This window comes from Telopea speciosissima, chromosome 4, assembly GCF_018873765.1.
Source record: "Telopea speciosissima isolate NSW1024214 ecotype Mountain lineage chromosome 4, Tspe_v1, whole genome shotgun sequence".
In the NCBI taxonomy this organism is placed as follows: domain Eukaryota; kingdom Viridiplantae; phylum Streptophyta; class Magnoliopsida; order Proteales; family Proteaceae; genus Telopea; species Telopea speciosissima.
Window position 1 is genome coordinate 53,712,482 of NC_057919.1, and position 72,089 is coordinate 53,784,570.

General features: G+C 41.9%; 1 protein-coding gene across 2 annotated transcripts; it reads left to right on the forward strand.

Annotated features, from left to right (window-relative positions):
• Positions 1–14,341: 14,341 nt before the first annotated feature.
• Positions 14,342–54,986, forward strand: LOC122657820 (probable homogentisate phytyltransferase 1, chloroplastic). 2 transcript variants are annotated; one of them, XM_043852613.1, is made up of 12 exons: positions 14,342–14,689; positions 18,601–18,767; positions 18,868–18,951; positions 19,102–19,176; positions 19,333–19,416; positions 26,818–26,907; positions 43,575–43,676; positions 43,779–43,874; positions 52,455–52,526; positions 53,973–54,075; positions 54,396–54,496; positions 54,897–54,986. In XM_043852613.1, exons 1-12 carry the CDS (start codon positions 14,434–14,436, stop codon positions 54,936–54,938), a joined length of 1,272 nt encoding a protein of 423 aa, XP_043708548.1. In that variant the 5' UTR covers positions 14,342–14,433; the 3' UTR covers positions 54,939–54,986. The 2 variants fall into 2 exon arrangements, with proteins under 2 accessions (XP_043708548.1, XP_043708547.1); XM_043852612.1 differs by having other exon boundaries at positions 14,343–14,689; positions 53,973–54,071; positions 54,392–54,496.
• The last annotated feature ends 17,103 nt before the right edge of the window (positions 54,987–72,089 follow it).

Consider the following 72,089-nt stretch of genomic DNA (forward strand, 5'->3'; position numbering starts at 1 on the left):
ATTATTATTATTATTATGGGTTTTTTACGATTACCATCCCAAAATCTTTACTATCTACTATTATCCCCTCCAAAAACTTTCAAACAACTGTTACCCCCCTCTTATACATACTAATTACTAACTGACCCCCACCGTTACATTTTTGTAACGGTGGGGGTTAGTCGTGACAGTATGCCATTGTCACGAATTTTTAGGACCAAAATGCCCTTTTAAGGTGGTAATTGTAAAAAAAAAAAAAAAACTCATCACCGTCCTCCTTCTTCTCCTTCGTCTCCTTCTTCTTCTTCCTCCTCTGCAACCCCAAAATGTGGCTGCCATCAAACCAAAATCAAAAACCTTGAATGGAATGAAACCACGCCACGAAATCTCTCCACCTTGCATCCACGTTTGCTTCTCTCTCTCTCTCTCTATCCATGTAACTTGCTCCTCACTCGGTCTCTACTTCAAAAATCTCATCACAACCCCTCCATCTCTGCAACTCAAATCCAAACCCCAAAAAATTTTAGTCTCCATTACCCTCTCTTCATCCTCTTTGCAACCAAAAATGCCTTCAATCCCTGAAGAACCCCTTCTGGCCCCAAACCCAGATCGATTCTGTATGTTCCCAATCCATTACCCTCAAATCTGGGAAATGTACAAGAAAGCTGAAGCCTCCTTTTAGACCGCAAAAATAGATTATTATACTAAAAATTAACATTCTTTCTTTATTTTTTTGGGGCCATTATTGGTGGTATTGTAATTGAAACCATATTTAGAACTCACCTCTTGTTCAGTGCTACAGAGTGAACAAATGACCTGGATAAATTTAAAATGCCAAATTCAGTAATGGAACTAAATACACATGGAGAATCAAGAAAACTACCAGAGAGGTTGATCTGTCCCAAGATCTCCGTCACTGGAATGAAACCCTAACCCTCGACGAGAAACATTTCATCACTCACGTTCTCGCCTTCTTTGCTGCCTCAGATGAAATCGTCCTCGAAAACCTTGCTGGTCGGTTCATGAAGGAAGTTCAAGTAGCTGAAGCTCGTGCTTTCTATGGTTTTCAGATCGCAATCGAGAACTTCCACTCTGAAATGTACAGTCTTTTACTTGAAACCTACATCAAGGATTCTTCAGAGAAAGATCGTTTGTTTCGTGCAATCGAGACAGTTCCTTGCGTGAAGAAGAAAGCCGAATGGGCTCTTCGGTGGATTGGCGGTTCAGAATCGTTTGCAGAACGTATAATAGCCTTTGCTTGTGTTGAAGGGATCTTCTTCTCGGGGACTTTCTGTCTGATCTTTTGGCTCAAGAAGCGAGGGTTGATGCCTGGTTTGACCTTCTCGAACGAGTTGATCTCGAGAGATGAAAGGTTACATTGTGATTTTGCTTGTTTGCTCTATGGGTTATTGCAGATGAGACCGAGTGAGGAGCGAGTTACAGGGATAGGGAGAGAGAGAAGCAAATGTGGATGCAAGGTGGAGAGACTTCGCGGCGTGGTTTCATTCCATCCAAGGTTTTGGATTTTGGTTTGATGGCAGCCACATTTTGGGGTTGCAGAGGAGGAAGAAGAAGGAGGAGCAGGACGGTGATGGGTTGTTTTTTTTTTTTTTTTACAATTACCACCTTAAAAGGGCATTTTAATCCTAGAAAATTCATGACAATGGCATACTGTCACGACTAACCCCCACCGTTACGAAAATGTAACGGTGGGGGTCAGTTAGTAATTAGTATGTATAAGAAGGGGGTAACAGTTGTTTAAAAGTTTTTGGGGGGGTAATAGTAGATAGTAAAGATTTTGGGATGGTAATCGTAAAAAACCCAATAATTAGGCTGAGAATGGGGATATCTTTGATTGTGTTATCATAGATAAACAACTTTCTTCTGAACATCCAGCTCTTAAGAACCATACAATTCAGGTAAGATGTTAGCATTTCTATTTCAGATTCTAGCATTACGATTTATTTTAAATTATTTTTTTAAAGGATTGAAATCCATGTCCGGCTGCGTAACATATATTAACGCCTCCCTATCTCTATCTGTCTCGTATTGTGGGAGGAGAGAGATAGATATAGGAGGCTCTAGCGCTAACGTATGCTACATAGGAAACATTATCATTATTTTTATATGTTTTGTCATAAAGCCTACTTTGTTTTGAACTCTTCCCATTGTATTAATTTTCAAATACGTGTATCATGGAAATGTTTCACTGTTTTGGCAAATAACAAAAATTTGCCACTGTACTTGAAAAGTAGAGCTTTGTTTTCTTGTAGAGCTAGAAAGGAATTGTTCCTATATTGCTGTAATATCAGGCTCTTTTCAACCTTTTTTTCTATAGCAAAACAGATATTTTTAATCAAAATAACTGAATCGTTTGAAACTAATTAAGATCTATATTTTAATAGAATATTTGTAAAATTTTTTGACTCATGATTCTCTGAATCAATAGACCCCTGTTTTCGACCTAATCCATAAAAGACCTTGAATTTCATTTAGACCGATATTTATGTACGAAGAATCATTTTATGTGATTCAAAATAGATCTGTAACTGTAGGACCAATCAAAATCTATTTATAATTCTATTTTATTTAGAGTAAAATAGGTTAGAAAATCGAATAAAAAATAGAAAATTTCTTTAGAATTGAGAGAATTTAGAATAAAAATAGAATAGAAAACTAATTTCTTATTTATATTTATTTTATATTTATTAATATATATAAATAAGAAATAAAAATAGACAATTTTAAAGGTATGTAGTTCTATGCCTAAATTTAGGACAGAACTAAATAGTTCCAACTCTTCCATTTCGGGGTAACTTAAACTGTTAATAGATCAGGAAGGGTATAAATTTTGTAGAAAAGTAGGTTCAGGGTCTGCTACTTACATTGTAAGCTATAGACCTAAGGCAGTTGATCACATGGTGAAATAAAGTGTTGAGAATGCAGTAAAAAATTTAACAGGAAAAGGAGTGTGGCACCTGTGCCCAGACATAGGATGGGGAGAAATGACCACCCCACCCCGCATGAAAGCTGAAAATTTCAACCCTGTTGATGTTTCCGCACCCACTCCTACCATACTAGGACTCCTCCAACCGCCTCATCTCCCTCTATAAATACTCAGGTATGGAGCTCTGTTGCTCAGCTCATTTTTTACTAGCTGTTACACTGTTGCACTGGAGACCTGACTTGTGCGTCGGAGAGTCCTAGGCCAGAGCCACACCGGCTCTCTTGCGCTCACTCGATTTTTTGCATGCTCATCCGTGGGCGAACCAGGCGACGGAGGTTTTCACACCCAACAGATTTGGCGCTGTCTGCGGGAACGACGTCAACTAGTCATCGTCGTTTATGCCAATCCAAGGAGCGAAGACAATGGTGGTGAAAACAAGATCAGGACAGCACAGCTCCGCCTCCCACGGGGATGAGCTGCAACCTAATAGGCAGTCGAGACGCTCGCCACCCCCTGAAACATCACAGCAAGGCGCGATCGAAAGAACCCCAAGAGGGGAAGGAGCGCGGGCCAGCACGGGCGCCGCGGCCAACCCTATTCCCCTGGTGGATGGTGGAAATGGCGGAAGTATGTTGGACACGAGGGTAGAAGGAGGGCCGAGGGCCGATCCAAACCATCCAGGACTGAATTTTCCGTTGCCACCACCCGTGCCGGGAAGTTTGGATCTGGAAGCCCGGCAAACAACTGACAAGTCATGGACGTTCAGCTTCAACTGCTCCATACCAACAAGATGCTGCGAACTCTCATGGGACAGATGGCCCAGGGCGGGTTGCTAGGCCAGCCACTAGTCGCACCCCCCTTGGCACCAGTGCTCATCGAGGGAAGCTTGCAGCAGAATGGTGGTCGGCGTCGAGCCAAGCCGAGCCGAGTAGCGTCGTCTCATCCACCCCGTCAGAAAACTCCTCCTCCAGGTCCCAACAGGAGTGCTAGACGGGATGAGTAGGAGCAACGTCGAAGCTCGAGGACCGGGCAAGAGATTGAACCAACGGCATCGATAGCGATAAGATCGGTATTTTTACACCATCTTGGAGAGGACGGACAGCCGAGGGCACACCGAGAACAACAAGAGGTAGCCCCCCGGCATCGAAGCCCGACTCTCCGAGAAGAGCAGCCAAGAAGCCCCCGTGGGTCCAATTTCTAGATGGAAAGAAGAATAAGGAGGGGGTGATGCTGACTGAGCCGACCTCAAAGGGACGACCAAGCGAACCGATCCCGAGCTGAAGGACAAAATGGCTGACCTCGGTCGAATGAATGGGACAATTTGCACCAGGTGGATGAGCCGAATGGCCAAGCACTTGAAATTGAGCTGGAAAAGCGGCTACGAGACTTGGCTGAGCAGGTGGAGGGATTGAAGAAAAAGGTAACCCCGGATACCTATTCACTGGTCGGATGACACCCTTATCCTCCTGAGATCATGACCGCACCGCTATCAGCCGGGTTCAAGCCTCCTCCCTTCGACCGGTATGACGGGACGACCGACCCGACAGATCATATCAACTACTTCAATGCGATGATGACCATGTACGGGGGAACCGAGATTGTTTCTTGTCGGGCTATCCCCGCTTCTCTCAAGGGCACAACTACCTCATGGTTCTCCTGGTTGCCACCGAACTCCATAACAATCTTTGCTCAGCTCTGTCGAGCCTTCGTCACGCGCTTCTAGAGTAGCATGAAACACAAGAAGACAACGGTCAACCTCCTCAGTGTGAAGCAACGGTCTGATGAGTCAATCCGAGCGTTGGTTTCACGTTTCAACAAAGAATCCTTAGACATCAAGGATTTGGATGAGGCCACGGCCCATACTGCGATGAGCAACGGGCTCGCTGATATGGACCTCATCAAGGACTTGGCCTGGAAGCCGACCAAAAACCTGGTTGAGCTCTTGGAGAGGTGCAATGAGTTTGCAAATATGGCAGAGGTGCTCTAAGCCCGGAAGGGGAATGAAGGCCGAACCGAGAAGAAAAGGCTGACGATCGATGACCGCAAGGAGGAAAAGTGGCCCAGGATCGATCGTCGAGCTGAGAGATCAGACCGAGCTCAGAGCCCCGATTACACCCCACTAAATACCTCGCACAAGGAGATTTTGATGCAAATACAGGATGGCGAGTACATCCGCCAACCCCGACCGATGCAAGCCGGGTCATCTCAGAATCCCAACAAGTATTGTCAATTCCATAAGGACACTGATCACGACACCGAGGATTGTTATCAGCTGAAAAGAGAAATTGAAGAGCTGATAAAAGAGGGGCACCTGAAGCGATATGTCAAAGGAGGCCGAGAAGAACGTGGGGGTCGATGACCCGAGGATCGCGACAGGAGAAAAGGTCGAGCAGAGGATAGATGGCCGAAAAGCCTAGCACGACGAGGCCAAAGATAGGACCAAAAAGAAAGATGACAGATCTGGGCCGAGCAGTGACAAGGGAGCTCCCATATACACTATCCTTAGAGGGCCCGGACAAGAGTCCACTCGGAAGGCCAAAGCAAATCTACGGTTTATCGGGGTCACCGAGATGCCAGGCAAAAGGCTGAAATCTGAGGCGACGATCTCCTTCACTGAGGCTGACCTAGAAGGTATAAGTTTACCTCACGATGATGCTTTGGAAGTGCAGGTGGAAATTGCAAAGAGACCCGTTCATCGCGTATTAGTCGACACGGGTGCATCCATGGACCTTATGTCGCTAGACGCGTACCGATAATTTGGCTTCGGCGATGAAGTGCTCAAGCCAGAGGGCACCTCACTTCACGGGTTCTCGGGAGCCGCCGCCACCATCAAGGGCTCAATTGACCTACTGGTCACGTTCGAACAAGCTCCATTTCAAGCGACGATCCAACTCAAATTCATGGTAGTGCGGTCAGTGGTGGCCTTCAACGCCATACTCGGCCGCCCATCATTGACCGCTCTCCAAGCCATCATCTCGCTGGCACACTTGAAGATGAAGTTCCCTACAGAGAACGGCATTGGAGAAATCCGAGGTGATCAAAATAAAGCTCGAGAGTGTTACGCCAAGGAAAATAAAGGCAACGTCCGAGGAATGACGATGTGCGTCGAACACCTCCCTGAAGACCAGCAGGATGAGCTCACAGAAAGGCGCAGAAGACCTGTAGAAGACCTCATCCCGTTCTCCCTCAGCGATGAAGATTTGACGAAGACAGTACAACTCGGGTCATTGTTGAGCGAAGAACAAAGGAGTCAGCTCAGAAAATTCTTAAGGGCGAATGCCGATGTCTTCGCCTGATCAGCAGTCAACATGCCGGGCATACCGAGGCACATAGCCGAGCACCGACTCCATATCGATCCAAGCCGAAAGCCAACCCAGCAGAAGAGAAGGAACTACGCCCTTGATCGGTAAGCCACGATCAAAGCGGAGGTGGAGAAGCTCCGCCAATCAAGGTTCATTCAAGACCCGACTTGGTCAGTAAACGTCGTTATGGTTCCCAACCCGAACGAGAAATGGACGATGTGTGTAGACTACACCAACCTTAACAAGGTTTGCCCAAAGGACGAGTACCCACTACCTTGGATTGATCTCTTGATTGATGCCACGACGGGACATGAGATGTTGAGCTTCATGGACGCGTACTTTGGCTACAACCAAATCATGATGCATGAGGAGGATGAGTCGTACACGGCATTCCAAACTGACCAAGAAAATTTTTGTTACAAGGTCATACCGTTCGAGTTGAAGAACATCGGAGCAACATATCAACGGCTGGTGAACTATATATTTCGCAGGCAGATCGGAAGAAACATGGAAGTCTACGTGGACGACATGTCAGTGAAGAGCTTGAAGGCTGAGCACCACTTGGCCGACCTAGAAGAAGCCTTCGGCATGCTAAGGAAGAACCAAATGAAACTGATCCCCGCCAAGTATGCATTCGGCGTGACCTCGGGAAAGTTCCTCGCCTTCATGGTCTCCGTCAGAGGCATCGAGGCCAATCCAACGAAAATCAAGGCCATCCAAGAAATGAGCTCTCCAAGGACGATCCGAGAAGAACAAAGGCTAAACGGATGAGTGGTAGAGTTGGCAGTTCGGGCGACAAGTGCCTGCAGTTCTTCAAGGCCCTCAAGAACATCCAAAACCCGAAGCACTTCATTTGGTCGGACGAATGTCAACAAGCTTTTGAAGAGCTGAAAAAATACTTGGAGAACCCGCCTCTTCTCAGCCGACCCGAGCCAAAAGAAGAGCTGCAAGTTTACTTAGTCGCTACCCTGGTGGCGGTCAGTGCGGTGTTGGTTAGGGAAGAAGGCCGAGCTCAGTAGCCCATATACTACATCAACCATGTTCTTGTCGACATCGAGACGAGATACTCCAAGTTTGAGAAGGTAGCATTCGCTCTTGTCACGGCCATGAGAAAGCTAAGGCCATACTTTTAAGCTCATTCGATCGTGGTGCTAACCGGCCAGCCTCTCAAGAAGATATTGCATAAGCCCGACGTGTCAGGTCGGCTGATCACTTGGGCTATCGAGCTGAGTGAGTACGATATAAGCTATCGGCTAAGGACCGCGATAAAAGGGTAAGCACTTGCCGACTTCATCGCCAAGTGCACAATGCTCGACCTCGAGGTCGAGGAAGAGAAGACAGCGGAAGAAGCCAATGCGGAAGCTAAGGCCGACCCGACCTGGACCATGAATGTTGACGGCTTGAGCAACCCCAGAGGAAGCGGGGTTGGGCTGATCTTGGTGAGCCCCGAGGGGTTTCGCATCCAATATGCCCTAAGGTTCAAGTTCCCAGCCTCGAACAATGAGGCTTAATATGAGGCCCTCCTGGCCGGACTCCGAGTCAGCAAAGCCATAGGGGTCAAGCAATTGAGGGTACGAGGAGACTTGTAACTTGTGGTCAACCAGGTCAACGGAGACTATGAGGCGAAAGATGAAAGAATAATACCCTACTTGAGCTGAGCACAGGAGTTGATTTCTGAGCTGGAGCACTTTGAGATGACCTAAGTACCGAGGAAAGAGAACGTCGTGACCGATACCCTGTCTAGGTTAGCCAAGGCCGACCTCCCAAATCTGAGCCGATCAGTGTACATTGAGATTCTGTAGAAGCCTTCCTTGCAAGAAGAAAGCGTCAAACACATCGAGGAGAACGGCCCGACCTGGATGGACCCCATTGTAAACTACTTGGAGAATGACCAGCTCCCGGAGAATAGGGAAGAAGTAAGAAAAGTCAAAATCTGAGCTCCCAAATACACCATGATCAACGAAGTGCTCTATAAGAAAGCCATCTCAGCGCCCCTTCTCCGATGCCTCGGACCGAAGGAAGCCAAGTACGCCTTGGCCGATGTGCACGAAGGAATATGCGGGAGCCATATGGGCGGCCGAGCTCTAGCATATAAGATGCTTCGACAAGGGTTCTACTGGCCGAGAATCCAAGAAGAGGCCATGAAGTATGTGAAGACGTGCGAGAAGTGTCAGCTCTTCGCACCAGTGTCAAGCCGACCCACAATAAAGCTGACCCCAATGCTGAGCCCGATTCCTTTTGCTATGTGGGGGATGGATATTCTCAGAGAATTCACCCCGACATCGGGGAATCGAAAGTATGTGGTCGTGGCAATCGACTACTTCACCAAGTGGGTCGAGGTCGAGCCCCTGGCCACCATCACCGAGAAGAGCACGGAGAAATTCTTCCGAGACAAGGTGATCTATCGGTTCGGACCACCCAAAGTGCTAATCACTAACAACAGTGCGCAGTTCAACAATTTGAGCTTTCGAGAGTTCTACAAGCACTTCTACATCAATTTTTGTCTGGTCTTGGTAGTTCATCCACAAGCTAATGGGCAAGTGGAGGTGTCGAACTGAACACTACTCGTGGGGATCAGAAGAAGATTGGATGAAGCCAAAGGAAGATGGGTGGAAGACCTGCCAAACGTCTTATGGGCATATCGAACAACCATAAGAACACCGATCGGGGAGAGTCCTTTTCGGCTAGCATATGGAATCGAAGTCCTCACTTCCGTTGAGGTCAAAGCGTCATCATACCGAATGCTCAACTTTGATGAGAAGACCTACGAGGATGGGTTTAGAGCTAACCTCGACTTTCTCGACGAAGTTCGAGAGAACGCCTTGCTTCGGAACACAGCTTACAAACAGAAGACGGTAAAATACCACGACTCGAGGGTGAAGGAGAGACATTTTCGCCAAGGAGAGTTAGCACCAAATTGGGAGGGACCGTACATAGTCTCCAAGCAAATTTTCCCAGGGACGTATTGCTTACAGACTCCAGGGGCAAGAAGGTACCGAAGCCTTGGAACTCGGAAAATTTGAAGAAATTTTTTCTATAATTCCCTCAAGTTTTCTGCTCGGCACGGTTTATGGCGAGCATATTTATACTGGGCTTCGACCTCGACGTTCACGACTCAATAAAATAAAGTTTTTCTCCACTACTTAGTGTACTTTCAAACTCCAAGCATGCCGAGTCATAAGACCTGGCTGACGTCAAAGATTGACTCTCATAGGTCGGTAACCAAGTCATAAGACCGGTCCTCATAGACCCGACAGACGTAAAAGACCGACCCTCATAGGTCAGCAACCAACTCATAAGACCGATCCTCATAGACCTGGCCGACGAAAAAGACCGACCCTCATAGGTCGGCAACCAAGTCATAAGACCGGTCCTCATAGACCTGGCCGACGAAAAAGACCGACCCTCATAGGTCGGCAACCAAGTCATAAGATCGGTCCTCATAGACCTAGCCGACATCAATGACCGACACTCATAGGTCGGTAGCCACGTCACAAGACCGACCCTCATAGGCCGACGGGCCCACAAGCACAAACTCTCACTATGACCGAGCTTAACAAAATAAAAAACTAAGCAAATTTTACTAAGGCATTGTGCTCGGCCATGGAGTCAGTTCGGCCGCACGGCCACGCATGTGGTAACCGAGCCGAGCTGACTGCTGGAGGTAGCAAATTAACTAAAGACTATAAAGACGAATAGAACAACGCATACAATGAAAGAAAGGCCAATAATTATCGAGCTTAAACACTTAGATAAATTTGGAGGAAAAAACATTTCATTCATTAAAGCCCAAAGGCTCGACACGGTTACAAAAGTTGGCAGCTCGGCCTGTTACAAAAAAAAAAAGATGGAAAAGAAGGTTGATCAAAACCCTAAACTGGGGGGTATGTACATCAAAAGAGGAAAAAGGGGGCCTAGAGTTCGGCGGTATTGAGGGGGTCCTCGGAAGCAACCTCCTTATCAGGGACGTCCTTAGCGGCGTCCTCGACGAACGGGTAAACCTTGTCCTACGGAGCGGTCTCGGTCAGGCCGGCCTGGTCAACCTCCACCCCAGCATCGTCACCCATTCCTCGACCATAGTGGTCGCGTCGTCATTGAATTGAGAAAGATTGAGGGAGGGGTAGGCAGCCTTTATCTCCTTCAGGAGGTCGGCTCGGCTCGCATCGTAGCCCTTGCCATACGGCGACTTCCTTATCTCATGGCACACTTGGGCATATTCCTCCGACATGAGGTAGTCGGTAATCGCCTCGGCTCGAGCTCGTGCCAGGTCGTCCTTGGCCTTCTTCTTGGCTTGGTCGAGTTGAGCCTTCAAAGCCTTGACCTCTTCCCCCCGCTTCGCCGCCGCCTCCTCCAAGCTCTTGACCTTGGCCTCGGCTTCGTCGAGCTTTGCGACGGTCTCCCGACGTGCCTGGACGGCCTTACGGGCGTCCCCGTTGGCTTTCTCGACCTGAGCCTTGAGAGAGGAGTTCGTGTTAGAAGCCGTTAGAATCGGAGGAGGGTCTCCACGGCCTTGGAAAACCCCTACAAAAGACATCCGAGCATTAGCGAAGCCAAACACAACAAGTAGGACCCCTAGTAGGTGCTAAGCAGGAAACTTACCATATTGAAGTCCTGGAACAGGGAAGAGAGGAGCTTGGGATTGGATAACTTCTTGAGTATTTCCTTGTCCTTAGGGGGCCGACTTGCGTCGAGCCACTCCTTAGCATGAGCGGCCGAGGTCAAAGCCAAGTCCTCTGGGAAGAGACGCCAGCTCAACCACAGTAGGGCATTGTTGGCTGAAGCCCTCCGTAGGACGAACTAAGAGACGTCGATCGGCGAGGCCACAGGCAGAGGACCACTACCCGTCAGATTGACCGAGATCTTCTGGCATTTGATGTCCCTCGGCGGGCTTAGCTCGTCCTTTTGACCCTTCCCTCTTCGGGAGGGGCTCAGTGGAGCTCTGTTCTTCTCGGCCTCGAGGCCGACCACCGTGTCAGTTGGGCTCGGCAGCACATCCTTGCCCTTCAATGTCTTGGAAGTCTCACCTCGGGACTTCTTCTCGACATTTTTCTTCCTCCTCTCTGCAATGGTCTCGGCCCTGAGCTGTGTCGTGTCCATAGGAGGAATGTGGCCGACCATTGCAAGAAAGATAGCGCGTTAGAAACTTGTCAAAAGGAAAAAGACCAAGTAAATGGGTCGGCTCGGATGCCCTAGCCTACCCCAACAGACCGAAAGAGGCACAGCTCAGACTCTTACCGGGGGTCATATGCCACCTTTGAAGGAACCCCTCGTCCTAGAGCTGGAGGACATTAAAGGGCTGATGCTGGCAGATCAGGTTGAGCGAGGTCAGCTCGTTCTCAGTCAGGGGCAAGGCCCTGTTGACGTAACCCAAGTGGATCTCCTTCCAATCAGCCCGGAAAGGGCAGTTCGAGATGGAAGCAAAGAAGAACCGAGGCTTCTAGTGCTTATTTGTGGTTGGTGCCCTGACCAGAAACTTGTGGCCTCTCAGGGCCGCGTTCTTCCCAGTGCGGCGGGTGAAATAGTAGTACCCCTTCTCCGGCGACTTCTTCAGGAAATAGAGCCGAGAAAAAAGAGCCACGCTTGCAGCTCGGCCCATCTCGCCGAAAAGGACGTGGAAGCCGTACACAGACAGCCATGAGTTCGGCACCAGCTAACCTGGAGACAGGTGGAAATGGTTCAAGATTTGATCCACCAGGTCGAGCACGGGAAGCCTAAAGGCATATCTGAAGGGCCTCTCGTACAAGGCTACCTCGCCAGGCCGGATGTAGCAAGCCATCTCCCCAGGGTTAGGAACTCGGAGCTGGACGTCCTCGGGGATGGCATAAGTCACCCTGAGGCATTGGAGGTCGGCATCAGTGACTGTGCTCTGGACGGTGCCGACACTCCCCTCTTCAGGCTCGGGAACGTCAGAGGATGAGCTGACCGAGCCGACCCTACCTCGGGAAGAACTCTCCTCACCCGACTCCTCGTCATCTGTCAAAGATGATCCCGAGCCCTCGGCTCGGTCTTCAGAAATTGGTTGGGCCTTAAGGCTGGACTCCATGGGCAGGGTATGCTCGGCGACGTCGGCCTGACGCGGCACCACTACTGCGGGCTCGTCCGAGGTCTAGCCCAACAGGTCTATTGTGGGGGAGCGAGCAGGGAGCTCTCGGTTCGGACTCGCACCCTCAGCCGCCCCAGCGAACACCTCGCCCGCGTGACCACTACCAACTGACATAATGGCAGAGGGGACTTACTGGTTGAAGAAGCTTCGGAGACGAGCTAAGCACGAACTAGAAAGTTGAGAGCGCCGAGCATTGAATGAGCTGAAGAATCCAAGCTAGCCGAGCAGTCAAAAACTTGAGACAATAAAGAATGAATGAGGAAGAGTCGCCTACTTATAGCCTCTGAGCAGAGAAGATCCAACGACCGAGAAGAACTCAACAAGATCTAACGGCCCAGATCAAAAGACGGTTCGAATTCCCGAGCCTGCCATAATGACTCCAGATGACATGGCACTGACACCCCAACTGTCAGACCGTACAATGCCCAATCGTCGACGAAGCAAGCTCTGCTCGGTCGCGATGAGGGACATGCGAGTAGACCGAGATACTTCACTCATCAGTGTCGTGTCGACCCTTGATGAGTGGGGGGGGCCTGTGATAAGGCATAAATCACATCACCAATCGAAAGTTGCCACGTGGCCGAGCCGAGGACAGTTTGATAACCGAACCGAGTCGTGCGAAGTCGGGCCGACTTGACCACCGACAAAGCTGGCATTCTGTCTGTTGTGTGCCGAGCACCCGCACCGCGGGGCGCCACCCAAATCAGCCATCGACTCCGAGTAGACCTCACGGCTGTCAGCCGAGGTCGAGGCCGAGCCCTTCACAAAAGCCATCGTAACGGCTTGTCGAAAATCGCGGAGCCACGTCAGCACAATTAGAGAATCGCGAGATAAGGATTCAGCCACAATCCTATCGCGATACGGAATCACACTTAGATATTGACTCTTACCTTAACGGGAGTTCGACCCCGAAAATGACTCTTCACTCCGCGCAACGGGGTAGAGCCTTCTAAGAGAAGAACTCCTACCATACTAGGACTCCTCCAACCGCCTCATCTCCCTCTATAAATACTCAGGTATGGAGCTCTATTGCTCAGCTCACTTTTTACTAGCTGTTACGCTGTTGCACTGGAGACCTGACTTGTGCGTCGGAGAGTCCTAGGCTGGAGCTACACCGGCTCTCTTGCGCTCACTCGATTTTTTGTAGGCTCATCTGTGGGCGAACCGAACGATGGAGGTTTTCACACGCAACAGTTTGCTGACCGGCCCAATTCCCCAGTTCCTCTAATAGGGGGATGGTGGACCCCACCCGGGCAGAGTGTTTGGGCATGGGTAGAGAGGTCATTTCAGCCCCCCTTTGTTAGAGGAACTGGGGAACTGGGCGGGCAGCCAACTGGAGGTGATAAAGATCCAACCGTTTGCTTGGTGGGTAAGAATTTCAACGAATAATAATAACATAATGAAGATCCCAATCTTGGCCTCAGCTCTGATCTTTGTCTTGTTCCAATAACGATCAATCACTGAAGGTCTTCAATGTTTTCTAGAGTGTTTCAGCCCTGAATAGATAAAGAGATCGATCTCCCGTGGCAGTTCTGTGCCTCCTTTTGAAGTATTGCTCCGGCTGAAAGAAAGAGATCCATAGAATATTTGGACCGGAGAGAAAATGATATGATTTTAAAAAATAGTCAAGGAAAAGATTCGGTTCTTAGTTGCCTTGTTCTTCATTTTTCTCTTTCCGTGTGCGCCGCCAATTCCTTTGTTAATGCTGATATCCCCCACCCACCCGTATTCCTATCCTTTTTTTTTTCTCACTTCGTGTTTGCCGCCCCTTCCTTTGTCAATGTTGACATCCGCTGCCCACCACTCTTCTTATCCGATCTTCATTGATGTGCTACCGATAACAATAAATGGGAGTGAGTGGAAAAGGATGAAGACCTGGAAAAATCTTGCAGACTTTTCCTTCTTCGTCTCTTTGTTGTTGAGTTCATTAATTGCATTTATTTTCTTATATTGCCGACATCATTTCTCTCACAAACCGTCCCTATTGTTCTTCTCCATATTCCACCTCATTCCTTTCTGCTCCCGTACTCGACCAAGAATCTCAGATTTTGAAGGTGATAATCAACCGAAACAAGGAATAGCAACTCCTAGATTGAAGATTCATGGCGGTTGCAAAGGAATTCTTGGGTTTGTCTTTGGTGGAGAGACCATCTTTCGTTCCTGCTTCAGGATTTTTGTTTAATCATCAGTTCAAGAGAAGGTTGCATCCGAGGATTGACACTTCGCTGTCTATGCCGACTGCAAGATTGGGTTTGGAGATGTTGCTAGGACGGCGTCCCGACCCATGTTCGCATTGCTACTATTCCCCAAGTCGGAAGTTTTATCCGCAACTATATCGCCCACAAGGGCAACAAAAAGGTAACTCACTCACTCACTTACTCTTCCCTATTAATGAGTAATTTTCCAGCATTGAACAGCTATAATTAGTGGTCATTTTTGCAGTGTTGTACTTTAGGCAGGTTTTCCAGAAACCGTTTACAATCCAATTAACTAGCATATACGTTGGTTTTTGGTTTTAAAATATCTCACCGATAAGTAATCAGTTTGGGTCCATTACAATGTGAATTGATTATGAATCAAGTAGATAAACTGAAACCAAAGTGATTGACACCCTTAGCAAGTCAGAATTTGTATAAATCAACTCATTCAATTCTGTCCCTTTTTAAACTTTTATCCGAACCAAAATGTTCAATGCAAGTTGTTAGAATTTCATAATTAATTAAAAAATTGTTCCAGTCCGGAGGGGCGATTTGATTTAGAATGAAGGAGCTAAAAGAGCTAGGGTAGGCTTAAAATAACTCTAGAAAAAGGGATGGGGAAAGACATGCATAGCTTATGACTAGTAGAAGTATGGCTTTGAATAGTGCAGATTGGAGAAAAAGGATCCATGTAACCGACCCCATGTAGTTGGGATAAGGCTGAGTTGAGTATGATTAATGGAAAAAATCTTTGTGACTAAAGTTGGTGAAAAAGAAGTAAACTTACTTCTTTCCGTTTTAGTGTGATAAATTTCTTCTTTCAACGAGTTTAAAAATCTATCGTATTATAGGTATAATTGAAAAAGTGTAAGACAATGGCAACTTTTTAGAATGACATAAAAAGTAAGTCACTTTCAATTTATTTTGAAAACCCTTTATCACCCATGACTTAAAGAACTTTTGGGAATAAGACAATGGACAATCAAAAGAAGGTTACAACTTTTCTTTGAGAATAAGATAATGGACAATCAAAAGTTCATGGACCCTTGATTAATTGTGTACCCGCAGAGATAGAATTATCATATCCACACATTTGTTAGTGATCTAAAGATAAAAACCTAGTTGGTTAATGCCACTAAGAATAAATCAATCTAAAGGATCAGGTTTCCTGGATTAGTGGAGAAGGAACCCTTTCTTAGATGGATGTATGTCCCCCCCCCCCCCCCTAATTTATGGGTAAAGTATGTAACCTTATATATCTTAACACAAGGTCAAGACTCAAGAGGAATCTACACTAGAACTAGTTATTGAGTTGCATTGACAAAGGGAAGTGTTATATGAAAAATCTTGGTTCGAGGCTAAGTTAGTCGGGTCTAACTAAGATATTAGACTTTCGCTATCATATGGCATATCTAATTGTGTGACTGTGTCCACATGTCCAGCTCTAATTGTGGCGAACTCAATTTTTCTACTGGAGGAAGAATAATTTTGAAATCAAAATTTTTTTTTTTCAATTTTTTCTCTTCTCTTATATAGCCGTAGATTTTAGGACCTTGGGAACCCTCTAAATTTTACAAAATTAATTAGATGGCTAAAATACAGCTTAAAAATCTTAAAACATGGTGAGCCACATGGTTAATATGGGCTGTGAAGCATATGTGGGTAATTGAGAGGGTAATAACACACTCAGAGAGCCGAAATGGCTGAATCAGTCCATGTGTGTGATGTAGGACACTCAGATGTTTAGATTTCCTGGACGGAACTACAAGGAAGAGGCGGGAGGGGGGATAGTAAAGAAGGCATTCGGGAAAGATAAGAAATCAGCTACTATTAAGGGGCTGCAAGAAGTACCTGTAGACAGTAATTCTTGGGAGACGTTGAAGAAGAAGATGAAATAATAATAAGATACAACTCAGATATGAAAAAGAAGCAAGAAAAATAAATATAAAGAAATAGATCTGAAAGAGGGAGAAGAAACCCAAAATTGTGGAATAGAAACTCTGGAAAGAAGAAGAAAATAGAAGAGAAAGAGGAGAAACTAGTTTTGTGGGAGGACAGAAGAAAAAGAATGGATGAGAGAGAGAGAGAGAGAGAAGAAAAGAATGCATGTGGCTCTCTGGTCTCATGTGTGAACCTCTCAAAAGATGCAACTTGGGGTTTTACATTCTTATATAAGAAAAACTTGCTTGCTTAAAAAGCTAGGAGATGGCTTATTTAACAAGACATGAAGTTGCTCGCCTAAGAAGCTAAAAACATTTTCAAGAAGTAATGCTTCCGAGAGAAATTGCTGAACCTCTCAAAAGATGCAACTTTTTCTTTCATTCATTTTAGTGGGGTTTTACATCCTTATATAACAAATACTTGCTTGCTGAAAAAGCTAGGAGATGGCTTATTCAACAATACATGAAGTTGCTTGCCTAAGAAGCTAAAAACTTTTTCAAGAAGTTATGCTTCCGAGAGGAATTGCTCAACCTCTAAGTTTCTTAAGCCTTAATTACACAAATATCCACAAAAAACAAAATTACAATGTTAACTCTGACAAAAAACACTTGACCCCCATATCCGAACAAGTGAAAACAGTTTGAAAATAAGCACACAAGAGTTAGCTTAGTTTTTAGATGATGTATGCCTTTTCTACATGATACTTTTGCAACATCATTCGTAACACACTTCATACGGCAAACTAAGCTTTAAGAAAATGTTGAAAACTGAACAATTTCAAACACAAAGAGTGACCTATCTCGATATTTCCTAGGTAGGCAGTCAACTAAGTTGTTCCTGCACATTCAACTCTATTTATCAAGAGTTAGCTTAGTTTTCAGATGATGTATGCATTTTCTACATGATACTTTTGCAGTTTTGCTACATCATTCCTAACACACTTCATACAGCAAACTAAGCTTTAAGAAAATGTTGAAAACTAAACAATTTCAAACACACAGAGGAACCTATCTCTAATGGTCAAAATGGTAAAATCATCACACATGGACAAAGTAGCTTACTGTCCATATATAAAAAAAAATCTCAATTGAATGAGGAAATAGGGATCCATCGGGCTGGCCCGTTTTGTTCCATATGGACTGGTCCTTTGTTATTCTTACCATTGGATAGATGGGGAAATACCTTAGATAGGCCACATACCAAATTTGGTGTTGTACCAAACAAGGGAAACAAAAAGGTGGCCTATTGCAATATCTGCCCCCTCTCCCAATGTTATTTCTGTTTATCCTACCGTCCCTATTTATTAAATAGAGTTGATTGTTCTAGTCAATTTTTAAATCATAATCTTGCATTGATGTTAGGTTAGGCTGGAAATGAACTCATGATTAGATGTTGTGGACAACAAATCCATAAAATTTTGATGCCAATGGATAGTCACTTGGCATAAAAGAGTAAGGCAGTTAGATCTCCGCTCCCCTTAGACTATTAAATATGATTTCTGTGTGTATGACTATACTCCAATGGTGCAGGAGAATGGTGAGATTCCAATTTTGTGTTGTTTGGCAAGTTTAACTTTGGGTTTCTCCCCCTGGATTAATTAAGGATTTAGTAGAGTAGTCCAGTTGGCCAAGATTTGAAGGGTGGTTTGGCCTGTTTGGGTGGCCCAGTATTTTTGTATAATGAAGTGGATTTAGGTAGTTGTTGCAGGTCATTGTAGTGTCTAAGGAATATAAATATTCCCCTGTTTTTTTTCTTCCTCCAATTTTGCTGGCATTATCAGTTCCCAAGACCAAAAGCCCTACATCAAGTTGAAAGCATTAGTCATTGAGCTGTCCAATTCAGTACATTTAGAAAAATAATAACATGCAATTATTTTCCCAGCCTTGTGAATTTAAGCGGTAGATAACTTTGGCTCATATTTTTTATGGTTTTCATGCTACCTGGAAATAACCTTTTTGTCCTTTTGGTAGAAGGTACAGTTCACCTAAATTAGATTAAGTAATATTTGGGTTAATGTGTCAACTTTTACATCTGTAGATTTTTCCGTACCATTTCAAGTTCCAAAAACTTATTCACATAATTTTCAAAATAAACTCTATGTCAAGCAAAGCTTTCAACATTATTCCCCAGGACTTTCAGCCTTAGCTGATGATCAAAAGAATATGGAAAAGCTGCAGTACGAGCAAGTAAGAGCAGAGTACGGGAGTTCAACGAGAAGTCAAGATGGTAATGCTGGCCTTTCTAAGGCAGTGGGTACATTTATACAGTTTACTCGCCCTTATGCTTCATTTGGTAGTGTAAGTTTTGGTTACACTCTAAATGTGACAAGTTGAAATTAAAAAAAAGTGACATTATTCACAAAGCACCAAATGTGTTTACGTGTTTTTTAATGATCAGATTGTGGGGATAATATCAGCGTCTCTTTTTCCAGTAGAAGCTATTGGTGATCTTTCCCCCAAATTTTTTTTGGGAGTACTCCAGGTGAGCATTAAGGTTGAAAATGGTCAATAGATTCCTCCTAAGTTTTTTTTTTTCCAATTTTTTTTGGGACTACTTCAGGTGACAATCTTGGTTGGGAAAAGATAAAATATCTTCTAGACTGGTATTTTACTCATATTATTTTTGTTTCAGGCTGCAATTGCAGCAATGTTGATGAAAACTTTTGTTAGTGGCATAAACCACTTGTATGATGTTGAAATTGACAAGGTACATCTCAGTCTTGTTATTTGGTTACATGCATGTAATTTAGGAATAGAATTTACAGTCCTTCCATTTAGTTTTAGGACATTCTACATTTGATTAACGTGATCACCTTTAATCTCTATTTTCATCTATTGCTTAATATTTTTCCTATGTGCTCAGATTAACAAACAACATTTTCCACTGGCTTCTGGAGAGTACTCAACTGAAACTGCTTGGGCCATCACTTGCGCAGCTGCCTTGCTGGTATAAATGTTAGATTCATTTGTCTCAATACATGGTTATAACTTTCACTGAGCATTTAGATGTAAAAATACTCTCAAGAAAAAAATTCTTTGATAGGTGATTAAAAAGGTAATTGACTAAATCTCCCTCCTAAAAGATGATTAATGGAGATTTTAATGAGAGCTAAAATAATAACAGACAAGTTTTCCTTCTAAAGGTTGCATTGATGGTGTTAAATAAGTCATTAAAGTTCCATTTTATAATTTTTTGTTTTTCATTTCTCATGACGATACGTACTTGATCACTGAGATTCAGAAATTTGATCCATTTTTCCAATGCAGCCTAAGATGGGCTTATTAAGTAGTTGGTGGTGTAAATTTGTAATGAACAATGAATTGGCAAAAGGTTAAAATGGGAACTTTCAAAATTATGTAATGCCTCCTCGTTCAACACAGTGAAAATAAATGGGAGCTGTAGGTGAATTTTTCGATTCAAGCTAGGGAGGGTCTGGTGTCAATCAAATCTATACTTTATTTTGAATAGAATATTATTAGAGTTGTTAGAATATCTTGTATAAGGATAGTTCTGTCATTGTCCTGTTATAAGACATGACCAAAGTGTATTTTTCTTCTTCTTGTTTTATTTCCCTTTACCTACTTAGGGAGGTCTGTGTAATTTGGAAGAGTTTATTAATGAAGTAATATGTGTGTTGAGAATCACTCAATATACACAACCGATTCTCTCCCAACTCTTCTTCTCTTCTCTTCTTCTTTTCTTCCCCTTTCCTTCCCCTTTCCTTCCTCCTTGCTGTTAGCTCTTTAATCTTTCATTAGAATCGATCCATTGAAGCTTTAACTTGGTATCAGAGCTAGCATCTCTGGTTTGAGAGTTGGCTCAGCTCAGTAGTTGTCTTCTTCTCTCTTTGGAACCCTATAAATGTAAAGGGGGTTCCATTAGAGGCTGTATATGTGAGATACTATACTTCTTACAGTCTTGGGAGTAGTATTCTTCAAACCAAGTTCATATGGAGAGAGTTTAGGAGCAGCTGAAGTGTTTTGAAGCTTTGGAAGATGCCCGCGTAGCTACCGCCAGCCTGTGAAGCATTTGCCTTGGTTCTCCCTCTCCTCCCCATATCTTGGAATGAGACCTAGTGCATTTGAATCGCCTAGGGATGTTATCTCAGACCCCTAACCTCTTGGTTGTTGAGAGGAAGGGCACTTAGCTTCCAACTGTTGTGAAGAATTGGGAGCAAACCCTGTTTTTCCGCCAACAGTGGGCTATTTCAGATTCGATTATGCCTTTAGCAGATTGGTTTGCCTTGGAACTTGACTCATTCAAGTCGTATGGGAGTGCTATTTTGAAGCCCTAAGAGCTTGGTCTTGAAGGTGGAAGATTGGAGGACTGCTGCTGTACAGGTATTGGCAGCTCTGTTTCTACTTCTTGTTTGACCTATTTTTTTTGAAGATTGCTGCATTGGATGATTGTTTGTTGCTGAGAATGGAATGTGTGCATCTTGGTACATTTGTTGGGTGTTATGAACTGAAGTTCCTTGGCTATTAGAAGGATTTGGTTTGAGTTATGCAAGTTTTTTGCTCTCTGTATGCCTGCTGTTTTTTAGGCTTGGTCTCAGCCTAGTGATTTAGTTGATTGAGCATTATTTGTGTACTTGTTTGCCTCCTTTGTTTGGGTTGAGTGTACTCCCCACTTGAGCAAAACACTATATTGATTGTTGAAGTGTTTGCCCATTATGTCTACTGTGTCTAGACAAGATTCTGAAGTCAGTGGACCAACTACAGCTGGCAGCCTAAGTAGTGGTTTCCCAACCATGGCTTCCTTTGATAACCCCAACACCCAAATCTCTGTTGTGAAATTGGACAATACCAACTACTTGGATTGGTCCCATTTGGTGAAGTTGTCCCTACGCAGTAAGGGAAAGTTGTGATACATTACCAGGTCTATCACAGCCATGGTACTAAATCTCGTTTCGTTTCGGTGTTTCGGTCTGACCGAAATTTCCGAGATACCGAAATTTCGTCGAAATCTCGGTCGAAATATGGTATTTTTCTGTGGGTGTAAAATGCCAAAAATGTCCGAGATTTCCGAAATTTTCGAAACGAGATGACCGAAATTACCGAGATTTCTGAAATTTCCGAAACGAGATGACCGAAATTTTCGAAATTTCATCGAAATTTCCGAAATATTCGAAATATTGCATTTTTTCATTTCGGACTTGCGTTTCGTTTCGGACAGGTTGAGATACTCGAAATATTCGATATCTAGACCGAAATTTCGCGAGTTTTAGTACTATGATCACAGCTCCTGCTACAACTGATCCAGGCTATCTCAAGTGGGAGACTGAGAACTCCACTGTTATGACTTGGCTGATATTCTCCATGAAACCTGAGATAGGTAGGAGGTTTATGAGTAAGGAGACTGCGAAAGATATCTGGGACAGTGTCTCCAAAGTTTTTGATAGAGTTGGAGATGCAACAAAGGTATATCAAATCCTCCAAAAGATCATCCATATGAAACAGGGTGATAGGAGTATATCTGAGTACTACAACTCTGTTATTAGCTTGTGGGAGGAATATGATCACTATAACAACCTCCAGTTGTCCAATTCTGATGATCAAGCAAAGGTCTATATGAGCCAAGGAAAGGAAAGGATCCTTATTTTGCTTGGTGGTCTTAACCCAGAGTATAAGCCTCTTCGCCTGCAAATCTTAGGAAGACCTCCCTTTCCCTGGATGAAGTGTGCAGCTACTTGCTAAGTGAGGAAACCAGGAGAATCACTATGGATATTGTACCATCAACAGAGAGATCTGTTCTTGTTTCTAGTTTCCACAGAGACTGGAAAAGTGGGGGGAAAGGCCAATGGCTACCTCGTGGAGATCACCGTGAGAGATTTAAATGTGATCATTGTGGCAAGCTTGGACACACCAAGGACAGGTATTGGGATCTTCATGGACAGCCCCCTAGTATGCGTGGTGGTTCATCTGGTGCCCGTGGAGGCAAGCAAGGGGGGAGCTAGGGCTCACTCTGTGACATTTGAGTCTGAGCCACTTGGACCCCGGCCGGTTGCTGATTCCCTCTCACAGGATGATATTGCAGCCCTCCGCCGGCTGATGTCTCACTTTGGAGGGTCAGCTACTGGTTCGACCTTTGGGGGGTCTACTACTTCTGCCTCAGCCCTGCAGGTCTCGTCTGCTCATATTGCACCCACCTGGATATTGACTCTGGAGCCTTTGATCACATGACTGGTATGTCACAGTACTACGATTCCTACTCCATTTGCTCTGGCCGGGACAAGGTAAGGGTTGCTGATGGTTCCCTTTCTTCTGTCTCTGGTAAGGGTAATGTGCGAGTTACTCCTTTTATTTCCCTTGAGTCTGTCCTTCATGTTCCTGATTTTGCTACTAACCTATTATCAGTGAGTCACCTAACCAAATCCTTACATTGTTGTGTCACTTTCTTTCCTTCCTATTGTGTTTTTCAGGATTTGGAGACAAAGAGGGTTATTGGTAGTGGGATTGAAAAAGGAGGACTTTATCTTCTTGAACCACGGCTACCTGCTCAATCTACTGCTGAAGCTTATGTTTGTGGTCGGAGTGACCATAGTACTTTGGAGTCTGTACTACTCTGGCATCAACGTTTGGGTCATCCCTCTTTTGTTGTTATGAGGAGACAGTTGCCCCACTTGTTTACTTCTTTCCCTTCATCTTATTTTTTTCAGTGTGAATCTTGTATTTTTGCTAAACATTGTCGCACATCTTATCCTTATCGTGGTAATAGATCTACTGCACCTTTTTCCCTTGTTCATACTGATTTTGGGGACCTACCCCTACTACTTCTTTATCTGGATTTCGTTACTTTGTCTCATTTGTGGATGACTATTCTTAGTCTACTTGGATTGTTTTGTTGAAACAAAAGAGTGATGTTTGTAATGCTTTTAAGGATTTTTATCAACTTATCAGTACTCAATTTGGTACTCAAATCCAAATTGTTAGGTCTGATAAGGGGGGTGAGTACATGTACGGGGGGCTCCAATAGTTCTTTACTGATAATGGCATCATCCATCAACTGGCTTGTGTTGACACCCCACAGCAAAATGGGGTGGCTGAGCGCAAAAACCGCCATTTGCTGGAAATCACCAGGGGTCTTCTCTTTGGTATGCATGTGCCTAAGATTTTCTGGTCTGATGCACTTCTTACCGCTACCTTTCTTATTAACCGGATGCCAACTCCACTCCTTGGCTCCAAATCCCCCTGGCTCTTCTTTCTCCTCAGTCCTCAGTTTTCTCCTTACCCCTAAGAGTCTTTGGTTGTGTTTGTTATGCTCATGTCAACAAATCAGCCCGTACCAAGCTTGATCCCAAAGCTCTCAAGTGCATCTTCTTGGGCTACTTTGATTCAACCAAAGGGTATAAGTGCTACCATCCTCCTTCCCGAAGGCGATTTCTCTCCAAGGATGTCACCTTCTTTGAGTCTATCTCTTATTTTTCTTCCCCTCAACATTCTGTTCAGGGGGAGAGTACTAGAAGTGAACAGAATGTTGATGTCATTCCTTTTCTATCTCCCTTGCCTACCTCCACTTCCCCATTCCTTTTTGATATTGGAAAGTACAAAGAAGTGGATGTTGTTGATGATGCTAATGCTGATGGTGTTGTTGATATTGATGCTTGTATGGTGGTGATGCTAGCTGGGAAAAAGAATACAAGGGAATAAGATTCAAAGAAGAAGGTGTATTCACAAGAGGTGAATGCTTGTTGAAGGGAAAAGGGAAGCAACCATGGTATAAGCAACCCTGCCAAAACCCCTCTTTGGATCCACATCCTCAGTCAGGTAATTCTTCTCCTTCTGAATTAGATCTTCCCATTGTTATGAGAAAGGGGAAGAGAGCCTGTACTAACCCCATAGCCTAGTTTGTTTCCTATGACTCCATTTTTCCTACAGGTATTGCTTTTTCCACTACCCTCGAGTCTTCTTCCATTCCCAAAAATGTCACAGAGGCCTTATCCGATCCAAAATGGATGCAAGCAATGTCTGAGGAAATGGTGGCTCTGGAGAAGAACAATACTTGGACACTAGTTGATCTTCCCAGGGGGAGAACTACAGTTGGATGCAGATGGGTTTATACAATCAAGTCTAGATCCGATGGTACAGTGGAAAGATACAAAGCTAGGCTGGTTGCAAAAGGGTATAGTCAGGTGTATGGCATTGACTACCAAGTGACTTTTGCCCCTGTAGCCAAGCATAACTCAATCAGGGTTCTTCTTTCGGTGGCAGCCAATAAAGATTGGCCAATGTACCATTTAGATGTGAAGAATGCATTTCTTCATGGAGATTCAGCAGAAGAAGTGTACATGCAGTCTCCACTTGGTTTTAAGTGTCCCTCAGCTGAAGGGAAAGTGTGTCTCTTGAAGAAAGCTCTTTATGGCCTCAAACAGTCTCTTAAGGCCTGGTTTGAGAGATTTAGACAAGCCATCCTAAAGAATGGGTATTATTAGAGTCAAGCTGACCACACCTTGTTTATCAGGAGAGGTAATGGTACAGTTACAACTCTCATTGTTTATGTTGATGACATTGTAGTAACTGGGAATGATGTTACTGAGATAAACAGATTGAAATCTTATTTGGCTAAACAGTTTGAGATTAAAGACCTTGGACTCTTGAAATATTTCTTGGGAATTGAAGTATCTAGATCAAGGAAAGGAATCAACATTTGACAAAGGAAATTTGTCTTGGATCTTCTAAAAGAGACAGGCATGATGGGGTGCAAACAAGCCACTTCCCCTATTGATCCGAATCATAAACTTGGTGATGAATGTGGTTCTCCTCTTATAGATGCAAGTAAGTACCAAACATCTCTCCTTGACTCGACCAAACATCTCTTATGCAGCTGGAGTGGTGAGTCAGTTCATGCATGCTCCCAGGAGTAGACATCTGGATGCAGTGTATCACATCATTAGATACTTGAAATCCTGTCTAGGAAAAGGTCTTTTATTTGCCAGGCATGACCATTTGCAAATTGAAGGCTACACAGATACTGATTGGCCTGGTTCAGTTTCTGACAGGAGATCTACTTCTGGGTACTGTACCTTTGTGGGTGGTAATCTAGTTACCTGGAGGAGCAAGAAACAGCCAGTTGTAGCTAGATCTAGTGCGGAGGCGGAGTTTAGGGCTATGGCTCATGGAGTATGTGAGCTTATATGGCTAAAGAGACTTCTTCAAGACTTGAGCTTTGAAACTGAAGGACCAATGAGACTTTATTGTGACAACAAAGTTGCTATAAGCATTGCCTATAATCCGGTTCAGCATGATCGAACCAAGCATATTGAGGTTGATTGTCACTTCATCAAAGAGAAGCTGGATTCTGGGTGCATTTGTACTCCCTTTGTGAAGACAGGTGATCAAGTAGCAGATATCTTCACCAAGGGTCTCACTCCTAGTCTATTTGGTACCTTATTGTGCAAGTTGGGAATGTATGCCAGTTATTCTCCAGCTTGAGGGGGAGTGTTAGAGTTGTTAGAATATCTTGTATAAGGGTAGTTCTGTCATTGTCCTGTTATAAGACATGACCAAGTTGTATTTTTCTTGTTCTTGTTTTATTTCCCTTTACATCCCTAGGGAGGTCTGTGTAATTTGGAAGAGTTTATTAATGAAGTAATGTGTGTTGAGAATCACTCAACACACACAACCGATTCTCTCCCAACTCTTCTTTTCTTCTCTTCTTCTCTTCTTCCCCTTTCCTTCCTCCTTGCTGTTAGCTCTTTAATCTTTCATTAGAATCGATCCATTGAAGCTTTAACTAATATTGCACATTAAGGAGTAGAAGAGGAAGACTAGATTGACCAAATTGGTAGCTCCAATTGGTCAAGTTTGAATCATTTTTGGTGGTAGAAGACAAATTTTGACTTGATGGTGGAGAAAGTCTGGTTGGTAACTTGGTGTTGCCAGTCAGTTTGTTAGTTTGAGCCTTCCTTCTTATTTTTTTTAGGTCAGTTTTACTCATTTCTAAGATCATTGTTCTGCCCTGTTAGGAGTTACTAGTAGGGGTGCTTAACATCTTTTAAGGTTGAATTGTTGGTGTTTGAGAGGACAATGACCCTAATAAGTCATGTTTTGAACTATTTCTATATTCTTTTAGTAATTCTATTAAAACAGTAGTTGTTTGCATCTTTTCTCCCCTCATATTTTAGGGTTTTTGAATTTAAGTTGCTATTCACTTGATTCAATTTGCAAATTAGTTAAAAAAATACAAATTAGTAGTTCTAGTTGATTTAATTGCTCTTTTTAATTAATAGATTAGTGTATGTTTCCCTGCTTTCTAGTTTCTACTTGTTATTACTTTTGGTTAATATCACTAAAGCTTTCCATATATCACTAAAGACTGTCTTTGATATATTTTTTATTTGTTTTACAGAGCTTTGGTATCGGATTTATGTCTCAGTCACCAGCACTTTTATGTGGCCTACTCATGTGTTTTATATTTGGAAGTGTATATTCCGTTGATGTATGTTCTCGACAACCATTTTCTCTCTCTCTTTTAATTACTATATTATAGTAAACGGAAAAAAGGCCTAAACATTGGAAAAATAGTTCAAAGAAAGTGCAGTGAAAAGCTAAAGAAAGAAGAACCAAAATGAAATTTTAGTTTAGATAAAAGGATATAAATTGAGGGAGTAATACTTTGAGAAACTAAGTTTTTTTTTAATAATTAAATTGAAATGAACCAATGATGCAATATCCATTTTAGAAATTTATTGGTTACTTTTTGGGCTAGGAACTGCAAATAATTAGATCTAGGGCAAAATATATTGAGGGCCACAGCCCAATATATGAATAAAATGACATAGATCTAAAATCATTCATGAATGTACTAATATATCTCATAAATGTTTGAAGTATCTCTTAGACAAAGTGTTTCTCATCATTTTCTTTCCCGAGTTCAACCCCGTAGACATTCTGAACATTATATCTACTGAATTTAATGAAAATAAAATATGTAAGCTGTATGTTCGTACAAGGATAAAAAAATGGTTCTTTGACGTGCTTTACTCAAATCCCACCAGTTGGCTTGGACAAATAGGACCTTAAGAACTCTAAATTTTTTTAACATTGATTGAAATATCAAAGGATCTTAGAAGTTATATCTATTATTCCTTTCTTTCTAGAGAGGTTACTGGTTTAATTTATTAAATATGTAGTAGTGTAGTTTTTATCAGTAGGTCCTACAGTTTCAGATTAATTACTTGTAAAGCATACAACCTTTACATTGGATAAGAGGGGGCTTAGAAAATTTTTGAGGGTTTTTCCTTGCATACACGAGTATCAATAGTGATATTAAGAAATGCCATGTCTAATGCAAACAAGATTTTGAGGGTATGGTTATGCTAGGCACGTGTAGATGAGTCTATCAGTGAAGGTCCAGTGATGGTTAAATGGGTGGAAGTAAGAGAATTCAAAGGACAGCAGGTTAGGGTGTCGGGTTTTTAAAAAGATGGAAGTGAGGGAATCTAGGGTTTAGAGTTGGAATTAGGGCAGGGGCTTTAGGTTGAGTTTTCTAGGGGTAGAGACAGAGTCACTCGGCCAAGGTATGAGGGGCTGGTGATGGCTGGGTGTTGCTGGAATGAAATTTAGGGTTTTGGGTTTTAATAGAAGTTAAAGGAAATTAGGGTTTTGATACTGAGATGGGGCAGAGGTCAGGATTGAGTGTGGGGGAGGTTATGAGGGTGCTGTGGTTTAAATTTTAATGGATTCTGGTGGTGGGTTATGGCTGTAAGTGAATTAGGTTAAGGGAGTTAGAAGAAAATATGAGGGGAGAATTTGGGTTAGGCTGTGGAGGGTTTAGAAGAAGAAATTTGGGGATGGGAAATATTTCATACTTGTAATGGTAGAATGTAATCGGTAGCAGCTTGTTGATGGAGGAACTGGAATAAAAATCGAATCTTGAACAGAAAACTTGAAGAAGAACTTGAAAGGAACCAGTGGGGTTTCACACTGTAGAGTGTCGATTGGATCAAACACCAATCCCACCAACGGATCACCCGGGCTTCACATCACAAGGTGTCAATTGGATCACACACCAATCCCACCTTGCCTTGATCACACACATAGCATATCTTCAGTAGAAGAACAGTTACAACAGCTTGCAAGAGAGAAATTTCTTAGACAATGAGGTAAAAAGGAGCCCCACAGTTTGCCTTTATTTATAATGGCCAAAGGCCTAAATTCCTATGTAGCCTAGGAATAATAAATCCCAGGCTGAGTCTAAATACAAAGCACTCCCTCTAAAATTCGTGTAGAGGTGTGGACCCTAAAATATGACTTAAGTTAAAAAGATTTTATCCTAAGAGAATATTCTAAAATCACTTAAATTGGACTAGTGGTTCAACCGGTTCAATTTAAAACACTAAAACATGAAAATAAACTAAGTATAGGGTTAATCCCGTATGCAACTTATGTACCCATATTTTAGGCCCATTCAAGGTTCAAGATCTCGGGTTTCGACCAACTAGAAACCAAGATATGGTCGAACCTGGTCAAAACCTGGTCGAAACCAGTGATTTTTTCCCCAGCCAACTCGAGTTGGTGGTTTAGAGGCCCAGAAATGCTTTTTTTGATATGATTTTCTGTATACAACCTATTTTTGACATTCTAAACACAATGCATGAACTATTTTCACCAAAAAAAAAAAAAAAACACTCAAAATGGTACTTGTGGTTTTTGACCCAAGTTTACTAGTGTACGCACAATGTACTGAGAGTCATAGTTGTGAGGCCAAGCCCAAGTTTACTATGCTTTTGTATTTGTTAGAAAGCTTTCTTTTGATAGCTTTCCAACAAGTCCAAGATTGTTTAAATCTATTTATATTGAAGGAGTTATGTACCGATCAAACTTAATTTGGTGTGCGCGAATGTTGTCAAAATCCGTGTGAATGAAAATATTTTTTTGGACATGAAAACAAATGAATATTTTACCGCACTTTTGGTTTTTAGTAATGTTTTACCATATTAAGATTTATAGAATTTTTAGATTTGAGAAAAACCCCAGCATTAGAAAGTTGAAAATTGCACCTGCCACCGAAAATCTAGTTTTTGTTCTTGAACTGGAGGATGACCTTTTTTCCTTTTGGAATTTGATTTTTTAACTATTTTTATTGGATTCAAATAGGAGGTATTAGCTTATTTATGAATAATATCTTAAGTAAATGAAATTTCATTTACTTAAATGATATTAGGCATAAATAAATGTTTGTCCTGATTTCTGACCTGGTTATTGGTATACATAAGTATCTGTACTGGTTTCGAGCCAGGTTTTCCCAAGTTTCGATGGGCATAAGTGTCGAAACTTGTGAAATTACCAACATCTTGGTCGAAACCAGTCGAAACCATGCATTTTTCAAGTACCTGGCTAAATTGTTTCGGAAACCTACGAAACTGAGATATCTAGGTGGTTTCGACAGGTTTCGACCGAGTTCTCTTTTCATGGGCCCATTAAAGTGACCTATTACATAGAAAACCCGTGGGATCAAAGACCCAACATGTCCATAACCCAACCCTAAACTTATTTCTAGGGAAAGAAGCCTAATTTGGTGATAAACCTGCATCAGTTGGCTTGGACAAATTGGATCTCAAGTACTTTAAATTTTTTAACATTGATTGAAATATCAAAGGATCTTAGAAGTTATATCTATTATTCCTTTCTTTCTAGGAAGGTTACTGGTTTAATTTTATTAAATATGTAGTAGTGTAGTTTTTATCAGTAGGTCCTATAGTTTCAGATTAATTACTTGTAAAGCATACAGCCTTTGCATTGAATAAGGGGGGGCCTAGAAATTTTTTGAGGGTTTTTCCTTGCATACACGAGTATCAATAGTGATATTAAGAAATGCCATGTCTAAATGCAAACAAGATTTTGTTTGATTTTTGGAAGAGCATGGGGAGAGAGGTATTACTATCCTACCAGTAGAATGAACCAGTATTCTATCCCAAACATAGTTGTCAAGGCGACCCAAGGCGGTAGAGGGTGCCTAAGTGCTTAGGTGACAAGGCGACCGAGTGTTATTTTTCATTTCCCCTCTTTTCTAACATTATCTAGTATGCTACAATATATACCTTATATCATCAAAATTCAGCATTACGCTACATCAAGTCATCAAAAATCAACATTAAGCCACATAAAGTCATAAAAAATCAACATTAAGTCATAAAGTCATCAAAAATCAATATTAAGCCACATCAAGTCATCAATAATCAACATAGAACTAGAAGACAACAGAACTAAAGAAGCAAACTATTAGAAGTTTGAAACAATCAAAACATATATTTACTTTATATTGTTCTTGGAATTGGTCATTGTCCTGGTATACCTAGTCTCACATTTGGTTATACCATTCTTAGAAAATGTGATCTTATCTTTATGTAATTAAACTGCTCTTGATTTAGAGAAATGTTCTTACTCTCTAAGAAGTTTGACTGGTCAAATGATTTTATTTTTTACATGAGACTTTTTGTATTAGCTTAAATCTAATTTATAGTGAAGGAGTTATGTTTAGGCTAAACCTTATCTGGTGTGCGCGAATGCTGTCAAAATCATCTGAATGAAATATTTTTTTACATATCAAACAAATGAATATTTTACCGTTCTTTTGGTTTTTAGCAATGGTTGACCATATTAAGATTTATGGAATTTTTAGATTTGAGAAAACCCTAGCATTAAAAAGTTGAAAATTTTGCCTATCGACGAAAATCTAGGTTTTGTTCTTGAAACTGGAGGGTTAACTTTTTATCCTTTTGGACTTTTATTTTTTAACTATTTTTATTAGATTCAAATGGGAGGGGGGTATTTGCTTTTTTATGAATAATATCTTAAGTAAATGAAATATTACTTAAATGATATTTGGCATGAAAAGGGCCAAACCTGGTCTGATACCACTAAGGCATTCAATACCGCAAAGGCGACAGTTGCCTAGACCCCAAAGAATCTGCCTGGACGCCTACGCGATGCCTTGCCAACTATGATCCCAAGTTAATGCTATGACATGCTTCATGGGGATGCACCTTGGAAATGCATTTAATTGTTTTCTTGCTTAATTTTTCTGAGAGAACTATGACCTTTTGCAAAAGATGGAGTGTCGAGGGAGGGGCCCTTTATATACCCCGTCCTCACAAAATTCGGGGTTCTTTAGAGAGTGAGAAAGTCTCCACCTAGATTATAGTTTAGGACCAATAAATATAAAGTTGACTCCAATTGGACCTGGTCCAACTAAGAGATTGATCCGTGTTAGTCGTGGACCTAGGAAGTGGTTAGACATCCGGTCCAGCTGGTTAATTTAGTTTTCCTATATTTATTGAGTATTTTATTAAATATTAAATAATCTTAAACTTAAAAAATTAAACTATTAAATTAAATTTGAAAGAAAATAAAGATATGCAAAATAGAAATAGATCTAAATGAAAGAAACAATATTCCTGCAGTTGAGGCCGAATTGCATGCTACAATGGAAATGAGAGAAACGAATCTATAATAATCATAGAAAGCAAATTTTTAGGAAAACATAGCAAATCTGTTATAAAAATATTATTAGTCAAATCAAGAAACAAAGACATACAAATCTATATACTCTAACTAACAAATTTACCAAAATTACAAAATACCATTATATGCATAATCGTAAAATGTAGAAATTATCTGTTTTTAATATTCCTGCAGTTGAGGCCGAATTTGCCCGCTAAAATGGAAATGAAAGAAACAAAATCTATAATAATCATAAAAAGCAAATTTATTGTAGGGAGGCTAGGCTGCAAGAGAACGACACTAACACTCCTACAGACAGAAATTTATCAGATGTGGCTGACAATCAGGTCGAATAGAATAGGGATTCTGCTGATTATATATGCTCCAAAGATGTGGCTGATCTAACAGCCAGATTTGCAGTAAACTCACAAAACCAGAATTAGAAAGCAAGAAGAAGCAGATCAAACTCCCAATTGGCTAATCTGATGGACTTCAAATCTCCATCGAGGGTGTAGATGATAAGGAGACCATAGAGTTCAAGAACCCAGTCACAGTTGATGGCTTAAAAGCAGGTAATGGCTATGAATCAAAATTAGAAACTCAAACACGGATTTAGTAACTTATTGGCACAGAGGTTTCTAGCCATTAGATGGATTTGAAACTACTACTGTAGAATGAAGCAGGGAGGGATATAGTTAACATTATACTAGAAGGGTGTCTTCAGTTGATGAATGGATGAAGTGTTCTATCAACTTGAACTTTCTGCCAGATATCTCCAGAATAAAGGATTCCGCAGGGTAGATAGAAAGGTGTGATCTGTAGATCTCCTCCTCAACTGGACTTGATGGACTGGTATTCAAACTTGAACAGCAACTTGTAGTGTCCACAGAACCTTTCATTCATCTAAATCGTTTTGAGATTTATGGCTCATTCATACAATTTTATAGAGTTTCTGAAATACAAAATTAGAAAGCAATGAAAAAGGAAACTACGAGTAGAAGCCTCTTCTTACAAGAGAATATTAAAAGATATGCAAGATAAATATATGAAAGTAATAGAATTCAGAAACAACATTAAAACAGAAAAATATCAGAAATTAAAGAAATCAAATTGGGTATACTGCTGCTACCTGGTTAAGGGGAATAGTGAGATACTCTTATTTTCAAGCTTATAACCCGAAAAAGACAAGCCCAATAATGAATCTGAAACTTTAATATGTTATAGTAGATTCTTCAACTAGGTTTTCAAATGAATGAAGAGTGAGGGTTTAGGTTTGTTTATAGCTACGACAAGAAAGGCAGGAAGTTGATTTTCTAGAATGCATTCGAACTTTGAGATCAATTTTCCCAAAACTGTTGGATGTTATTGGATGAGATACAAAAGTCAAAGAAATCAAGGGTGTCAAGAGGAAGTATGAGGTGGCTATACCAATAAAAGAGGTGTTTGATCCACTCTCTTCCTCACATTTTATTTGATCCAAAACGACTTTTGGATAGTTGGCAATGTACCTAGACGTATATAGGTCCAAGTGGAGTAGATTGGAGCTTATCCAACCTCAAAAAGCCCCAAAAAGAGGAGTCTAGCATGACGATTCTTGATGCGTTGGAAAGGTCTTTCTAAGTACTTTTCAATGGCATAGACTTGTAAGCTAATTTGGCAAAAAATTAGTCCAATTCCAAGGTCGTTTGACTAGTTAACTCTCAAGGGGTGTTCTCTTTCCCAGATAGAAAAGCCCTTGGTCCGGGATGGGTTTAATGATCATTTCTTCATGACCTCTTGGGATCTGGTGGGGATTGAACTGTAGTGGATCAATGGTTTTCTGCCCACTCTAGCATGCCCCACTCACTGAATTCCACTTTTATTTGTTTTCTACCTGAGGGTAGCCACTCTTCTATTTCAGTGGTTATAGACCTATTGCCCTATGCAACCTAGTCTATAAGTTCATTACCAAGGTACAAAATTTTGCAGGCTGTTGAAATGAAACAGCCTGTGAGACACGAAGAGGTGGCTCTGGTTCTAGAGCAGCTGGATCAGATGCAAGGTCCACAGGGGAGAGGAGGAAGAAGCAGAGGCAGGGGGATTTGCCTTTTAGGAGATCCCAGAGTGTGAGAGCACCCCCACCCCCAGATGAGGATCCCATTGAGTTTCTTCAGCAGGATCCTCTAGTATATAGGCAGTAGGATACCAGACACAGAACTATAAAGCAAGCCTGGGGTAATTAATGTAAAGTCGACCTCGAACCAGGGAAGAACCAGTGAGAGATCGATTGCAGCCAGGATCAACACAATAAGGAAGAACAAATTGAATATAACTGAAACTTTATTGCTTTTTTTTTTTGGTTTACACATGAAAGAAGAAACATAAAAGGATAAGAAGAAGAAGGGGGTATAGAAGGGGGGATAGGATCATCTCTCTCACCCCAGGGCCTCTCACCCACGGTCTCTCACTGTTTCCGCATCTCATAGCTTTAACGATTACTCTTTTCTCTTCAATCTCTACCCTTCTCTGCTCAGCCTCATACTCTTATTTATAATAACCTAATTACGAAGAAGCCCAGTCTCAATCTAATTAAGAAACTAAATAAATCTAGAAAAGGAAACTACTAATTCATAAAACTTATAAAATAGAAACTTCATATAAAATCTAGCTGCCATACATCAAAATAGAAACTTCTATGTAAGAGAACAAAATAAAAATAATAACAAACCGAAATTAGAAATTTAAGGAAATAGAAACTTAAGCCTACTTTCTAAATATGAAAATAGAAAGTAAACTTTGGCAGCATTAGGATAGAAGCTTTCTCCACTTGATGAGCCCACAAGATCGTCTAAAAAGCATTCCCAAATAAGGCAAATATTGGATGTGACACTGTTCACGTAATCAGTATTGTGAACAGTGTTTTTACCTTTTTTCTTCATATTTTGATCTACATCAGTAATATGAAAGCAAAACTTCGTGATGCTGTTTCCAAGTTCTTAATCTACCATAGTATCCTACTGAATGCAGCTCAGGAAACATACTATCAGGCAATGCTTGACACTACAAGGAGGGCTTGTCCAAGAGTGAAGGTAATGTAAGGTTAAATCACGAATGATCTGACCCCTGGCAGGATCTTAATCTCAATCAATAAACTTCAAATTAAAGAAACAAATCAGCAAATAAAACAGAAGATAGAAGGGAAGATGGAGGGATAGAAGGGTAATGGGGATAGAGGGCTGTCTCAACCGTGGGTCTCTCACCCTCAACTCTCTCAGTTGATCTCTCAGCCTTTCTCAGGATAATGGTTTGCAAAAGCAAGCTTCATTTGTTTCATTCATTCTATTCTTCAAAGCTTACAATAAGGCCTCTATATATAGTGAGGGCTTAACCAAAATAGTAGTAGATACTTGTTGGTGAGAAGCTGCTTACAAGACGCTATTGAGAAGCTGCTTACAAGCTATTGCTGAAATGGCTTGATGAAGACGAATTGGCAGGTCCAATTCTGTCCCAAAGTTAGGGACTGACTAGGCTCGAGCTGACTGGTCTTGGCTGGACTGGATCTTCTTCCTTCGATTGTATATCAGCCCATGCATGGGGCTGGGATCTACATCAACTCTCCCCCTCTTAGAAAAAATTCGAGGTCGAATTTTGAAGATGGTAGGGGTAAACTTGGTGTGGTGAATGTCAAATTTTTGTCCATACAAATATTCTTGCAGCTCCTTGAACATACAGATGTAATCTAGAATGTGTGGAGTTCGTTCTTCAAAGTACTTTGGTGGAATAACAAATTCCACGTGTTCAACTTCCACATCATCCACTGCCTCAACTTTGCTTGCTTTAAATTCTTCAATGTAAGCCTTGGCATTCGGAACATCAAGGACTAACTCTTTCATGACGATAGAAATTACTGGAACTTCAACATTAACTTCACAGATGTCATTGTTATCATCCAGGATGTCTTCACACTCTTCTCCTTCAAAGACAGCATCAACAACCCAATCATCATCAAGCTGTGGTTCACACACCAACATCTCCGGAATGGATTCAATGGCTGTGATTATTGGATCACCTCCTCATCTTCGTACAGATCATTGTAGTTCACACGCCTTGATGGTCGTAGAGCAAGCCTAGGGGCACGGTTACCAGTGGCATTGGTATTGGATTGCTGCGTTTGTTGTGCCTGTTGGGCCTGTGAAGCTTCTACTGCAGCCAGCCTGTCAGAAATTTGCTGTAACTTTTCTAGGATAGTATCCATAGGATTTGGAGTGGAGCCTTCCGTTATAGCTTTGATACCAATTTAATGTAAGGTTAAATCATGAATGATCTAACCCCATGTAGGATCTTGATCTCAATCAATAAACTTCAGATTAAGGGAACAAATCAGCAAATAAAACAGAAGATAGAAGATGTTGTAATATGGGTTTTAGTACCACATTGCTTAGTTGTATTCTTGTCATATGATTTCAATATTATAAATAAAGGCTGGGCTGTGATCACTTGGATCAAGCCAGTATTCACGGAATTCCAAATGGCATCAGAGCCAACAATATTCCGGGGATATGGGAATTAAAACTTTTCACCTTTTTTTTTCTTTCTTCTCTCTCTCTTCTCCTTCGTGTTTCTGCCCTAAGGCCAGCCACCACCACCACCAGCCTCCTCCACCTCCGCCAGCCCTCCGCCACCACCAGCCACCGTCCGCCACCTCCGATGGCCCTTCCTTTTCTCCCGCTAGGCCCTCCCACCCCTTCTGCCACTTCCACCAGCCCTCCCAGGGCCTACCCCTTCTTCAGCCTCCACCGCCAGCCCCCCACCTCTCGTCTTCCTTTCTTTTTCGCGAGCGGGTCTCCCTCACCTTGCTGTTATTTTTTTCCCACCCTTGGTGGTGAGTTGACTCCCACCAAGGGTCCTTTTTTTCCCTCCATATGATTTAATTAATTTTGGAGGCCTTGTTTTTTTGAGTTCTGCGATTTTTTTCCAGCCACCATGCTTGACACTTCGGAGATCACCTCTGCTTCTTTTGGATCTGATGGTTTCGCAACGTGATTTTATTCCGTTTCCTGTGAACACCATCAAGTTGAATGGAAGCAATTATTTTATGTGGTCTCGTTCCTGTTTATTTGCGATTGGTTCCCGTGGCTTGTTTGGCTACATCATGGGCGCCATGGTCAGGCTTACAGAGACTGGTTCTGCACAGGATTGCTGGATGAATTTTAATTTCTTGGTCATGTCATATCTGGTTAATTCTATGGACCAAGACATTGTTGGGCGGTACCTTCTTCTCGACTCGACTGCGAAAATATGGAAGACGGCCAAAGATACTTATTCTCAAGTTGGGAATGCTGCCCAATGCTATGAACTCCGTCAACAAATTCATTCTACCAAACAGATGGAGTTAACACTTTCTCAGTATTACATACCATGTGTACGATGTGGCAATAGTTGGATTTTCTGGGCACCTTCATTGCCACCACTAATGTTGATGCCACGGCCTACCGCAAGTGGGAAGATGGTTTATGCGTCTTTGATTTCTTGGCAGGGTTGAATATTGAGTTTGATCATATCCGGTCAAATATTTTGAATTGGGAACCTCTCCCTCCTCTTGAATAGGCCTATGCGATCCTTTCGGCTGAGGACAGTCGACGAACAGCCATGGTTCACCCAGTTACTCAAGAGAGATCGGCTCTTATTTCTGGGTCACAGTCTGTCCGTGGGGGGTCTTCCCATTCTGCTACCACTGATCGGTCATCTGGTGATCGCCCTCCCATTAAATGCGATTACTGTGGGAAGGAATGGCATACGAAGGACCGCGGTTGGAAACTTCATGGTCGCCCGACAGACACTCGCGGCCGTGATAGGGGTGGTTCCAATCGGTCCGATAATACCCGTGCTCATCAAGCAAGTATTGAGGATCAACCTGATCATTCTCTGTCACAGGTTATGGAGGATTTGCAAAATTTGCGGGTTATGGTGACTCGTTTGGACTCATCTTCTTCGACATCTGTATCTCCTCCAATGGCTGCCTCGGCTCTATCTCTGCCTACTAATCCCAATACACCTTCTTCCACAGCTATTTCATTTGGTGGGAATTGCACCTTGGTCATGCCCGATTCTTGGGTAATTGACTCAGGGGTAACCGACCATATGACCGGTTCTTCCTCTTTTTATTCCACTTATTTTCCTTTATCTGGTCACAGTAAGGTTCGAATTGCTGATGGGTCTCTTTCTCCTATCTCGGGAAAGGGATCTATGCAGTGTTCTTCATCTCTTACCCTTTCATCTGTGTTACATGTTCCGAAGTTTACTACTAATTTGCTTTCCATTAGTAGCATAACTAAGGATTTAAACTGCAAAGTAACATTTTTTCCAACCCATTGTTTATTTCAGGACTTGGAAACGGACAGTACGATTGCATGTGGTAAGGTGGTTGGTGGTCTGTACATGCCTGACGGTTCCCGGGCAGCTTTGACATCTCTGCCTGCATCTTTTGATTTTGATTCTGCACTCTTTGAATTAAATAATTGGCATCGTTGTTTGGGCCATCCACCGTTTAGTGTTTTGTCTGCTTTATTTCGTAGTTTGATGAAGAGATGTAATAAACATAATTTTTCTTGTGATGCTTGCACTTTGGTAAAGCAAACTCGGAGTATTTTTCCCATTTCTGACAATAGAAGCTTGCATCCTTTTGGTTTGATACATTCTGATGTATGGGGCCCTGCCCATTGTGTGTCTAGCTTTTGATTTTGGTGGTTTGTCACTTTCATTGATTGTTTCAGTCGGACGACTTGGATATATTTGATGCAAAGTAAGAGTAACGTCTTGACCTGTTTCACTTTATTTCATAAGATGGTCAAGGCACAGTTCGATCCCAAGGTCAAGATTCTTAGGTCCGCTAATGGAAAGGAGTACATGGACGATGCCTTTCGGTCTTATTTGGACAGCCATGGGATCATTCACCAAACCTCTTGCGTTGACACTCCCGCTCAAAATGGGGTGGCTGAACGCAAGAACCGCCATTTTTTGGAAGTTGCTCGTTCTCTTATGTTCACTATGGCTGTTTCTCCTCGCTTTTGGGGTGATGCTGTTCTTACAGCTACATAGCTTATCAATCGGCTTCCCTCCTGTGCTTTGGATGGTCGCTGCCCCTTGGATGTGCTCTATGGGAAATCAACCTTTGTTGTGTCTCCCAAAGTCTTTGGCTGTGTCGTGTTTGCCAGGAATCATCATGTACAAGGAAAATTTGATCCTAAGGGACTGTGATGCATATTTCTTTCTGCTACCCAGAATGGATATAAATGCTATCATCCTCCTACCAGGAAAGTGTTTGTCACTATGGATGTAGTGTTCCGGGAGTCTGAAGCTTACTTTAAACAGACGGAACCTCTGCAGGGGGAGATTATAAGTGGTGAAGAGGTCCCGCTGATTGCTCCTCTAGACATTGAAATACCTACTATAAAGGATACCTCTGTTGAATTCGAAGAAGGGGTTACTAGTCAAGAACAAGAAGTGGGATAGCTACAACAAGAAAAAATTGTGTACACTCGGGGAACTGATTTTCCTTTGGATGGCCCTCTATACAAAGAGACCACCACCACTGATCCTACTCAATCGGCATCTGCTCCTGCTCCAAGTCTTGCTCCTAGTCAGATTTCTGGTAAGCCCTTTATTGATCCCAGTCTTGATTTACCCATTGCTGTTCGGAAATCAAAGAGAAGTTGTACATTGCACCCTACTTCCAACTTTGTGTCATATAACTCACTAACTCCTGCTTTCCATGCCTTCATAGCTTCTTTATCCTCTGTTTCCATCCCTAACAACTGGCGGGAGGCTATAGTCGAACAGAAATGGAAGGATGCGATGAATGAAGAGATGCATGCCCTTGAAAAAAATCGGACCTGGGATTTGGTGAGTCCTCCACCTGGAAAAAGACCTGTTGGTTGCAAATGGGTCTTTGTAGTGAAGCACACGGCTGATGGCTTAGTGGAGAGATATAAGGCGAGGCTTATTGCCAAAGGGTTTACTAAAACCCAAGGTGTTGACTACCAAGAGACATTTGTTCCTGTAGCAAAGATGAATACTGTACGGGTTATTATCTCTTGTGCTGTGAATCGAGGATGGGAACTCCAACAACTTGATGTGAAGAATGCCTTCTTGCATGGAGATCTAGAAGATGTCTACATGGAGATACCTCCTTGTTTTACTTCTTCAAAAACTCAAGGAAAGGTATGTAAACTGAAGAAGGCCCTGTATGGTCTAAAACAGTCACCTAGGGCTTGGTTTGGCCGGTTCCATAAGGCTATGCTTATGGGTATCAGCAGAGCAATGCTGATCATATGTTGTTTGTGAAGAAGGTAGGACAGCAAGTGACAATGCTGATTGTCTATGTTGATGATGTAGTGATCATAGATAGTGATGCACAGGAAATACAGAAGTTGAAGGCTTATTTGGGCACCGAGTTTGAAGTTAATGAATTGGGTAGATTAAGGTATTTCTTAGGGATTGAGGTTGCCTATTTAGCTAAGGGCATATCTCTCTCTCAAAGGAAATTTACCTTAGATTTGTTACAAGAGACAGGGATGCTTGGGTGTAAACCAGCAGATACCCCCCTTGAGCCCAAAACACATTTGAAGAGTAAGGACGGCGACCCTGTGGACAAGGGCAGTTATCAAAGGTTAGTTGGCCGATTAATCTACCTCTCATATACTTTGCTAGATATCACATTTGTTGTAAGCCTTGTCAGTCAATACATGCATGATCCTCACTCTTCTCACTTGGAAGCAGCGTATAGAATTCTCCGTTACCTTAAGTCATCTCCTGGAAAAGGAATCTTGTTCTCTCCTCATAGCCACCTCCGGATAGAAGCATACACTGATGCAGATTAGGCTGGCAGTCCTGATGATAAGAAATCCACATCCAGGTTTGCACATTGGTTGGAGGAAACCTAACTACTTGGAGAAGCAAAACAGCAAGCTGTTGTAGTTCGATCTAGTGCTGAAGCTGAGTTCCGAGCTATGGCCTAGGGTATTTGTGAACTTCTTTGGCTCAAGGGGCTGCTTCAAGATTTGGGGATGGTTACTGATCGTCCTATGCGACTCTAGTGATAGCAAGTCCGCAATCAGCATTGTACACAATCCGGTTCAACATGATCGTACCAAACATGTTGAGATTGACTGGCATTTTATCAAAGAAAAGTTGGAGCAAGGGCTAATCTGTATCCCATTTATCCAGTCTAGTGATCAGTTGGCTGATATCCTCACCAAAGGAATCAGTCCTAAGTTATTTTTTCCTATAATTAGCAAGTTGAGCATGTTTGATATGTATGCACCAACTTGAGGGGGAGTGTTGTAATATGGGTTTTAGTGCCACATTGCTTAGTTGTATTCTTGTCATATGATTTCAATATTATAAATAAAGGTTGGGCTGTGATCACTCCAGTATTCACGGAATTCCATAGAAGAGAAGATGGAGGGATAGAAGGGTAATGGGGATAGAGGGCTGTCTCAGCCGTGGGTCTCTCACCCTCAACTCTCTCAGTTGATCTCTCAACCTTTCTCAGGACAATGGTTTGCAAAAGCAAGCTTCATTTGTTTTATTCATTCTATTCTTTAAAACTTACAATAAGGCCTCTATATATAGTGAGGGCTTAACCAAAATAGTAGTAGATACTTGCTGCTGAGAAGCTACTTACAAGCCACTGCTGAGAAGCTGCTTATAAGCTGCTGCTGAAACGGCTTGATGAAGACAAATTGGCTGGTCCAATTCTGTCCCAAAGTTAGGGACTGATTAGGCTCGAGCTGATTGGTCTTGGCTGGACTGGATCTTCTTCCTTTGATTGTATATCAGCCCATGAATGGGGCTGGGATCTACATTAGAAGGGGTCTACTCCTTGGGAATTGATGAATTTCTATTTGCCTCAGCAAAAGTAGGAGCTTGATGAGTACATTGACATATTAAACCTTGCATGGGAGACCTGTGGAGTTATTGTGATGTGTGATGGTTGGACTGGACCCACTAGATAGTCTATCCTCAACTTCATGGTGTATTGTGATGGGAAGATTGTCTTCCTAAAGTCAGTGGTTGTATCAAAGGAATAAAAAGGATGCAATGTTTATATACTAAAATAGAATTTGGAAAGGGTTTTTCTGGTAAATAAATTGAAGTGACAAGATCAAACTAAAGTTCAGAAAGGGGGCCTTTTATGTAACTATAGGAATCAAGGACTTATATGCATTTTAGAAGAATGAGTCTTCTTATTCTTCGATAGAAAATCATTCACGGCAGAACCAAAGGTACCCTGTCAAACTTAGGTCAAGAGAGCAGAGAGCTCAGTCGATTTAACACCAATCGACTCAGGATTTCAGGCCAATGATGATAATCCCCAACCCTATCAATTCCAAGTGATACCCAATCGATCCAACAAACTGTAAATTGATAATGTTGAGAAGTGTACCACGATAGGGGGGGTGTCCCTATTGTGGTTGAGTCCATTGTGGTTTCCTTTATTGTTTTATGTCTTTAATTGTTAGGAGTCAGTTTCCTAGTCTAAGTTAGTTTTCTTATTAGATTAGTTTCCTTTTTTCTCTCATTGGCTGATATGGAGTTAGTTTCCTTTTTCTAATGTAACTTTCTATTGATTTTATTATAAATAAGACAGAGGGAGAAGAGACTACTCTCACGTTACTGAGAGCTAACATAATTGGCTTCCCTTCTCTTCTTCTCCCTCAATATCTTTCTTCTCTTCTCTCTAAAGTTACCAGTTATAGGTCCTAGGTTTTCTACAGATAAAGATATTCTGAAATTATCCCATGCAGTAAGTGTAAGCTCAGAAGTGGTTTCAGCCATGGTTTTTACGATATGGATGGTTTTGGGGGGAGGGACTGGGGGTTGAAGTCGCTGGATGTAGAAGGACTAGCTTCCAGAATCTTAAGAGAAGCAGGAGAGGAAAGAGGAAGATCAACCCTCGCTTCGTGGAACTTATTGCAGGAACTGGGAAAAAAAATATAGATCGAATATCAGTAATAGAGAAAGAAGAAAACTAAAAGAGAAGGGAAAGCATGGGTTGCACTTGATGGAGAGGAGAGGAAAGAAAGGAACAGAAAGAAATGAGAGGTAACTCAAAAATCTGAGTTCATTCCATTCTTCAAATCTGACTTTCTTCGATAGTCATGCTTCCATATATAAGAGAAAAGAAATAAAGTTTCATAATTAAACTCCAAAGCTGAAATAAAATTTAATTCAGATTTTACCTCATTGCTACTAACATATCTAACTTCAACAAGATTAAAAAAAATTACATAAATATCCCTGTAACCCTGCGCATAACTGCATCAGGCTTATTTGAGTTAATTACGAGGGATGAGGAAGATTAACGTCCTGATTTATTTATTAGAAAAATAAATCTTTCTTACTTAAATTTAAATTAATATATAAAATAAATAAACTTCCACCAAGTTAAAGTATAATCTTCATTTTTTTTTAATCTATGATAACTCTTATATTTGAAAACAAGATCAACAAATACAGATTAAAGTTTGCTTTCTTATTACCATGAGAATGTTTGTCAAGTACACAATTTTCCAAATTAAAGTTTCCCTATATGTTCGTTTTAAAAGAATAACATATTTATGCTTTTGTGACAATAGAATTCATTGTTTAACTTTTTGTCTTTCCTTTTTCTTTAATTAGCTTCCTTTTCTCAGATGGAAAAAAAATCCCGTACTTGCAGCAGTCTGCCTTATGTTTATAGACATGTTCTCTGTTTATATCCCTAGCTTCATACATGCGCAGGTATCTTCATTTTTACCCACTATCACATATTATAATTTTAAAATTCTTGTGTGTGTGTGTGTGGTGGAGAAACTCTAATGATAATTATTAACAAATTTGCAGAGATACTTACTTGGAAGGTCAATTGTGATTACAAAGCCAGTGATACTTACAACAGTTATAATGTGTGTACACTCTATTGCTATCTTTATATTCAAGGTAAATTTCTATTATTTATTGAGAGCTTTAGTTAGTCATTATATTGTGCCTGGCCATTCATTTTATTTATAAAGCTTAGGATATATTTGAAGCCATTTTATTGATTAATGAAAAGAAAGAAGACCTATATAACTTTAAATCTTCTCCCTTCATTTGCAGTTCACAGAAATCTAAAACAAAATACGTTATTTCACATTGTGCATTTTTTTGATATATTTAGAGTCAATGTTGATTATGTGATGTAGATCTATTAATATACAAGATTTTTTTATTATTTTTTATAATTAAATAGAAAAGGGTGTACTTAGTGCATGAGGCTCCTTCCACTGTGGGGTTTGGGGAGGGTCATAATGTACGCAGCCTTACCCCGCTTCGCGGAGAGACTGTTTCCCGACTCGGACCTGCGACTACTAGGTCACAATGGAGCAACCTTACCGTTATGCCATGGCCCACCCTCTTTTTTATAATTAAATAACCATAAAAATATTTTGGCAAAACCTAGTGTTAGAATTTTGATCCAAAATAAACATTAATTAATTAACATGTAACAACTGAATTAGGCCTTAAAAGAAATGTAACGATGTTGAATGCGCTCCATGTCACTTCTCTAATAAAAGGATTAGCATTTGCCATGTAGTAGATTATTCTTTGGTGGTTGTCATGCACCAAAACAATACATGTGCATTCCAGAGTTAGCAAAATAAGAAAAGAGAATCAATATTTTCCCTCTTGATACAAACACTAAATGAGCTACTTCCAAAAACTTAATTAGGTGGTCAAGCACCATTGTCAAAATAAATCAACTATTGTTGAACTGGCCTCAGCATTGAGAGGGGTGAATCAGTGTATGTAAAAAAACTTTCCCTTTTTCAAACTGTCTATTGGTACGGTAACTGTTGCAGTATAACCTTATAAACATAGACTGGTTGGTGCTGACCAATTTTACCAATCAGACACAATCGTATGCAATCCTGCCTCGCAACCACTATATGGCCAGGCTACCAGGAAGTGCACACCCACTCTACAAACAAACACACTTATAATATGCAATTTAGGCACACATACACCAAATATACGTGGTTGGCAATTTGCCTACATCCATGGAGCAATACCCCTGTAGGGTTTCATATTTGCTTGATATACTACTCAATTCAACCACTACAACAGTTTAGGAGACCCTCCTGCTTCTGTTCTTGATCTTACAAGAAATATGGCAACAAACATGATAAAATCCTACCAGACACCCACCCGATAGCCCTTACAATGTAATGGAATATTCAAATTACAAATCCCACCCTTACAATACTGAACTAGGTTTATCAGCACAGAAGCACAGCATAGTCTAAACAATAAGGATTTGTGAGCAGATTACCTCAGTGTGCAATCCAAAGGGAAGATCCTAAGCTATATTCCCCTTGTTCCACCTTGCTCAGCTTCTTGGAGGCTTGAACTATGCAAAACAATCAACCACTGTTAACCCGGATGACCCTTGTGATCAAAGAATTGAAAACACCATTAAACTAGTTCATAGAATGCTTTCACTGCCTATCCAGACGTTCTATTGTGTTCTGGCTCAAATTACGAGAATACTACAAAAAACTGGGGCAAAAAAGGCCTCAAATTAAGCTCAGAATCGCAATTTGAAATTTGGCCATCAGACCTGGCAGATGGAGGGCTCAGATTGAGCCAAAGAAGCACCGTCATGACAAATGGGCTTGTCACGATCAGTGGCTCGCACCAGGGCCGTCAGATAATGCTTCGAAAGTGTAGTTGAGATCTCAGTGCTTAGATTGGAATATTCTGCATTTAACGGTCGTGGGTGAGCTCCAGATCGTGGGGACTGCTCTGGACGCTTGGATCAGAATCAATCTCGTCAGAGCCTTTGCGTGTGAACCACAGAATCGCGCAAATGATTAAGTAGGGTACGACATATCAAGACTTCAGTATTCGACGAACCACGGACCTCGCTTGGGAATCTTTAACATTGCCCATCCACACCTCAAGCATGTGTTGCTTTCGTCGTTTCTATCGAGATCTAGACACGTGGCCTCTCAGTAGCTGTTTGATCTTTATTGGCCGCGTCAAACGCGGATCCTGTGACTGCGCGCATATGCTACTCCAGTGCACCCATCTAATTAGAACGCCCAGAACGATGTCTTTACCTTTTATTAATTTTTAAGTGTGCCAAAGACCCGAGGAGAGAGCATTCTGTGACTTTTGTATGTCAGATGCAACAACTTACTTAGAGCACCTCTTCTTGGCCGTTTGGAGCATTCGGTCAAACACATGATGCACACTTGACTAAGCTGGGTCGGCCCGTGGCATGTGTTGCACTTGCTGGCCCACAGCAATACATGCGCCCATGGCCCTTGCAAGGCCTGCTGCCTATGCACGCGGTGGCCAGCTCCTGAGCTGTACAGCTTGGGCTGGGCTGCTAGCAAGGCAGCCATGTGCAGCCACATGCACGACACCCATGCCATCTGTGTTGCCACCAAGCCACAACACATCACCTTGCCACATCATCAACATCACTGGCATGTGCGACCTACACATCATCTGCCACGCCATTAACCTGTACACTTCCATACTTGCTTCCTTTCACTACTCACAAACATCCGGAAAAGTGTTTCCAACAATGACAACACCTCATCATCATCAGAATTGCTCAACACTGTACAATACCTCTACACTGCCAATATCTCCAACAATCTCCCCCTTTGGCATTGTTGGCAACATAGTATGATTGCAAAAAACTCAAAACTATAAGAGTGCCCACTGCATCTTCCTATCCTATAATGTGATGGAGAAAGACTTGACGAAGCATCTCTCCCCCTTTGATGACAATACCAAAGGACTGCAGTTCAAATTGAACTCTCTCCCATGCACTAAGGGGGCTATAAATATCAAACAAACAATATTCCCCCTATCCCAATGCACCACCATGCACATTAGTACATAAGGAATGCAACTACACCCATCTTCTGACGAAGCCTTTCCAACGTCTCCCTGGGAAGTGGCTTGGTGAAAATATCTACAATTTGTTCTGTTGTGGGAAATGTAATCCAACTTATCTCACTTGTACTGACCTTCTCTTTCAAGAAATGGTAACGGATGGCAATGTGCTTCGTTCTTGAGTGCATAATAGGATTCTTGGAGATTTTAATCGCACTTGTATTATCACAGTATATGGCAACTGACTAAGTCTGCTTAACATTCAGATCTTTCAATATTTGTTTCATCCATAAGATCTGAGTACAACATGTAGATGCCACAATGTATTCTGCGTCAGCTATGGACATGGAAATTGACTCCTGTTTCTTACTAAGTTACTATGCTAGGTAACAAGACTGTTTCCCAAGTAAAATGCACCTCAACTAGTGCTCTTTCTCTAATCAACACAGCCTGCCCAATCTGCATATGAGTAGGCTTTCAAGTCAAAAGACATGCTTTTGGTTACCACAACCAATGTACTACAGTTACCCTGAGGTATCTAAAGATCCTCTTAATTGCTGCAACATGACTTTCCTTGGGGTTGGGCTAAAATACACACTTCTTGCAATATGTCCGACCTAGAGGCTGTTAAGTACAATGGGCTACCAATCATAGACCTGTACATAGTGTGACCACTGATGGTGAATCGTCCTCACTCAGTTTACATCCAGTCTTCATGGGCGTGCTCACTGGTTCACAATCTTCCGTAGAGAACTTTTTCAACATCTCCTTCACATACTTGGTCTGAGAAATGAAAATTCCTTCCTTCAATTGACTTATCTGCAGACCAAGGAAATAGTTCTCCTAACGTACTCATCTTAACTCTTTGCATCCGATCAGCAAAATCTTTCCACAACTAGTCTTTCTGGCTCCCAAATATTATGTCACCCACATATACAACCATAATTATTTGACTGGTGTCAACTGCCCTGATGTAGAGATTACTGTCAACCATTCCTTTCTTGATGCCTAATTGATGTAAGTATGCATCCAATCTGGATTACCATGCTCTACGTGCCTGTTTAAGTCCATACAAAGCCTTCCTCAACCTGCATACCATGGAGGGATCTTCACGCAGCTGAAACCCGTCAGGCTGTTCAATGTAGACTTCTTCTTCCGGAGTTCTATTAAAAAAATGCTGATTTAATATCCATATGAAAGATCTTGAAGCCCCTGTATACAACTAATGGTAGAAGTATATGAATAGCCTCCAACCTTGCAATTGGTGCAAATGTCTTCTCAAAATCAATGCCTTCCACTTGTGCATACCCTTTGCATACCAGCCTTGCTTTGTTCTTAACACTTTGTCCTTCCTCATTCAACTTGTTTTGGAAGATCCATTTGGTGCCAATGACATTTTTTCTTTCATTCATCTAGTCTGAACTCTTGTGGTAGGATCACTAATGATTTGACCTTGTGGGTGATTCTTCTCCACTATCCTGTTCTGTGTCTTCTCTCTTCTTCTTCCTCACAATTTGATAGTTGTCAGCCTCTTTCCTGTCTTGCTGCTCATTGTCACTTTTATCATTTTCATCGGTGAGGACTTCATCAAAATGATATTCTACAATGACTATCTCTTGGGCTGCTGCTCTTTTCATCAATTATCACATCAGAGCTCTCAACTATTTTCCCAGCCTTCTGTTGTAGCATGTATAGGCTTTACTGCAAACAGAGTAGCCAAGAAAAAGAGCTTCATCAAACTTGCCCAAGTTCTGTTCAGTCCTTCTGATGTAGCATTTGCTACTAAAAACTCTGAAATATTTTACTGTTGCCTTCCTTTTGAACCAGTACTCATATGGAGTCTTATCTTCATGTGGTCTGAGCATACACCTGTTCTGCATGTGAATTGCCGTGTGCATTGCTTGTTTCCAAAATCTTCTACCTAAGTTGCTTATTAGCATTGTTCTGGCCATTTCCTGTATTGTCTTGCTCTTCATTATGCAATACCGTTTTGTTGAGGTGTTCTAGCAACTGATGTCCGTCTTTTAATGCCATACTCAAAACAGTACGCATCAAATTCAGACCATGTGTATTAACCTACTTTGTCTAATCTCAGTCACTTTATTTTTTTGTCCCTGTCTCATTCTCAACTTGATTCGTGAAGACTTTAAACCTGTCTAGTGTCTCAGACTAGTGTTTCATGAACTGAACTTAGGTCATTTTAGTATAATCATCAATAAAGAATGAAATATCTTTCACCACTGATGCTTTAAGTTCTTGCTGGCCCACAGAATTCTGTATGAACAAGCTCCAATGGCCTCCTTGAGTAGTGCTCCTTTGCTCTGTGAGGTCCTCTGGTTTGCTTTCCCTCCTGACAAGATGCACAAGTAGGACTAGAGGGATTTTTCAACTGGGGAATGTCTTTGATTACTTTCTTGGATGTAATTATGACTAAGGTGTCAAAACCAATGTGGCCGAACCTTCTATGCCACAACCATTGTTCTTCCTCTTGCCCCATCAAACAGGATCCATCTGTACTCTCTGTCAAAGTGTACAAATTTCCTGATGTTCTTGTTCCTGCTGCAATAACCTGCACATTGCCTACATGTCTAACCTCACAACCAGACTTCATAAAGGTCACATTGTGTCTCTTATCACAGATTTGGCTGACACCCAGTAAATTGTGCTTCAACCTGGTTACATACTACACATCAGTAGTCTTTACTCTTCCATTGTCTAGATTGACAGTCCTTTTCCCCACAATGTAGGCACACTCGTTGTTGCCAAACTTCACAAACCCTCCTTCATATTGATTGAGCTTAATGAATTTACTCCTGTCACCTGTCATATGGCTAGAGCAGCCACTATCAAGTATCCATGGAACAGATCTTTCTTGAGCCTTGAAAGTTGTCTGAACTACAAGGGAAGTATCTTCAGTTTCAGCACTTCCGTTCTTTACCCATACCTTTTTTCTTACACTAAGGGATTTCTTTTTTGATTGCCACTTTGGTGTCTTTCTAGCTCTCTTCTACCTTGCACTACAGTAGCCACCTATCTCACTTCTCTATGCTGGTACCTCTAGTCTGTCATACATTCCCTGGTTATATGCCCAAGATTTTCACAGATTTCCACATCTAGAACATTTAATATCATTCTCCAACAAAGGTGCTAATGAGTTTCTACTGACAAATTTCACTTAATTTACATTTAACTTACAGGTTGCTATCTTTTGGCCATATGTGTTGTACTTGTGGCAGTAGCCTGGAAAGAAAGTGTTCTATCTCACTGGAGGACTCTCCCATCTGCTGTATGCACTCTAACCATCCACTCTGACTGGCCTTTGTTGACTGACTTGAGTAGAGTTGTATTTGTTTCTCTCTCTTCTAAATGCTCTCTGCAACTCCTCAGTCTGTGCTTGTATCATTCTTCTGCCAATATCAATGGTTCCTCCTGTTTGAGCAAACACAAACTGTTTTCCTTTCTGTTGTCTGCTGACATTCTTTTGCATTGGAACAGTGGATGTTCACTTCTCAATAACCATCACAAGATTTGCAGCTGTGCCTGTTTGTTTATTTTTACTGTCCCTGTTTGGATGACTCATCTGGGTCATAACCCTAACCAAACCTGACTCCTGCTGGTCTCTGAACACTGGAAATTTCATCTACCACATTGTTATTCTGAGCTTGAGGTTGAGAAATCTGACTATTCACTGCAAGTGGTGGACAAATCTGTCTTCTTCATTTCTTCTACCTTTACTTTCAACACATCCAACTCCTTTTCCATCTCATGATGATCACTTACTACTAATTGCTTGCTCCTTTATATGTGCCTTGAGAACAGTATTTTCCTCCATCAGTCTCTTGCACTCAGTCACCTTCAGAGATAGTTGTTTTCTAATTCTTCTGTAGCCTGATGAGCTTCTTCAAACTTCTCTTTGAGTGACTTGAATTGTTCATTGTTTTCCTTGAGGAGTTTTATGAGTTTCTTGTTCTTCCTTTTTTCTTAATCTAAGTCATCCAGAGTAGATATGCGCTCAGCTTTCAGATTAATTCAACCTCTAACCATAGTTGTTACGGCGTCTAGGCGACCCAAGGCATTGGAGAGGGTCCAAAATCAAGGTGACACCACCAAGGCGCCTGGACACCTAGGCAATGCCTTGACAACTATGCCTTGAACTCATCTTCTTCTTTAGTTTCAACTGTCTTTGACCTCATTTTCTTTGTCCTTTGTTTCATAAGCCATAAACAGAGCCTCACTGAATGCACCGTCAGACTCATCACCTGAGTCAATCTCTGATGAGTCACTGATTCTTCTGGAAATGAGACTTCTCTTCTTTAACCTGCTTCTCAGATTGGTAGACTTCTTTTGTACCTCGTGTTCTCCTTAGGCTTCTCATAATCACTGGTGTTTTTCTTCCTGTGAGGACACTTGGAAGCAAAATGCCCAACTGCTCCACATTTGAAGCATTTAAAGAGGAGTTTACCCTTGTATTTACCTTTTCCTTTGGTAAGCTTTCTAACAAAGTTTGCTTCCCCTTCGTCATTGCTTCTGATCTCCACATCTGAGTTCTCATTTATTTTAAGCTTCTTGAGAGACTTAAATCTTTGTCATCTGATTTGGCCTTACCCTTATCAATCCTTATTTCATATGCAGTAAGAGTACCATGTATCTCATCATGAGAAACAATGTCAAGGTCCTTTGCCTCCTCTATTGGCGAAACCTTTGGGCCAAACCTTGGAAGCAATGATCTGAGAACTTTCTGAACAACTGCAAAATCAGTCACAGTCTCACCCAATCCTCTGATGGAATTGACAACCTCATTCACTTTGAGCATGTGGCCTCCAATGTCCTCCTCAACTGTCATCTTCAGACTTTCAAATTGGGCTAGGTGAATCTACAACTTGGCCTTTTTGATTTTGTGATCTCCCTCATGGATGCTTATCAGCTTGTCCCACATGTGCTTTGCTGACTTACAGTTCATCATTTTGGCCATCTCACTATTATGTAGTGCACTGGAGATAGCATTCGATGCCTTCTAATTGCTCAACTATTATTCCTTTCTTCAGTGTCAGTAAAAGGTGTAGATGGGGCAATGTATCTATTCACCACAGACTCCCAGACTTCATAACCTTAGAAACCCAGGTAGTATGCCATTCTCTTCTTCCATAATATGAAATTTGTGCCATCGAAGTGCGGTTCCTTTCTTGATAAAGACCCTTCTCCTGAAGCCATTACATCCCTTTGGATTCCTCAGTTTTTTAAATTAATTTGTCATTGAGTGTGGTGCTGATACCACTTGTTGAATCGGCCTTGACATTGAGAGGAGGGGGTGAATCAGTGTGTGTAACTTCCCTTTTTCAGGGTCAGTTTGGTCTTTTTAGAATAGTTTTCTGAAATCGCTTTGAGGGAGGGTACCAAGTTGGTTAAGGTCAAGGAAGCTTTTTGTCTTAAAATTACGCCGCACACACAATTCCAAGACTGAACTTTATCATTGCTCTGTGCGTCCCCCAGGGTCACAAAATGGGGTGTCTTCACTCTCGTACAGAAAATGTCTTACAATATTCACTACATTATTATTTTTTATAGTTAGGAAAGTAAATTCTAAAGAATTTTTTCTTTATATGTTGTCAATTTTGTGGCATTTGACAGGATATACCAGATACAGAAGGAGACAAAGAGAATGGCATACAAACTTTCAGCACTGAACACGGAAGACAAAAAGTAAGTGGAAATCTTGCTTGCACTCCAAGTATACAAGTGTGAAATAACCTCTTGCACAATTAATGACTATATGGCTAAGATGCAATAAACTCAGTCCTTTTTTGTTTATGAAGTAGGCATTACATAGAGAGCAAAATTAAAAGGTTCAGGGATGCTAAATAATCTATGAATACCAAGTAACACTCTCTTTGTTTGACAAAAATAGTCTTACCCGTTTTGGGCAATTTTTTATCCGTCTTTCAAATTAGATTAGGTAATGACTTTTTGTTTGACTTGTTATTAAGTTTACCATTGGACCTCTTGCATTAGTTACTGCCACTCATTTAAGAGATTTCAAATAAGTAGGGGAGGGAGGGTAAGATTGGAAAGTAAACTTATTTTTTAGTGCCATAACCATCACCCCTTAAGCTTTGTGCTGGGAATGATCATTATGGGATAAAAGGGATTATTTTGAACAACCAACTTGGTTTTAATGTCCTTAAAGAATGACAAATAATAGTAATAATATTTATTATTATATTACTATAATAATAATAATAATCTGGTTATTGTTATGTTATTAATATTATTATCATTATTTTTATTATTACATATGCAGTCAGTAAACCTGCATCCGAACATAGATTGGGGTTAATATCTACTATGAGACAAATTTGGTGGGGCCCCAAATTTCACATAGAGGTGGCCCAACTCTTCCTTGATTATGTTTAAATTTGGGTCAAGTGTACTTTGCCTTGTGTCAAAAATGGTTAACCGACACTAATTTTTCAAAGATTCTAGATGTCAAAAATACAAAAAGAAATGAGCAGTACATGTGGACTATAATATTTTGGGGCAACATTCTGAGATTTTAGCAGTACATGGTGTTGTATACCCATTCAATAATTTGGATATGCTCAGTTAGCCTGCCATGTGGTAAAAATTAGGGGCCAGATCTTTCTTCTTATACATGTGCCTGACTTGCATCCCTTTGTTTTTGAAAAATGAAAAGTAAGATCTTATTTTGGAAGGAAGAGATTACAACCAAACAGTTTTATTTGCATAAAATATGCCTGAATTTAACCAGGATATTAGGTTATTGAAGATTTGTTTTTGGATAAGTATATGAAAGTGGAGACCATTGGATGTGTCATCTTCCCTCCATCTAGGAAATTATAGGATATAGTTTGTTGTCTTTGAAAAAGGAAAGACATAATATCGAATACATGTTCTCTCTATTTGTTATTAGTTCACTAAAGGTTGGTAATGTATAAAAATTAGATACAAGTATCTTAGTTTACATAACTGTATAAATCAAAATAAAATGTGCAATCATCTACGTCATTGTTTCATATTTTTCCCATGTTATTATTTTGCTCATGTTTGTTCTGGGCAAGCAAGTTTTCCCCAAATAATGAATATGAGAATAAAATATCAACCTAACATGTTTGTTATTCATTTGAGCAGGCATTGTTTGTTGGCGTCAATGTTCTTTTAATAGAATATGCAATTGCTATCATAGTAGGAGCTTCTACTGCTTCTACTTTATTTAGCAAGTTCGCCAGTGTAAGTAACTTTCCCCTACGTAATGCAATGTGTTTGTGTGCAACTTTACTTATAATTTGTTGGACAGTTTTCCTCCACCCATAGAGGATGGTTCACCCACCATCTTAGGATTCACAAACCCCTCCTAGGGTTTTATTATGTTCTAAAATGCCCTCCCGGTACCCACCGCTCTCTCCCGCTCCTCGGTGAATGGATCCCATTCACCATGGGTGGAGGAAAACTCTGTCTTAATTTGTTTTATAATGTAATGTGTGTGTTAAGATGTTTGCATTCAAGTTATTATTTGTTTGTAATGCAATGTGATGTTTCATTGTATATAGGTGGTAGGTCATTGTTTGCTTGCTTTAGCTCTATGGTTTCGTTCTAGATCCGTTGATGTTATGAACAATTCAGCAGCATTCTCCTTTTACATGTTCATTTGGCAGGTAGGTCACATTGATCTCATGAAACCATTCTTAATTATTTAATCTCACTTAGTAAAACTATCCCCACCTCATAAAACTATACATTGAATGTTTTGAGCCATTGAAAATAATCATTTATAAGAAAAATTTACAGTATTTCTATTGAAAGTGACTCCAAAATAATCTGTAAGAAAATTAGTTGGATTAATAACCTATGAAAATAATAAACAGTGGAAGAATGTTAAACAGTCTTGGTTTGATTCTTTAATTAGTAGTTTCTTTGTTTGATAAAAAAAAAATCAGCAGATAAACAAATTATTTTTTCAACACAAACATTCATTTAATGCTTAGTGAATTTAATGATATACACAAGAAGATTTCATTTATATTTGGATTACCACTGAAACTTTTTATTTTGCAGCTATTCTATTTTGGGAATGTCCTCTTACTACTTTATCGTTGAGAAGAATATCATATAAAGACATTGGCAAAGAAATGGCTGAGTTTACAATTGGATTCAATATATCTTCTTTTTATTTGTTATTTTCCTTCGGAAATTTTTGATATACTATCGGGATCTATGAAGAACTAACGAGGAATATAAACTACGTATTTGGCAATATTTAACATTTTCTCAAATTATTCATAAAAAATAATTCCATCCCTGATCCCACATTAGCAAAAGAAAAATAATTGCTTCACCCTTAAAAATATTAAAACAGAAGAAGGAACTAATACCCCCCCCACCCACTACAACTCTTCAAACATGCTATGTAAGTTCACTTTGGAAAGCCCCCATCTTTAGTTTGAACCAACAAGTGATGTTAAAACTTTTCAATTTGTGAATTAACATTACCTTCAAATCTACAATAGGTCCATTCTTGTCAAATCTCTCATGTAATAGAAGGAAGAATATCCTTGCACAAAGCAAATTGTGTACTTTTACCTAAAAGATTAAACCAAAGTCTCAACCTGGCTCCAATCAGCTGGGGATGTACACGATCGGATTTGGCTCGAATAGTGTTATATCCGCATCCACATCCGATTAGCTTTTAGACGGATTCGGATAGTGCTAAATGGATACGGAACCCCGTTTACATGTAAATGTAGCTTTTCGGATAGCTATAGCTTATCCGTATCCACATCCGTTTAGCTTTCGGAAGGATTCAGATAGTGCTAAATAGATACAATTACGGATACGGAAATAGATTTTGGCTATTCATTTACACCCCTACAATCAGCTAATTGCCCAAGATCGGGACTTACATCAAGGACATGATCAAAGAAACTCTATATCTAGAAACCAACTTTATTGGCACCAAACAGGTGTTCTGGACATGCAACAATAAGCATGGTACAACAAGTACATATACAAACCATAGGAATCCCTATTACTATCAACCAAATTGGCACCTATATATAGAAAATAGATCTTAGTAGGCATTGCTCTATTCTATACCAATTGTGACCATGCTTGTTTAGTTTCCCCAAGATAACCAATTGGTTAGGTATGACTTCTTAGAGAACATTGATAGAGGGAGTCATAACATGGTTATCTATGTGATTCTATTATGTCAGGACTATGCCAAGTGCCATCTTAAGAGTGGACATCTTTAACCATGAGAGAAAGAATTGTTAGCGGTGGCAAAAGTGATGTGATATAGAAACCATTACAAAAACTTAATGGAATATGGACCTTGATGAACACATGCAATAACGAATACAATATTGGGATGTAGGTTACCTAGAGTGCACAAGTGGCACGTTCCTCCATAGGAATGTAGTACAATGTCACAAACTTTGTTTGATTGCACTACTCCAATGACTGAAACCCTTGCTTGAGAAAGAAAAGACTCTCTTTACTCTTTCAAGTTCTTTCTCATCTCTAAGAGAGTAATTTGCAAAACAAACTTCCTTTAAATAGAAGAAGCCTTCTAGGAGATTACAATTTAATGGACAAGATCACGTCAAGTGCTGTGATGCTAAAGGATAACATTTAAAGTTGTCCTTAATTGTACAAAAGGACGACACTACAAAAGGCGTAACCTGAAAATCCCTTGTGATAGATATTTTTATTACACTTTCTCTCCCACACTACGAACGGACTTAACTCCTCTTAGGTTCCCTGCCCGGTCAGGTTTGTAGGTTCTTCTCATAGGAGACTGGAAATGATGACCTCACCCCTTGCCCGAACACACTACTCGGATGGGGTGAGGTCGTCAATTCCGTCCTCCGAGTGCAATGCGGATCCAACATATTTTGTGGCGCGATCAAAAGGGAGAAAAAGTTGAGATTTAGTTCGTGACGCGCCTGTAGCAAGTGAACAAATCTCTTTGGGAGAATTTTTTTTGTAGTCGTATATATAAGGCACTTTTCTCTCATTTTAGGGTAAGACGAAATAACTTGTTTCTTTATCTTGCTTAGTGAAAAGTTTGCCGCTACTCTTACAGTGGATGTAGGTTTCTCACGAAATTGAACCACGTAAATTTGTTTGTGTTTGCGATTATCTTGATTGTTGCTTTCTTCGATCCCATATTTGACCATCTTGTGCGATCCAGTCTAACAACCATCAAATTATGCCACCATCCAAATTCCAAGGACTTGCCCTCAGACTGCATCATCCTTTTTTTTTGTAAGGCCATCTTATATTGGGTTACCTCATCATTTGATGAGAGATTTAATTGGAACTTTCCAATGATCAGAAGCTAATCCCTCTATCGGTCATGAATCATTTTTATTTTCTTCCCTTGCCCTGGTAAACTTTCCCCAATGACAATGAATGCTTCTTTCTTATATTCCTTTTCTAAGATGTGATTTGCCATGATCAGACCACTGCTGGCCACAAGAATGGGTTTAATGTCATTGATACTTGTATGGTTAGGCAATTCCAAATGCCATTACCAACTGTAAATCTTCTCCTGGATTTTGGTATTGGTGAAATGGTTTTTCTTTTGCTCTTTCCTTTCATCATGGACTCTTTACCAAAGACCAATGATGAGAGGGACCGAAAAGAGAGAGTGAAGAGATCGTAGACATGGATTATTGTATGGGAGGGTGGATTGAACTTGAAATTCACTTCGCCAAGCTGCCTACATATCCTAGATAGAGATCAGGTCAAATGTAGTTTAGGAATGCTTTAATGTCAAAGCATTGATAAATATGTTCCGTTATAATTGGATGAGTTCGAAGCTGTTGATGAAATCTCATTATCAATTAACCTAGGAGGACTTACTAGGTTGTAATGGGGCTTAGGACTTGACACTGAAAGATGGTAAAAGCTCAAATATATCCTAGAGTCTAATCAGGAACTTGGCGATTCTTGTCCCAGTTAATCTTTTTTTTTTTTTTTTAATCCCGAATATTATCTGGGACCTGGGCTGGCCCCTGGCAATTTATTAATAATTCAAAATTAAATGATCAAGAATTACAAGGGGGGACATAACCCACCTTACCCCAACCCGAAGATACAAAAGAATCTCACTCTCTCATCCAATAAAGAATCTGCACACTAAAAACCCTGTACCCACAAAAGAATACTATGTATGAATTACAGGTAAACCCGTGGCGTCCTCCCAAGTAATTTTCCTTAGCTCTGGTGGAATATCCGCCCAAGCATTGAAAGTAGTGTTGGACGCCGAATCACAAGCATAGTTGGCTAACCAAGCAGCTGCTCTGTTTCCTTCTCTAAAGATGAAAGTAACCATCGGCCGAAGGGCTTGAGTCAATGTCAAGATCTCCTGGAACCAGTACCACCCCTTCCAAATGTTGCATCTCTTTGTGGAGACGCAATGCACAACTAAAGTCGAATAAGAATTTACATGAAAGTCTGCAAAGCCCATCTCCTCACAGAGCTTCAGACCATCCCTTAAGGCCCTGAATTCTGCAATTGAGTTGGTGCATGCTCCATAATAGTTAGCGAAGGCAGCCAAGATTTTTCCTTCTCCATCTCTAATAATTCCTCCTCCTCCACCCACTCCGGGGTTTCCCCTGCAAGCTCCATCCACATTAAGCTTTACTACAGAGAGGGGCACCAATAAACAACAAGAGGCGGCTTTAACCGAAGGGGGGGTTGGTGTAATATTAAAAATTTGAAAGACAAGGTTTTCTCTAAAAGAGGGAGGTCTTGTAGGGAAATCAACAAAGGGAGCTTCTTTCACCCAACTCTTTACCACCTCTATGATGACACTAGCAGGTCTTGGTCTCCCGCCTTGTCTTCTCTTGTTCCTTTCTTTCCACAACTCCCAAAAGATGAGGGAAGGCACCAAACCCGTGATTTTTCCCCTAGCACCTCTCCCTTTGGCTTGCTCATGCCAAAATAATATACGACCCCTAGCATCTTGTGACGTGTGAACTGCTACATCAAAGACTAAGGCGAAGTATTTCCAAACCTTGGACGCCGTCACACATTCCACCAAGCAATGGGAGGTTGATTCACAAGCTGATGAAGCACAACAAAGGCATTTGGAAACCAAAGGAACGCCCAAGCTTTTCAATGATTCATCCGTTGGGATGTTCCCACACATGATTTGCCAGGAAAAGAAACCGATTTTAGGGGGGAGAGATCGGTTCCAGAACCATTTTGCAAATGGTTTGTGAGCGGAAGGGCCTCTAATTTGATTCCAAGCTGACTTTGTCGAAAAGATACCATCACTAGTGAGTGACCAGATTAATTTGTCTTCCTTGTGTGAGAGTGAAAAGTTGCCACCCAAAATACTGTCTCTGACTTCCTGGGAATCTATTTGCATCAGAATGCTGTCTTTCCAACTACCATCAGCCTGTATCACTTCCCTAACTTGAATCTCTAAATCAAGATTGATTGCTCCGTCAACATAGTCCATAAGAGGACCCCACCCTGACCAGTTGTCAAGCCAGAAGTTAATGTCACCCGTGCCAATGAGCCATCTGGAGTTAGCAATTATCAGTTCCTTGTGTTTTAAAGCATTTCTCCAAGAAACCGTTCCTACCTTCCTTAATCCAGCCAAAACGATATGTTGGTTCTGAAGAAATTTTGCTTTAAAGAAAGAGCACCAAAGGGAATTTTCTAACATAATTCACCATAAACCCTTTAACCTCAAAGCTAAGCTGATGTCCTTCAATTTGCGTATGCCTAGGCCCCCTTCGTCCAAAGGTTGAGTGATCTTATGCCACCCCACCTAGTGATGGCGCTTTCCCCACTCTGAGTGACCCCATAAAAAATCAGCACAAATACTATTAAATTTCCTCATAACAGCCTTTGGCGGGTTCAGAGTGGAAACAATGTGGATTGGCATAGAGTTCAAAACATGCTTCAAAAGGATAAGCCTCCCTCCCGAAGATAATAATTTTCTTTTCCATCCTGCCACTCTCATGCGAGTCTTTGCCAAAAAGTCATAAAAAATCTTCTCTACTCCATTTTTCCTTCAATTCGTTGAGACTTCTCCCTCCCCCCGGTTTCTGCTATTGTATCTTTTCTTTTCTTTTTGATTTTTGGTTTCCTTTTTATTTTTATTTTTAATCCAATTCTCTTCTTCATTTTTAAAGAAATTCGGTATCACGGTGGTGGGCTGAAGGCGGGCCAAAACGAGCTTTCCAAGGAGTAGACTAAAGCTTAAAAGGTGGGCCATTTTTTTCCCTTATTAAATGGAAACGACATGGGTTTAGGATTACCTTGATGTTGATTTCCACGCAGTAGAAAGGATACGGTTTCTCTACGCGTCGATCCGTACGAATTTTGACGATGTAAGCTCCACAACGATTCATGAACTCTTTAGGTTTTATCCAATCTGGTAACATTCCTGATAAGTCTTACTCTATCCTATTCTATGGGTGGAGGGGAGGTGTGAACGAGGAGGCTTGAACCCAACACTTTCTGGTAGCAATGGGCTTCTACACACCACATATTAGTATATTACCAAGTGCCTCACAACAGTTGAGCTTCCAAAGAGGTAGGTTTAAAAGGTGGGCCATTGTTTGGGCATATATGGATTGTAGTTTTATAGGATGCTATCAAGAAGTGCAAACAAAGGGACTTTAGCAAGGATTGCAAGCGGCATTGAAGATGGGATATGTAGAACTTGAGATTTAGATAGATTGTGTGGATATAATTCGATGGTTTGATCAAAACAATTGTGTTTACTGGCCTTGGGAATTATTCTCCTATTTATTAGATATCTCAAAAACTTTACCTTTAAAATTTTTAAATATTCAGTGGACTAATGGGTTATTTATGTCAATAGCTGCTATGTTAGCTAGCAATGCTTGTGTATCGCACTATAGGGGAACACTTGATGTAGATGTAATTCCTATACTTTTATCTTTATGGTTTTCTTTCTCATAAAAAAAAAATAGATAAAACAAATTCTATTATAAGGAAAAAAGAACTCTGTCTGGGAGTGTATGTCTTGCACCCAGACAAATGGAGGGGCAAAATGATGGCCCTGCCCCCATGAAATATGTAAATATCGCCCTACTTGAGGCCTCATACTCTTCATTGGCTCCTGCACGCACACACAGTAACCTAGACCTACAACAGGGCCGGGTTGGGCGGGGCTTTTTAAAACCCTTGCCCAACCCTGAGTCCCCTTAGTTGGGCCTAGGCTCGGCCTGACCTTGACTCAGGGCTTGGAAAATCCAACCCTGCCCCGCCTTCAGGTTGGGCCGGGCTGACCCTGATTGGCCTTGATCATGGAGTGGGGGAAGGAGAGATGCATGGACTGGACTGAGTTGGGCTGGGTCGAGAAGAAAAATGATCAATTTTACATAAAAACAACACTATAATAAAATATATCGTCACTTAATATCCTCATATATAATAGATTTTATAACAAAATATGTGTGAAATTTAAAGTTTATAATATATATAGTATATCAATATATATTTTATAATATAACTTAAAATAGGGTCAGGCTGGGCTGGGCCGAGCATAGCCCCGACACCTCAACCCTGGCCCGACCCGACCTTGACTCAGGGCCAAAAATTTCCAGCCCTAAACCACCCTTAGGGCCAAGCATCTCAGCACTGGCCCTGTTCGGGCTCAGGGCGGGCCAGGGCGGGTTCAGGCCGATAGGGCCAAACTTGCATCCCTACAGTAACCACGCTCCCGAACAGAGAACACTTTCCCATATTTATAATAAGCATCCCAAATGTTGTCACAAATGACAAAGGTTGCATGTACCTACGCTATAAATTAGTCTTGAACGCGGGAGCTGTAAAGGTCAAATGTTAGTCCAAGTCTCCAAGAAGGATGTGGTCTTTTCCATTCGTTAACTAACTTTGATTTAAAATAGCACCTAACTAATTAAATAATGGTTACTCTTAAAGGTTTGTGAACAAAGCTTGGATGGATGGATGGACCAGCCTTTAAATCATCTAAAAACTTATAACTAAAGAACACTTAAACCTCTATTGTTGGAGATTCCCTATCTCACCAACTACTCTCTCTCTGCTCTTAACTACTCTTAAACGCAAGTATAAGAGTTGTACTTTTGTTTGTTGAATTCATTAGTTATATTTTGCCCAGTTTGCGAGATCTCTTTTCCAACTATTCATATTTTTCTATCCATGAAGGAGAGATTTAGAGAGGGAGAAAGAAGAGTTTTAGTGAGGATGGTTTATGTGCTTATCTTAATAGAGAAGTCTTCTGTTAAGCTTGTTACAAATAGTTCTTATAGGTTTGAACCACCCAGCAACCATTTTTTGAATATTTTCTGATTTCACTGTAGATTCACGTAGTTTGTACGCATTGGCTTCTTATTAGGCTTGATTTGGTATGATTTATATTTCAATTTTATGGGGTGTTTTTAATTTTGGAAATTGTTTTGTTTGATTTTTGCATCTTATTTCAGTGAAATAGAAATCAAATGGAATAGAAATTCTGAAATATCTGAGGAGTTGTTTCAAAATTTCTAATTCATTTGATTTCACTCTTGCTCTTTAATGAGTACATGGTTAATTAGATGGCCAAAGTAGTACTTTCATGCTAATGAATAAAACCCCACCCTTTTTCTCCTAATGATCACACTTATTCACACCACCACCGCTTCCATTCCACTACCACTAACACCACCACCACCACCACCACTTCCACACCACCCCCCTTCCCCACCCCACCACCATCATTCCCAAAGAATCTATTCTCAAAAATTGAACTATCAAATGGATTTTTATTCTTAAAATATTTCATATTAATAGAACAAAACAATTTCAATTTCTTGACTAAAAATCTATTTGTTGACTATTTCATGAAATCAATTCGAAATTGAAATAGAAATCATACCAAATCTGGCCATAACCTTTTGTAATGTAATCTCGTATTTTACCCATAATTAGAAAATTTGATTTTTCTATTCGATTCGCTTTTTTTCAAAACCTAATGAGTTGGGGGAGTCCAATCTGGTCAAGGCAAGTCGTTTTTTTTAAAAAAAAAAAAATTCAGAAGAAAAAAAGGGATTAATATTGAAGACAATAAACAAAATTATAGGGTTTGTTTATTATAAACCATAGTTATGGTCTATGAATATTATATGGCCTAAGACTAAATTGGACCTGATTTGGTCATTACTTAATTTTGGGAGAATCTTCATGACTCATGACCAAGTTTCATGATTTATTTAACTCGTCTTGAATGACTCGCCCGAATCAAAACCTGTTTTTTCAATTACGATTTATCTCCACAAATTTTTTGTTCTTTTTATTTTTTTGGTCGAGAGAAACAAATTTCTTAAATGAAAAGACCATGGGAAAATACCCAATGGTCAAGAACAAAGGAGTCTACAAGACAAGGAGGTGGCGTGACCCACCAAGTGCACCACAGCTTCAATTTGGAAGCACCAGAGCCCAAAAAATGGGCTTCTTTGTTACAAGAGCAAGAAAAAAAAATTTAAACAGAAACTCAGAAAAATTGAAAATCAAAGAAAAAACATCATTTACAATTGTCCTAGCAGCCCAATCCAGCAAACAAGAAGAAGAATTCAGACAATCAACCAAAGCCTTGCAATCTGAGAAAGCAGCGATATATTGAAGACGTAAACTCTGAGCAAGTAGAAGAGACAAGGGATCAATGTGATCAAAGACAAAATGATTTTTGGTCTTTCAGATTTGCCACATCAGGTGCAATGATCCAGCCCCTCCCCTAGGATGATATCGTCCGCTTTGGCCCCAAGAACCTCACGGCTTGAAAACGCGACACACAAAGAAGAGGAGACTACCATTTATCAATAGCTTTGGATCTTCCTTCCTAGCCGATGTGGGACCAAAGGTTCTTTGCTCACCTCACTGTCTTGTTTCTTGGCATAGCCTCACCAGGTTGTTTCGTGGCATAGCCTATACACAAGATTGGAAGTGATATCAAAATGAACTCCCAACCCCGATGGTGGGGCCGAGCATAACGAGGATGCTGTGTCCCGTAGAGGGGGTGAGGTTATGCCAAGAAACGAGGCAATAAGGTGAGTCAAGAACCTTTGGTCCCATATTGGATTGGGAGGAAGATCCTAAGTTATTGATAAAAGGATAGCCTCCTCTACTTGGTATGAAACATTTTAAAACCATACATAAGACTCATGGGACCAAAGCAGACAATATCATGCTAGGGGAGGGACTGGGTCCTTACTCCAAGGATATCCAAATACTATGGAAGTCGCCCGCAACCAAGTAGGTGAAAAAACATTCAAGCATATAGGAATCCGAGCAATTGTCATAGCCTTATGAGGGGCAAAAAGAGAGTGCAACATCGAACAATTCCATCTCTCGAATTTTTTGCTAAAATATGAAAGGTTGCTAGCTGGAAACGGAAGTTGTTGTCTGCAGGTGGGAAAGTTGTTTTGCTCAAATATGTTCTCGCTTCTATGCCAATTCATATTATTTTGACACTTGACATCCCCAAAGCTCTTGTTAGAAGAGTTGACAATATTTGTTCGGATTTCCTGTGGGGCCAATTGGAGTGAGGCAAGCGACACCATCGAGTGGGTTGGCTGAAGGTGTGTAAATCGATCACTGAAGGTGGCTTGGGTATCCGTCGATTAGAAGACATTAATCTTGCGTTGCGCTTATGGGATTGTGGAGGACCTTGTCAACAAAGTCTTTGAGTTCCTCTTTCTTTAGAGCAAAGTTTCTTAAAAAAGAGCATATTACCTTGGCGGGTATGAGGGCCAGTGGATTGGCCTCTTGGAGAAGAGCTTTAATTCATAAAGAAATTCTGCTTTCAAAATCTCGGTAGCTCATTGGAAAAGGAGAAGTTATCTTCTGGCTGGACAATTGGTCGAGTTGGGGGTGCTGGTGAATTATGTAGATGGGGCTCTTCAACTTGACTTATCTCTTAGTGTTAGGGATGTTATAAGTGTGGCAGGGAGTTGGAATCAAGATGTGCTTCTTAAAATTGATCCCATTCCTGTGTGAGACAGCTTGATGAATGGTTTTTCATGTCTAATAAGGATGATACACTTGTGTGGACTCCAACTAGGGATGGTAAATTCTCCATAAAATCTTTGTGAAATGAAATCAGAATTATTTCAGCAGATAAACCGTTTGCTAAATGGTGCTGGAATCGTACGATCCCCACAAAGATTGGCTTCTTCTCTTGGTAGGTTTTGTGTGGGGGTGTTCCCACGGATGACACCATCATGAAGATGGGGGTGCCGTTAGTTTTGAAGTGCCTGTGTTGTGGGCTCCCTAAGCGTGAATCGGTGTCTCACTTTCTGGTCGAAGGTGGGACATCGTCTAAAGTTTAGAGCTTCTTCTGTGTTCTATGCGATGTGGAGGTTGTCCCTTTGCAGGATGTGAGGAGCAGAATCTTGTTTTGGCATAGTCATTCTAAGGTTAGAAGCTTGTGTGGCATGATTATTAGATTGCTTCCTTCTTTCATAATTTGAGAGTTATAGAAAGAAAGAAATAACCGTAGACATGGGGAGAAGGCTCGTTCGGCCAGCCGCACTGTGGAGGTAATTAAAAATTGATTTAAAGAGATTCCTTTCTTTTCCTCTTCAGTGAAGGCTCCTTCTTTCAAGGAATCTCTTATTCTCCAATTCTTTGGTCTTACTCATCCTCCTTGAGTTCGTCGGTGCCCGTGTATTGGTGCCCTCCTTTTACCACAATTAAGCTTAATGTGGATGGTGCTGACAAAGGCAATCCTAGAGAAGGAGGGGGTGGGGGTATTATTAGAAATAAGAAAGGTTATGTTATTTGTTGCCTTTGCAAACTACTACGGTGAATGTACCAATTGGATTGTAGAACTTAGGGCTTTAAGAGATGGGCTAAAGCTATGCGCAAGATTGGGTTTTGTGGCTTTGCATCTTGAAAAGGTAGTGTAGTTTTTGGAAGGGATGGTACTTGGTTTCAAGAAGTATTGGAGCTGATTGATTCTCTTAGACCGATGATGGTAATAGGACAGCAGATTATCTGGCAAATTTGGCTTGTGAGTCGGTGACGGACTCGGTATTTCATGGGGACACTAATTTACCTCAGGATTTGCGGCGGATTTACTCGTGAGGATGCTATTGGTCTTCTAGTGTTAAGAAAATAATTTCTTCTTTGTTTGGGGTTTCTGGGTGTGAGCACTTTCTTTGAGTGGTCGAGTATTTTGTTACCGGTTGGACTGGGGTCAGGCGGAAATGTCTCTCCCTTGGATTCTCTATTCATTGTGATTTCTTTTAATAATATTTTAGGGGCTAGCACGGGTCCCAGATAATATTTGGGTTTAAAAAAAAATAAGAAAGGAATAAACATTTGATGGAATTAATAGACCAAACAGAAATTAAACATTGGATGGAAGTTCTCGTCTAGCTGGATTCATAGATCTGGAATTTACCTTCTTAACCCCGACTTAATTAATTCATTAGTATTTTGAAAAACAGATAAATTAAAGGACAACAGAATGAAGTTAACAAATTAAGAAAGAATAATACGTTAAGTAGTTTTTTTTTTTGGGTGAAAAATACGTTAAGTAGTTGTTTTGTTATAAAAGTGGTAGGGGGGGGGGGGGGAGGGATGCATGCATGGACGTCTGCATTGATGCATTGGATGGTGGCATAGAAATCCGTGTTCTTTATAATTAAGAACTTAATTATAAGATTATATAAATATAATCGTTTAAATAATAATAATCAAACTTATAAGATCATATCAATATTGTTTATGTGAAAATCCAAGTATGCATGGAAGGTGACTTTGCGGATTCTTTAACATTTTATTATTAAGGCCAAGAGAAACACGATAAGTCAGGGAAGTTTGCTGGTTACATGGTGTTCCCCATAAACTTGTCTGGAATCAGCCCCGAATATTCGAAATATGGGACCACCTCTCTCTCTCTTTCTAACAGGCCTTCCTTCTGAATGCCCGGAAAATCTTTGTCACTCTCATCTTCTACCAAGAAATTTATATGGTCCCACATTTTTTGAATTTTTATTTTCTCAAGTGCGGTGCGTCGTCTAGTGCACCTTTAAAGTATATCGAACTATGACCACTGCACTTGGTCTTGGATTTTTATCCACCCAAGTGCAGTGACCACTGACCACTGCCATTGTCCGATACACTTTAAAGGTGTACTGGACAGTGCACCACACTTAGGGGATGAAATTCCACATTTTTGCCTTTTATGTGAGTATATATAATTGTAAGTGGGCGTGAACTATTTGGATTATATGGACCATTTATGTGTCATGGAGTGGACATTTGGGCCTGATGAACCCAAATTCACACCAACCAATCAGAGGATGCCACGTGGCACAACCCAAGAATGTGGGCCAAGATAGAGCCGAAGAAGGGCCGCCGACCGTAGACGCCGACCACCAATGCCCACGGGCGCCAACCCCATCGGGCGCGGCCACCCTTGGGCGCCAACCCCCTTGGGGGCGCGGACCTCCCTGGGCGCCAATCCCCTTGGAGCGTGGATCTTCTTGGGCGCCAACCCCCCTAGATGAAGACCCCGGGGCACGGATTCCCCGAACACGTCATCCCCGGGCACAGTCACCATCGAACACGGCAGTCACCATCGCCATCAACAAGACACAGATTGCGTCACCAAGGACTCTGGGCCACCGCCTATCGAGTCACGTAGTTTGAACGAACTCATATACTAGGAACCTCATCTACCACGTAGATGAGGTCTATCCACCAAGGATGCCAAGTCTATTAAGGATACTACGTTTTACAGGAAGATGACTACCAAGTCTATCGTGACACCACGTCTCACGAGAGACAATCTATCAAAGAGGAGCCCTGCTACTCAGGGACTCTATCACCTACGGCAAACACTCTATATCAACTGGGACTCTCCACACCGCCATACTCTATTATAAAAGGCAAGGTACACAGCCCCACCTATCAACTCAGGGGGCATCAGACGGAGCGGCGGCATCCGATCCAGCGGGGGACATCATATCAGCCTCAGCAGCACGAGCAACACTCTCCTCGGGCAAGACCACCCCATCCTCCGTCGCTATAGTGTCGCCCTCTGGAGAAGCACGAGCCACAACCGCAGTCGCAGGCAACAACGTGGTGACCTCCGGGAACCCTGAGAAGTCATAGTCGGGGGTCATCTCTAGAATGCGGACCGCTAAGTCTCGGGCGCCGGCGTCATATATCTCCTAGTTGTACTTGTAGAAGTACGCAGTGATCTCAGGAGACTTCTGATAAGTCGCCACTGCTCGCTCCCCGGCCTCGGACACCTCAACCTCATGACTCCTCCTCAAGGTGCGAAGCTCCTCCTCCAGGGCAAGAACTCTAGATGAGCTCTCGGCCGCTGTAGTAGACACCACCTTGAGCTCCTCAGCCACACTCCTCTCCCATGCCATGGCCTCCTCCCGGGCGACCTTATGCCCCTGAAGCTCCTTCTCCAAGCCCTGGAACTTACGGTTCAGCTGGATCTCTCGGAAGGCATGGCTCTCTAGGTGAAGCATAGTCTCCGTGACACGATGTTGGACCTGCAAGCAACATAGCCACAAAGAGTCATCCCAAGTACAAGAACAATAACAACACCAAAAGCAAAAGAGTGAGAAGCATAACTCACAGAAGCCATGTCCTGATAGAGGGATTGTGCCAAGAAGGCATCACTAAACCCCTGCAGGATTGTACGCTCGCCAGGAAGCCTCCCCATATCCAGCCACTCTCGGCATACGCCGTGACTGGTCAACGTTGCTCCCTCCTGAAGATCCCAAGGCAGCACCAAAGGAGAAGAGGTGGGCGGATCAGCAACAGCGTCAGAAGAAGAGGAGACCACCCCTTTGCCTCTAGAAGGGGGTGGAACAGAGGATCCAGGAGCCACGACAGTATGAGACGACCGTGGAAGGATAACCCGCGGTTTGGACCTCACCGAGGCAGGGAGTCAGGGCCTCCCTTCCGCTTAGTCCCAGCGACCCCGGAAGGAGAAGAAGCAGGAACTGAAGGATCAGTAGCAGAAGAACCAACCCTAGGTGGAGCGGCCAAAGTACTCCTCTTCCGTAGATCCGAGCAGAAGACACTAAGATCAGGTCGAATATCCACTACACCGCAACATACAATCAATGAACATACAACAAGTCAGACAACAGGTGCACAAAAGAAAAGTACATAAGCAAATATCAAAGAAGCCAAATGTCTTACCAGGACTCAACTTCCAAAGGCATAAGAAGGCCTCGAAATCCAGCTGACGGACGTCGAATGGTCGCATCCCTGACACCGCTGGAGGGAGTCGCGCTCAAAGTCGCTCAACTCAAGAGGGCGGTTCACCCCCTTGACATTAATAACCTCCCAGGTAGATCGCAAGGCACATCGGGGGACCATGGAAAAAAAGAAGCGGTCTCTCCAATACTTCACCGAGCTGGTGATCCCCACCAGAGGATTGAACGCGGCGACCGACCCCCTAGGGAGATGACGGGCGAAGTGGTAATACCCCCCTTCCCCCTTCTTCAACACATAAAAGTAAGAGAACAGGGGAACGGCGGCGGCACGCCCCATCCAAGCGAAAAAAACACATAGAAGCCCAGAATGACATGCCAAGAGTTGGGCAACACCTGCCCAGGAGTGAGACCCCAGCGCTCCAACACCAACTACACGAAATAGGAGATAGGGAAACGAAGACCATAAGCGAAGAAGATACGGTAAAGGCAGACCTCATCCGCTCGATGGGAGTAAGCGCGGTCATCAGGGCCAGGGACGCAAAGCACGACCTCAGAGGGTATATGGTACTCCTGACGAAGTGATGCCAAGTTCGAAGAAGTCAAGATGCTAGGAATATGAGCCAACTTGCTCCTAGGGTCACCAACTGAAGTAGAAGCCCTGGAGGCCTTATGACCCCTGCTAGGGGCTGGACCTCCAGAAACCTCCTCCTCCCCATCACTAGCAACAGGGGAAGGCAAGGATGAAGAAGTATCCACAGGCGATGACGACCCCAAAGAAGACTCCTCAGCAGATCCGACAACGACCGTAGTCGGATCAGATTCATCAGATGAAGACATGGACAAACAAGGAAGCGGACTAGCTACTAGCTACTTACTCAGAATGACGGTCTCCCAAAGCAAGGCGACCAATGCTAAGTGAGGGATGCCAACCTGCGACCGACAATGCAAGTTCAATAAAAAAAAAAGAAAAAAAAAGTAGAAGAAAGAGAAGGAAAGAGAAGAAGAGAAAGAAAAGAGCATACACGGCGCGATCGAGTAGGCGTCGACCAAAGCATGGACGTCGAACAGACTCAAGCGCAGATCGATTGGACACAGACCCTTGGGGTGTAGATCGACCCCTGGGTACGGATCGCTTGGGCATAGATCTCCGGGCACGGACACCTAGGCACGGATCGCCTGGGCACAGATCGCCAGGTGCCGACCCTTGGGCGCGGATCGCTAGGCACGAACCGCTTGGGAGACAGGCAGGAGCGGACTCGGGCACGAATCGAGACTCGAACACAACCCCGGATCCCCAACGTGGTGAGGCACAAGAGTGGTCGGGCACAGAACAAAGCTTGGCCGCAAACACAAAAGGGCTCAAGCCCAAATCAACAAGCAAGAGAATAGAAGCATAAGGCAAAAGCCAAGCGCCAAGCCATGTAGGCCATGAAGCAAACCAAGTCCAAAGACAAGACTAGAAGAGGCAAGCAAGCAAGTGGAAGACACTACTCTCCATGGTGACCCAAGAACAAACACATGGGGGGTACAATGAATAGTGACAAAACTCAAGGCCAAGCCAAAGTGGAAGATGCAAAAAGTAAAGAGAGCAAAAGCAAGAGAGAGAGGAAGAGAAATGAAGAGAGAAAAGTGAAAGGAGAAGAAAGGACCAAGAGCATATATATCTACAAGAAAAAAAAAAAAAAGATGGGAGAGGAGAGGTTTGAACCCACAACCTCTCCCTCACCAAGCAATTCACAAGCACATCCTCAGAAAAGAAATTATTCGTAAGGAACCCCCTAATAGGTACAAGAAGGCAAGTGATACTCTCTTAAGCACTCTGTTCCAAGAGAGTGAGGGGGCAAATGATGAACCCAAATTCACACCAACCAATCAGAGGACGCCATGTGGCACGACCCCAAGAATGTGGGCCAAGACAAAGCCAGAGAAGGGCCGACCACCAATGCCCACGGGCGCCAACCCCATCGGGCGTGGCCAACCTTGGGCGCCAACCCCCTTGGGGGTGCACACCTCCCTGGGCGCCAACCCCCTGGGGGCGTGGATCTCCTTGGTCGCCAACCCCCCTGGGTGAAGACCCCGGGGCATGGATTCCCGAACACGTCATCCCTGGCACAGTCACCCTCGAACACGACAGTCACCATCGCCATCAACAAGACACAGATCGCGTCACCAAGGACTCTGGGCCACCGCCTATCAAGTCACGTAGTCTGAACGGACTCATATACTAGGAACCTCATCTACCACATAGATGAGGTCTATCCACCAAGGATGCCAAGTCTATCAAGGACACTACGTCTTACAGGAAGACGACTACCAAGTCTATCGTGACATCACGTCTCACGGGAGAGCCTATCAAAGAGGAGCCCTGCTACTTAGGGACTCTATCACCTACGGCAAACACTCTACATAAACTGGGACTCTCTACACCGCCATACTCTATTATAAAAGGCAAGGTACATAGCCCCTTGAGGTGACATCTTAACTCATCTTGAATACTACTATTCATCTGTTTGCTCAGAGAGATCTGACTTAGGCATCAGAGAGTCCTAGGCCAGAACCAAACTGGTTCTCCTTTGTCACTCAGGGTCTTTTGTAGGTTACGGCACTCGAAGGACCGCTGAGCTATTTCTTGACGCAACAGGGCCATAGGGCCCAAGTGGTTTATCTCTCTAACGTACCTGATCTGGATCTTTATCCCCTCAATTTTCCTGCCTCTCAATTTCCTCAATTCCATCTAATAGGAGAGTGGAAATGACCACCCTAGCCTTGCCTGAATACACTGCCTGGAGTGAGGTCCACCTCACTCTATTAGAGGGAATTGAGGAAATTGGAGGGCAGGCAAATTGAGGTGATATTTTTCCACCTGATCTACTGATCATTAGTAGGTGCAAACATGAGCCAAAATTGATAAACAACTCCTTTTATATAGTGTGTGTGTGATTCATTTACTAGAGCCTACAACATGGACAGATCCTCCATAGAGAGAGAGAGAGAGAGAGAGAGAGAGAGAGAGAGAGATTGTCCAAACTCTAGGCCGGAAATGCCT

Excerpts from the sequence above, each read along its gene's own strand:
- LOC122657820 (XM_043852613.1), top strand. The coding sequence starts at position 14,434 with ATGGCGGTTGCAAAGGAATTCTTGGGTTTGTCTTTGGTGGAGAGACCA. Across the intron at positions 18,952-19,101 it reads TTTTTTTGGGAGTACTCCAG|GCTGCAATTGCAGCAATGTT; the intron begins GTGAGCATTAAG and ends TTTTTGTTTCAG. Across the intron at positions 26,908-43,574 it reads GAAGTGTATATTCCGTTGAT|CTTCCTTTTCTCAGATGGAA; the intron begins GTATGTTCTCGA and ends TTCTTTAATTAG.